At 44.0% G+C, this 72,089-nt stretch overlaps 1 protein-coding gene across 1 annotated transcript; it reads right to left on the bottom strand.

Moving 5' to 3' along the window:
• Window positions 1–18,630: 18,630 nt before the first annotated feature.
• DPT (dermatopontin) lies at window positions 18,631–47,497 on the bottom strand. Its single transcript, XM_021682655.1, has 4 exons — window positions 47,148–47,497; window positions 35,089–35,214; window positions 23,848–23,955; window positions 18,631–19,788 (listed from the first exon to the last, which is right to left on the bottom strand). Exons 1-4 carry the CDS (start codon window positions 47,450–47,452, stop codon window positions 19,722–19,724), a joined length of 606 nt encoding a protein of 201 aa, XP_021538330.1. The 5' UTR covers window positions 47,453–47,497; the 3' UTR covers window positions 18,631–19,721.
• Window positions 47,498–72,089: the final 24,592 nt, after the last annotated feature.

The following is a 72,089-nucleotide window of genomic DNA, read 5'->3' as shown; positions in this document are numbered from 1 at the left end:
ATGATCCGGTATAGTGAACTGCAGATTATGGTTGCCAACATCAGCAGTTGCTAGGATCTGAATGTTGTGTCCCCCTCAAATTCGTTTATTGAAACCTAACTCTCAAGGTAATGGTATTAGGAGGTGGGGCCATTGGGAGGTGGTTAAGATATGAGGGTGGAGTCCTTCTGAATGGGCTTCGTGCCTTTATAAAAGAAGCCCAAAGGAGCTCTCTCTCCTCTTCTGCCATGTGAGGACAGAGAAAAGACACCATCTGTGAAGTCGGAAGTGGGCTCTCACCAAACACAGAATCTGCCAATGCCTTGATTTTGGACTCCTAGCCTCCAGGCGTGTGAGTAAGAACTTTCTGTTGTTTATAAGCTACTCGGTCTGGGCATTCTGTTACAGAAACCCAGACTAAGACAGAATCATGGGGAAACAAGCAGCAATAGCCATCTAGAAGGTGGGTAATCTGCATTGCGGTCATTTGACATCAGCAACAGTGTAATTTCAGCCCTATTTTTTGGGCTGCTGTACAGGTTTTGCATGTTTCCCCCAATTTTCCGTATCTATGGCCATTGGGACTTTCTGCATACCCGGGAGAGATAAGAGACTTTCAGTACGAAAACTGGGGTAATCCTGGGCAAACTGGGATGGCTGGCCATCCTAAGTTTTAAAGAGGTCCCTATACTCCAAGAGTGTCAATGCTCTTATCCAGTAGATAATACATACGGGTTGTGAGGCCCCTCTTCCAAATTTGCCATGACTGTCTCTGCTCACCAAGATCCTGCAATGGCTTTCCCAAGGAATACACTCCTCTCTCCACTCTGTTCTTCCCTCTCAGCACACTTTTGGCTGGCCATTTATTTTTGAGGCAAAAGTAAAGTGTGACAGTGAGTTTCACCAGGGAAATGGAGAATTGAGATGATTATCTGCACAATCCAGACAGAGAGGCTTATCATTGTTGGTAATTTGAAACCTGGGAGATGTGGGCTTGGACCATGGGTAATCTGATCATTGTACATTTGGATATATTCAAAGGAAGGAGCCTGTGCTTCTGAGTGAGAGCTGCCTCTGAAATCTTCCAAGGGAGGCCAACAAAGAACAGGAAGTCTCTGAAACACCAGCTTTCTCTCTCAGAGGTGTCACTGAATGTAAGAAGTTCTGGCTGGATCCCTAGGAATCATCTTTGTTCTTCCCTTCCTTGCATCTTTTAAGGAATTTATTATTTCTCAAGGGCCTGACTACAATAGTGGTCCTCACGACTAATCTCCAGAAATGAACGTCCCCTTACTTCATCACTGATGATTTCCAAATCCTCTCCCTCCACTCTTAGAGTCAGAATGGAGTGTAGTATGTGACCACCTGGTGGGCTATTTGAATTTGAGATGTGGTTGGTTTATGCTACTGTTGTATGCATTCACTGTCTCTTCTAATCTTTTTCCTCCTCTATTTTTTGCTTATTTTTACTTGTGGTGATGACTCACCCTTCACTGCTCTGCCCCCTCCCTTTCTGCAGGTGCACAGTCTAAGCAGGCATTTGGAGCCCTAGAATCTTTCAGTTCAGTTGAGTGAGGAGCTAAATTTTGCCTAATAGGTCCATTTCCCTAGAGCTGCCTATGACTGAGAGGCTTACACTACAGAAACAAACAAACAAACAAAAAGCCTGAATGGGGACTTCTGGGAATTGTAGTAAATCCTATTTCAGGATTTTAAAAATTTAATATCTCCACTGGTCTTGTCTTGGGAGAAGTAGACATTGTCTTAAAGACCTGCTGTCTGAATTTCCCCATTTTTCAATGTTGTTCATTTTTAAGGTGCTCCGTAGCAAAATCAAAAAGTTTCTGCAAAACTCTCAACATTTCTACAAAAACAAAACAAAGCAATCAAACAACAGAAAAGCACATCTATTTCCTGAATAATATTTCAGCCATGCTGAATTGCACCATGACCTATGAGCACATTTCTGGAACACAAAAGTACCTCCAGGGATGAGAAACAGTCTGGGTGAAATGGAAAGAGAAGATTTTGTCTAGCAAGCCTCAGAGGCTGTGACCTCCCTCATCTCCATTATATGTGCTGCTCAGGCTCATGCAGCCTGCACACATATTTCAGGGAGAGGAAGAGCTGCTGTCGGAGGGCCCAGTGGTTTACCTTCAACATTGGAAAATTTTCAGTTTGATGGTGAAAACAGAGGCAGAAATATTCAGAGCTGCCAGCTGGAACTCAAGGCAATGTTTAAAAAAAAATATTGGGCTTGTTAAAACCATATTTTATCCAACTGTCTTTAATGGTGACTGAATCTCTCAAAGAGCCCAACAGCCGTTTTCTTGGTGCTGCCTGGGATCCCAACACCGAGCATTGCAAAATTGCTAGAGGAAGCCAATGAATTTGCTGCCAGGAGTGTTCTTGGTGCCAGACAAGGATCCTTGTTCTTGTCTTTCTCAAAGTTTTTGACTTGGTTTGCAGTGGTTTTCTAACCAAGATCCTACAGTGGACATTCCACATTCCACAATTAACATGTTTAGTGCTTGAGTGTTCTGTTGCTAAAATAGAACAATGGGATTACATTCCAATTCATAGAGAAAACAAAATTACAGAATAGATCTCCAATTTTAGCCATTTCTGCCATAAAAGTTTTGCAAGCCATCAACACTTGAATGAACAAGTAGCTCATGAAAAGAAAAAAGAAAAAAAAATGATTGAATGCATGCCTGTTGGAATCTTAACTCTGCCACTCATGTGGGCAAGTGAATCCACTGCTCAAATGCATTAATTTTATCATCTGTAAAATGGAGATATAAAAAGTTAGCTCATTGAGGAGTTGTATCAAATTAGGGGACTTTTGTAAAGACTTTATCTTTGCAAGTGTGCTTATTTTGTACATGTTACAGACTCAAAAATGTTCATCATTTTTAAAAAGACATGGATACTTGAAAACATGAAATGTGATCTTCTAGTAAGATATTTTTTCCTAGTTTGTGTGATAGAATTACATGCATGAGTATTTCACTGTGGTTCCACTTCAAGGACTCCTTCTCTTGGCCAAGCTTGTCAACCAAAACACTTAGAATTTTCTATTCTGCCTTGCAGTAAACTTCACTGAACACGTTTCCTTATACATTTGCCAACATTTCCACCTTTGTCTAAGAAGATAGGAATCCTTGTGCTGAGATCTAAATTTTGAATTCCATCATTTTGTGTCTCTTCTATTACTTTGTCATTCTTCTCTGGTAGTAAAAACAAGACAACAGGTCCAAAATGGAGTTGTGTATGCTAAGCCCCATATTACCAAGCCAAAACTTAACTTGATTACGATTTCAGTTCTCCCAGAAATGGAATTTTAAACTAGTCACCTGATCAGAATTAGTTAGGTAATATGCCTGATAGATCCCTGCCATCCCCTGAAGGAAAGTAACCTTGTCATAACCAACCCGCTTTTTTTTTTTTTTTGCTAGCATCACTTCCTTGTTGCCGCTCCCTTGTGCCTATAAAAGTCTTTCCTTTGGTACAACTCCTTGGAGCTCCTTTCCATCTGCTAGATCAGATATTGGTCAATTCAAATCAGTTTTTGCTCAAACTCTTAAAAAATTTAATATGTCTCAGTTTCTTTTAACACCAAGCTCAATTTAAGAGTGGCTCAATTAAGGGATGAGCTTTTCCTTAGTTTAATTTCTCCAGGTGCCCACATCTTCACCCAGCTTGTGAACATTTTTTCCACAAAGCCTTGCCTCAGCACCGTCTACCCTTCACCCCTGTTATGTATGAATCCATCCATTAGGTCTCACCTAAGTGGCCTTAAATCTATGTCATGTTGATTTTTTTCAGTAATTATTTCTTTTATAGCCATATCTTCTCCATGACTAGATTATGAAGTCCTTAAGGTTAGGATTACTGTATATATTTTTTTATTTATTGTTAACCCTTGTAGCTCCTGACAGAGTATAGGACCCACACTTGGTGCTCATTGAATACTTACTTTACAAACTCTTTCCTATTTCAAAGCTGAAGGCATTTAGGGAATCCTAAAAGGACTTACTCATGCAATCTCAAAAGGCAGGTATGAATGTGGAATTAATGCTAATAATGAATCAGCGTATGATATTTATAGTATGTTTTACCATAACTAAATTGATCCTCACAACAACTCAATAAGGAAGGGAGGAATTATGATAGCTATCTCTATTTGACAGAGAAGGACTCTGACTCATGAGAATTGAGTTACTTGCTCATAGTTGTGCAGACTGAACATTTTAGCGGCAGAATTAGAACCAGATATCCTGACTCCATGACCCTTGCTCTCCCAAAGGTGTTGCACTGCTGCCTTCCCAATTTGATGAAATATTTCCCTACCAAACTTCCTCTGTAGGAGGTGTCATCCTTTGCCTTTGAAGCAAGAGCTCTCATTGTAAAGAAATTCTTTTCCTGCTTTTCTTATCTGAACTAAATATACATAAGACTTGTGGTCCTGGTTAGGGGCAGATTGTTTGCCTTTCAAGGTAAAATGTTGTCCTTCAGAGAATGTTTGTCCTGGAATTTAGCAGTTACACCTACCGGGTGCCCAGGCTTGGAAGTCAGGGCAAGGTAGAATGCAGCTGTCAGATCCTACAGAGTTGCTGAAGGCAAAGAGGCTAATGCCCCTGGGCTGCACTTAGGAGCTCTCTCTCCTTGTGATACTTCGGAGCTGTTCTCATTAATGTTGGCACTCTGAAAAAGGAAGCCACAGTCCCTGGCTTTTTAGGGATTTACCGTGGGGACAAAGATCTACCATAAAGGAGTTGGATGAAAGCTGAAAATTTCCCTCAAATAGTGGATGTTGTCTTCCAGTCAAGGAAAAAAAAAGTAAAAGTAGAAGTTCCAAAAGGTTCTCTTTTTAGTGATTCAGACTCATTCATAGCTTAAGACATACCTTGAAAAAAAAAATAAGACATACCTTGAGTGTCATAGAAAAGTGGAGGATTCTGTGAACATTTAATAAGTATGTAATGCTCAAATCATAGCAGTAATACATTCAGCAATTTAATATTAAAAATAAACAATAAGGTATTGTGGAAGAGTATAAGGATATGAAGGAAGCCAGAAGGGACTAATATGAATATTTCTGGATGGCCAAAATGAATTTTAATAGACTCTCTAATACACAAAATGCAGTTTAATGAAGGTATAGTGATGTCTATAAACAGGAATCCAGCATATTATATAACACTGGAGGAATGAAGAAATATTAATCTTGGCCAAGACTATGGCTTTGTTTCACTCCTAAGCAGTTTAACCATTGTGTTTAAATCACTTGGTTAAATAAATCAGATATATTGTTTGTTTCTTCATTGCCTTGACTGGTTGCTTGATGGAACAATTCGATTGTAATGGCTGAATTATGGCAGCATTGATGGTATCTATAAATAGTCTAGGGAGAATTGTGTGCTTTTTGGTTGAGAAGATACATTATAGACTTCTTAGTCCAACATATATGACCAAATCTGCCCTAACAGATTTCATCTATAAAATCTCATGCTGGAAGGAATTTGGAAGTACTAATGATACTATTTGGCAACATTTGACATTTGCCTCTTGCACCATACTGGGAAGAGCTTGGACTTTGGGGTCAGAAGATGTGAATTCAAGTTTTAGTCTTGTCTCATAGCTATGTACTTGGGCAAGTCACAATCCCGGGGTGCCCACTTGCTTATTTGCAAGATAGGGGCAATAATACCCATCAAACAGGCTGTAGTCAAGCTATACGGTTATTTGTTATGTTTATGTTGTTGACAGAGAAAGAATCCCCTGAAAATTAAAGCTATCAGGCATTTATTTGGGCAGTTAGAATTGCAATTCAGGAGACATAGAATCAGGTAGAAGCCTGACTAGTGTTCTGGGGAAGACAAAGAGGGGGCAGAGTTATAAGGCAAAAGGTCATGAGTACAGTTCTCACTTAGGTCCTCTATGAAACTGGGTTAACTGGGATTGGTTGGATTAGTATTCCAACGAGGGATTGAAGCTTGTCAAATCACCTTGGCTCCTTTCCAAGTGAAGAATACAAAAGATTCCCATGTCAGGATGAGGAGGGAGGTAAGGCCAGGCTGAGGGCTTGCAGCTGGCAAAAAGTTCATAGTTTTCCTGATGAGGATCTGCATAAATTCCTCCTCTCTTATGGCCTTGCCACCCTATTTTATTTTATTATTTTACTTTATTTTATTTTTTTTGAGAGAGAGAGTGTGTGTGAGCAGGGGGAAGGGGTTGGGGGGAGAGGGGCAGAGAGACAGAGAGAGAATCTTAAGCAGACTCCACACCCAATGTGAGCCCGATGCAGGGCTTGATCCCACGACCCTGAGATTATGACCTGAGCTAAAATCAAGAGTCGGATGCTTAACCCACTGAGCCACCCAGGCACCCACAACCCTATTTTACTTTTTTATTTTATTTTTTTAAAGATTTTATTTACTTATTTGAGAGAGAGAGAGAGAGTGGGGGGAGGGGCCGAGGGTGAAGGAGAAGCAGACTCCCTGCTGAGCAGGGAGCCCGATGCGGGACTCGATCCCAGGATTCTGAGATCATGAGCTGAGCCAAAGGCAGACACTTAATGGACTGACCCACCCAGGTGCTCCATGACTCTATTTTAAAAGAGACTTTGCTAGCTAGGCTTGCTTGCTCCATTTTGAAGTCTCCTTTTACAGTGCTCATGGTAATAATCATGAGCAGAACATGTATGACTGAGACTAAGCCAGTGCTGAGAGATGGAGATGACTTGGCACTGGAACCTCAGTTTTAATGAAGAGACAAACAAACGAAGCAGATGTTGACCCTCCAGTCTTGTAGGAGCCTTCTTTCTATTTGAGCTCTCTACAGCCTTTGCACTTCCTCCATTCAGTCCTCAGCCAGTGCCCCTGCATCAGAGCTGCAGTGCTCAGCTCTTGGATAGAATCTGTGTATTCTAATGTCCATAGATTATCTTGTATTGCTCTTGGGTGTCTCTGTTCTACCCAAATACATTGTGAGCTGCTTGAGTGTCAGAAATCTGCTATTCCATTATTCCCCCACTGCAACCACTGTGGTACTGTCCTCAAAAGAAGTCTTTAATAATTACTTGTTGACCAATTAACTGTTGATGGGGGGTTATTAGGCATTGGCAAACAGTGAGACAGAACATGAGTTCCGTTAGAATGCAATTAGCCGCTGTTATGCTATCTAAAAGTGCAATGCTGTGAATGCTATGTATCATTAGTTATGAAAATGTGTATTAAAAACTTCTTGCTCAATGAAACTCACTGCATTTTATGAAGATTATCTGCATTTTTATTTTCTACTTATGTTTTATGATATAATCAGTTTTTGATTTGCACCAAAGAGTACTTATGAAATATTGTCCTCAGTTGAAAAAGTTTGATGAGAAATATAAGTTCCTTAACATTCTGAGATACATTAAATTTAAAGACTGCTGAAAGGCCTGTTCTTTGTTGAAAAGTTTGCTTTTCTTTGCAACACTTTCTTGCCAACTCAGATACTATTAATTCAATACCCATTATTGAGCACCAGCTATCAGTCAGCAACTGTGCTAGCTACCAGGGATCCAGAAATAAATATAACACAGTTTCTGTTCTCAAGGAATTTACTGTCTGTCAATGGGAACATCATTTAAGTAGTTACCATAAAGTATTGTGGTAGAGGCAGTGATAGTGTTCTGCACACAGTATGGTGGGTTCCCCCATGAAAGCTTCCTAACCCAGCCTGGGAGGGATCAAGGAAAGTATGGAATGGGATAAGGAGAAGCAGAGGACACTCCCATGGAAGGCATTGATGCTTTATGAGGCAGTGGAACTTAAATCCATGCCCTATGGGGAACATCAAGAGTGTAAGATTAGAGGGAAAGATCACTGTCAGCTCATTTTGGTGGCCGTATGTGCATGGGATTTGAAGGACACAAGGAAGAATGGAGAGAAGGAGCCTAGGCAAAAATCTGGTGCAGTAGTTTGGGAAAGAGATGGTGAGTTCTACATGTAGTTATTTTTCATGGAACTGTAGACTCTCAGGTGTTGGAAGGCACTTCTTTCATTCTTTGAATAGTTAATAGGTAATAAATACGTACTGATGCTGATCACTGGGTAAAAGGGACAAAGAGAACATTTAGTCTCTGTCAAAACAGGAAAATGCACAAGTATGACGTGTGCTATGAGGTGGGTATAATTAGGTGTTAGGGCAATACCAGCCAGGGACTTCTAACTAACCTTGGGAATCAGGAAATAGAGTACTGCAAGTCAGCCCAGGAAAGACTGTTCAGGTACAGAGTCACCTGGGAACTGGAAATAATATATGACCAACATGGTCTCTTTAGGCAAATGTGAATAATTCTGCATGGCTGGAGTATAGGCACTTGGGGGGCAGAGTGTGAAGGATACTATGTCATTGAGAGGAAAGTATGTTTTGCTTGGAATGTGTTTAGGAATTATGAAAGGATTTTTTTTTCCAGTTTTTATTTAAATTCCAGTTAGTTAACATACAGTGTAATATTAGTTTCAGGTGTACAATATAGTGAATCAACATTTCCATACAACACTCGGTGCTCATCACAAGTGCAGTCCTTAATCTCCATCACTTATTTAACACATTCCCCCTCTCACCTCCCCTCTGATAACCATCAGTTTGTTCTTTATAGTTAAGAGTCTGTTGGTTTGCCTCTCTCTCTCTCTTTTCCCATTTGCTCATTTGTTTTGTTTCTTAAATTCCACATATAAGTGAAATTATATGGTATATATCTTTTTTTGACTAACTTATTTCACTTAGCATAATACTCACTTAGCATAATACTCTAACTCCATCCATGTCCTTGCAACTTGTAAGATTTCATTCTTTTCTATGGCTGAGTAGTATTCCATTTATATCTGTCATCTATCTCTCTATCATCTATCTATCTATCATCTATCTGTCATCTATCTATCATCATCTATCATCTATCTATCATCTATCATCTATCTTTCTTTCTTTCTTTTCTTTTTTATAATCTATCAGTGGAAGTGTATTCCAGTTCTTCTTTATCCATTCATCAGTCAATGGACACTTGTGCTGTTTTGATATTTTGGGTATTGTAGATAATGCTGCTATATACATCGGAGTGCATGAAACCCTTTGAATTAGTATTTTTTTATTCTTTGGGTAAATACCTAGTAGTGCGATTGTTGGATTTTGGGAGTTCTATTTTTAACTTTTTGAGGAATCTCCATACTGTGTTCTAGAGTGGCTGCCCCAGTTTGCATTCCCACCAACAGTGCAAGAATATTCCCCTTTTTCCACATCCTTGCCAAAACCTGTTGCTTCTTGTGTTATTGATTTTAGCCATTCTGGTAGGTGTGAGGTGATATTTCATTGTAGTTTTAATTTGTATTTCCCTGATGATGAGTGACATTGAGCATCTTTTCATGTCTGTTGGCCATCTGGATGTCTTTTTTGGAAAGATGTATATTCATGTCTTCAGCCAATTTTTTAATTGGATTATTTGTTTTTTGGGTGTTGAGTTGTATAAATTCTTTATATATTTTGGATACTAACCCTTTCTTAGATATGTATTTGCAAATATCGTCTTCATTCTATAGGTTGCCTTTTAGTTTTGTTGATTGTTTCCTTCAATGTGTAGAAGCTTTTTATTTTGATGAAGTCCAATAGTTCATTTTTGCTTTTGTTTCCCTTGCCTCAGAAGACATACCTAAAAAGATATTGCTATGGTCGAAGTCAAAGAAGTTACTGCCAGTGTTCTTTTGTAGGATTTTTATAGTTTCCTGACTACATTTAGATCTTTAATCCATTTTGAATTTATTTTTGTGTATGGTAAAAGAAAGTGATCCAGTTTCCTTCTTTTGTATGTTCCTGCCCAATTTTCCTAACACCATTTGTTGAAGAGACTGTCTTTTTCCCATTGAATATTCTTTCCTGCTTTGTCCAAGACTTAATGACCATATTGTTGTGGGTTACAAAAGGATTTTAAGTAGGGATGCAACATATTGCATTATGTTCAGAAAGATGGATGGAGTTCCTGAAGAAAAGAATATAGCTAAGGATATGGAGAAGCAGGGATAAGGTTCTGAAAAAAGGTGGCAGTTGGAGAATAAATAAAAGAGGTCAAGTTCAAGAATTGCTTAGGAGGTGAAAATTATACTGATGAGTCCAGAGTACTCAGAGCATATGTGAGTGCATGTCCCCACCTGAGAGGGCTGCGGGCAAAAACAAGATTCACATAAAACCAGGAGGTGAGGCATAAGTCTGTGAAAAGAGGGAAGGTGGGTGATTAGGATTAGGATGATTTTGAGCCATGGGATAGAAGGTCTAGGAGCCTAGATGGTAGGAATGTTTGGGGATGTGAGGATGAGAGCAACAGTGAAGGGGTATGATTGAAAGAATATGAATAAAGAGTATGGGAGAGAATAGATGAGTAAAGTGGCTGCCACTTAGAGCATCATCCATGAATAACCAACCAAGTAAGTCATTCATTCACTCGACAAATGTGTATTAATCTCCAACAATATACTAGGTACTCTGCTAGGTGATGGGAATACAATAATGAACCTTTTGTACTGGGAGGGATTGACTGGTCTGGTGGTTTCAGATGAGCTTCATGTCAAGTTGATCTGGTGCCCATGCTGGCTTCCAACAGTGAGATATAGGATGCCATTAGCGTTTATGGCATTGCCTATGAAAGGCAGCATAGCAATGTCTATATTGGACTATTCATGTCTTGGACTCAGCCAAGCCTGAGTCTGCTTTGATGTGTGGGGTGTGTAGCCTTAAGAAAATAATTCAACCTGAGTCTCAGTTTTTTTCACTTGTAAAATTAGGATGATGACAACCATCTCATAAGTCTACTATGAGTATTCAAATGAGGTGCATTTAAGAGCTGAGTAAGGTACCTGGCTCAGAGTATAGATAAAAATAATTGTTTTGTCATCATTATCTGGTGCATATATCTATAGCCACAGGTAAATCAAAGACCTGGCTACCTCAAGAAATGGAGACCTGCTCTGAATTCTCTAGGGCCAGTGTGGGCTGAAGCTGCACATAACCTAAGAAGCAGCTTCCTCGGGCTGCCCGGGTGGCTCAGTCATTAAGTGTCTGCCTTCGGCTCGGGTCATGGTCCCGGGGTCCTGGGATCGAGCCCCGCATTGGGCTCCCTCCTCGCAGGAAGCCTGCTTCTCCCTCTCCCACTCCCCCTGCTTGTGTTCCCTCTCTGGCTGCGTCTCTCTCTGTCAAATAAATAAATAAAATCTTAAAAAAAAAAAAAGAAGCAGCTTCCTTAATGGCCATAGAGATGGGTTTCATGCAGAAGGACCTCAAAATTGCCACTATTCTGGAAATTTGTTTACTTTTCCACTTTCAACAAGTGAGATCTTTATAATGTCTAATAAAACTAGAACACGATATTCTCCTTTCTTAGATTAGGTGTCCATATTTCCTCACTGGGAATTACAGTTAATGAAAAATAATGTAAGTGTCTGTTGAATTGGTTGTAATTACCAAATGCCAGTGATCAGTTTGGTTTATGATTCAGGAAACATGCACACTCTAAAATAACACTGGAAGAAAGCCTCATGGGATGAGGTGGGTTGGAGATTTGAGGTTCACACAACACATTTCTGCTAAGAGACAGGGTATCCTGGGGTTTAATCAACTGAGGAGGATAGTGGTTCTTATTGAGCTTACAGATTCTCCAGGCAGAAAGCTTCCCAGAGCACACACAGCTAAAGAAATAAGACTGTAACTCTGTGTGGAGAGCCAAAACAGTAGTGGAGGCTGGGGGACGAATCAAGGGCATTAATTTGTCAGTTGTCAGAGCAATTATGCTTACTTGGGTTAGATTGATTTTATGGAATTGAGGGTTTGTTATGTAGGAAACATTTTTCAAAGGTAGACAACAAGTGTTATTTTAACTGCAGGAGATGTTAAATCTGTTCCTGATTTTATCATGATGGGTAAGGCCTATGATAATATGAAAAAGTAGAGTAGCAGCATTATGATTTTCAGACCACTTGTCTGCTTTTTGGACCTCCAACAATGTTCCCCATTGCAACTTCTTCCCTCAAGGGCATATGTTAACTATTGGAGTATGTGAATCATTTCTTCATATTTGCAACATTCATCTATGGAGCTATAAAATATCAAGTGTAAACACTTTATCTCTCTTTGCTCTCAGTGGAAACCCTTGACTCCAGGTTGACAGAGAGAGAAAACTGGGCTTTGAAAATAGCCAGACTTGGGTTCAAAATCCACTTCCACCAAATGGGTGAGCTTGGGCAAGTTACCTTCTATTTCAGACACCTTTGAAGCCATCTATAAAATGTCAGGAAACAAGCCTGTCTAGAATAGCTAGCTGCAGTCAGTAAACAGGAAAGCCTATTCAAGCACAGAGTGCAAGGCCCAAATCTTCCTCTCCCTTGCCCGACTAGTGCGTTGCACAGCCACCTGGGAGAAACATCACCAAAAGCCTGGAATTCTAGACCCGGCTCTGCCACTAATGCATGGGGTGTCCTTGAGTAGATCATGTATCTCAGTGGGTCCCAACTCCCTATTGGTAAGATGTAAGAATTGGTTTCACAATCCCCAAGATTCCTCTCAGGACCTGGGTGAACATCCTCACTGCATAGGTTTACTCACTACTGGCTTGAAACTTGGTCTTCTTGTACCTGTCTTACAGTCTTCTGTTTCATCAGCCCATGGTGATCCTCCTATCTCTGCAATAGTCCTAAGATTTCCTGCATCACTCATTGTGCACTTGATTATAAGCAGCTTTATTTTATTTATGAACCTTTCCACATTTTAGTTCTTGTTTCCCTATCTAGAACACAAATCTCCCTGCGTAAGGGAGTGTGCTTTATACCCCTGGCTTCTTTCAGTTTGTGCTAGGAACAACATAGGTGATTAATGACACCTTGTTGAAGCAACAGTCAACATGATGTATACAAAAGCGCAAACATGTGAGGTTTTGAATTTAGAACAGGACTGGTACCATTCTGGGAAGAGCTGAATCTGCTTCCTCTGCACCTATAATCTACTTGTTCACCTCTTTCCTCCTCCTTCTTCTTTCTTCTTCTTTCTTCTTCTTCTCCTTCTTTTTCTTCTTCTTCTTCTTCTTCTTCTTCTTCTTCTTCTTCTTCTTCTTCCTTTTTCTTGTTCTTCTTGTTCTTGTTCTTGTTCTTCTTGTTCTTGTTCTTGTTCTTCTTCTTCTTCTTCTTCTTCTTTCTTCTTCTCCTTCTCCTTCTTCTCCTCTTTTTATCAAGGCTAACCTACACGTGTAGCGAACTAAAAGCCTGCCTTCACTCTGAATTTCTGTGGAGTGAAGTCCTTCTCCAACTGAAGCTGTGCTGTTGCATGCTATGAGAGATTTTTAGTTCCTTCTTCCTGGAAGCCTGTGGGCAGAACCAGTCTGCATGACATTATACAGTCTCTGTAGGGGACAGGCAGATGTGACTCAGAGTGAGTTTGATTTCCAAGAACATCTTTCCTTGGGGTATAGCTAATGAGCTCACCTTTGAGTCTGCCAACAAAAGAGGCCCACAGAGACACCCAGATCAGTGGAAATCCACCAGCCACAGACAAGGAAGATGCAGGACACCAGCATGGGCTATGAATGGCTGCCAGGCTACCATATAAACAGGAAACCACCTAACTCTGAGAAACCAATTTTACTGCTTGGGTCCAGCTAAATAGCAGCTAATTCCACAAGTAAACTCTTAGTGGGACTAACAACAAAAAGCAAGGGTCATATAGTCTACATTCATGAAGTCATAATCTATGTTAGGGTTTGTCTTAGGGCTCTGTTTTTATTTATTCATTAAATATTTGTTGTGCAGGAGGTATATCAAACAAAAATCACTACTCTACCTCCCCTGGACTCATATGGTGTCATTAGACTTAAAAACAGCATCTAAATTCATACAGGGCTGCACTTATTTAACCAACCTGAACCTCTTTTTCCCTCAGTGTTCCAGTTGCCTTAGGGGTGTTAGCAAGGCTCTATGTCACGCTCACCAAATGCCAAGTCAGGTGCTGACTGCTCAGATGTTGATTTCAGTGAAGTTTAGAGGTCATAACAACAACAAAACTGACATTCAGGTCCTTAGGATGGAGACATATACTTTCTGAACATGTAAGTGACAATTGTGACTGATTGGTGTATTTTCCAACTCACCCGTCATTAGTGAGTAGCTCTTTAAAAGGATAAGATTTATGGTCACCTAATGATGCTGGAGAAAGGGAGTGGAAGATGGCATTAACCCTCATCAAAACCATCATCATCATTCCATGCCTTCTAATAGAATTTCATAATTTTCAAAGTGCTTTTACACATAGTTTCAATTATCCATTGCTTAGAGTTTCGATAGAGGTCTTCCCAGTAAAAACTGAAAATCAATCAGAAATCCAGATTAATTTTAAAATATATGTCTTGGAGGTCCACTATGTGTAAAACACCTCACTAGGCTTTAGAAACCTACCAGTGAACAAGAGAGACAGGAGAGAGAAGGAAGATAGTACTGAGGAAGCAAGGAAGGAACCCTGGGCAGGTCTTAGAAGGCACAGGAAGTTTTCTGAGGAAGCTGAGTGTCTGCTTGGCCCTGAAGTATGCCAAGGACTTTGGTGAGTGGAGGACTTTTAAATGATAGTTTCCTATTGGCCATCTGACACACTGAACATCTGTTCCATTGTCTCTGGGGATGAGGAGCAGTATTGGAAAGAGCAGGTACTTCTGCATATTAAATTATAAGCCACCAGGCAGCTGGTTAGATGAAAGGGTTTGGTTTTATAATCTCTTTTCATGAAGTCACCATATGCTCACCTTTTGGCTGGAATGAGGTCCTAGGGCTCAACTGTTTGACAGTTGGTGACTGTTTTTGTTTTTGTTTTTGTTTTTTTAAATTTTATTTATTTATTTGACAAAGAGAGACACACAATGAGAGAGGGAACACAAGCAGGGGGAGTGGGAGAGGGAGAAGCCAGCTTCCCCCAGAGCAGAGAGCCTGATGCGGGGCTCGATCCTAGGACCCTGGGATCATGACCTGAACCGAAGGCAGACGCTTAATGACTGAGCCATCCAGGCGCCCCTGTTTTTGTTCTATAAGATTGAAATAACTTTTCTTTTTTGATTATGAACACAGTCCATGGCAATTGTTTTTTAAAGTTGAGAAAGACAGAAAAGGAAAGAACAAAGAAATAAAGAGTGATGCCACAGTGCAGACTTTTTTTGCATTTTCGAGTATGTCTAATCCGTGTTTTTCAATGATACAGATACACAGTCATTCACACTGATAACTGGCTCCTTGTGGGTGCATCAGGGAGGGAAGAAGGAGGTCACACAACGGTAGATTTCCAGCATTAGCAAGGCACCTCAGGCTCTAATAAATAGGTTTAAATTACATGAGGAGTTTTGGTTGGTTTTTAGTTTTAAGGAGACAATGGACATTCCATTCTGTTCAAAAGTTGTAAATTCCATGAAATCTGAGCTATGTTCGACTATATTATTATTAGTCATTAAAAATGACTTTTGAAGTAGGCTTGTTTCTTATCCTTGCTTTACAAAAAGAAATAAACTGATAAAAAGAAATTCAGCAGTTCAATAAGTAAAGGGTAACACACCCACGAAAGCTTAGGCACAGTTTTGCAAAGGTTTCACTTACCTCACTGACTCTGCATCCCAGAATGGTAACCAGGTTCAGCTATCACTTCTTAACAAAGTGCTTTAATTTAACAGAACTAAACAGAAGTGGTTTAATTGAAATTGATTTGAGGTTTTGTAAGGAGAGTGGATGCTATTGACCATATATGACCTTGGTTGCGTTGGCCCACCTGTTTGGGTGTGGTCTGCTCGAAGCAACATTTTCCCTTGTTAATAGGGGGAGAATGATTGGGAGGGTGAGCAGAGAGCCTAGCTGGCTAGATGGAGACCAGCCAGAGAGAGGAAAACCCCTGCATAACAAGGGTTTGCATGCAAATAAGAAAAAACCATAGAAGAAGGGAATGTCTAGGTTTACCTTTTTGAGTTTGTGCATTCACTAATGCTTTTGTAAGAATACATTCTTCTGAAGGAACTAAAAAAAATGTTGTTTCATGTCTGGGTCAAAACAGTTGATCATAAAAACAGTATGTATGGATGAAGACCCAGCATGAGAAAGGACTTCCCCAGGCCATGGCACAGTGTGTGAAGAAGGAATGGGGGGTGAGGAGGAATCACCTGATGAATTCCCACTCCCTAGATTTGTAGGAAGCCCCAGCTGAAAACTGAGTTCCAGACAGAGACAATATATTGCAATTCATATTCCCAAACAGTAGAATCCATTATGGTGCTCATGTGAGCTACCAGTCCCTCGTTAGGTCATTATGACTGTGTGTTGGGCCTTCTAGACTCAGTTGATGTCAGGGTTTCCTGGGGATTCTTTTCCTAAGCCCATCCCTCTTTTTGTGCCTTCTATCATATTGTTTCCATTGCCTGAAATGCCACAATCCCCTCTCTACCCCAACCCCTGTCCACTCTCTGTTGAAATGCTGCTTATCCTTGATTTCTGAACCTGGATGGTCTGTTTGCTTGTCTGGCTCTCTTAATGTATAATCCCCTGGAATGCAGGAACAGTGCCTGGAACAGTGGTTGGTATATGATAAGCACTTAAAAATTTATTGATTCAGTGGCTAAATAAATGAAGAAATGAATGAGAGCAAAAAGGAAGTTCTACTTCTTTGGTAAACCGTTTCTATTGTTGACCTCTACTAATGTCCACTCACCTGAGGAACATCATTTCTAATACATACTAATATTTCAATTCCTCTTACTATATTTACTGGGTCCTTATGTGCGAGACACTATGAAATATCATGTAATCCTTACAACAAGCTTCAGGTCCAATGATTATCTCTACTGGTAAGAAAATCAACTGGGAAATGTAGGTGACTGGGCCAAGGCCATTAAGCTGGTAAGTGATAGAGCCAGGATTTGTGCCTGGACAGTCTGAACAAAATCCCACATGCTCTTCTACTTACCTCTACCTTCTCTTCGTCTCTCGGGACCAGGACTTGGTTCCCTCAGTAAACTTTCCTACACCTGTGTCTTCATTGTCCATTTTCTCACCTCTCCTTATTAGGACTATAGTCCCTGGGAGGTGGGAATCCTGTCTCTCTTCTTCCCACTTTGTGTGGCCACCACTTGTGAAGTTGTTGGGAGAGGGGCTCCTGTCCATACCAGGAAGATGAGGAAAAGGTGGCCTGGGGATTTGTCTAATCGGACAAGGCCATCCTCTGTCAGAGTCAGAGGTCGGACTTCACTTTTCAACTCTCATCCCAGGCTTCTAATCTGGAAGAAAATGCCTTAGCAAGGGTCCTTCTAAACAATCTGGGTCCAGCGATAGAGTTCACAGAACTGCAAGAAACCACAATGGTTACCTGAATAAATGTCCTCATAGAATGGGGAGGTGGCTTATTCAAGGTTATGGAGCAAGTGAGTAGAAAGATTGGAGCAATGAGAACATAGAGTTAGCCCCAGACTGACACTTAGTTCTTTCTGATTGACATATGATATAAAGTATAAATTACTCAGATTTGAACCAAGGTGATAATGTCTTTACTATCATCGTCCTTGGCCTATATGCAAAGAATAGTTTTTTTCTTAGTAAAAACCTATTTATTCTACTTGGTGCAGGCACTTACCGGATGGCTTTATCGGGTGTTTTTTTTTTTGGCTGTGCTCTCTTGCAGTCCCCTGGACTGCCCCTCCCAGCTGCAGCCCTCCATCTGGCACCCCCCTCCCCTGTAGACCCTCTCACCGGCCCTTTGTTTTCCTCATGGCTGCCTTCCAGCTGTGCTCCACACATCCAGCTAAGGCCATTTCCTGGCTGCCATCCTGCACCAGTGCTGCAACTGCTAAAATATTAATGGCTCCTTTTGTGAAAAATAACACAGTAAAGCTTGCTGTAAATTAAAATTGCCAGGGAGGTGGAAAACGATGAAATGGAGGAAGTAAAGGAAAGCCATATTTTGAAAAATTGCCTTATAGGGCAAAAAGGAGGCAAAGGAGGACATCTTAGCTCTGCCTTCCCCTTCACGGTCCCAGGATATCACCGTGGGAAATGCACCTGCACTGGCGTGGATTCACCATCTTGGCCACCTGGATGGGGTGCATGACAAAGGTGATAACCCCTGTGGTTTTGCCTGGCTACCTGCTCTCCTGGGTCCACTGGAAGAGAGGAGGGGGGAGGGGCAGCACAGATTTGAAAACAAAAGGTAAACTGTGTGGATAAAGGGAACAGGGGCTCCCTGTGTCAAAAATGCACGTGGACACTACATCAAAAACTAACGATGTACTATATGCTGGCTAATTGAACATAATAATAATTAAAAAAATGCACATGGCATGCTGGCAGGAGGAGGGCTGAAGGATGCTGATGGCAAATCAGGTTAGGTTCAACACCAAAAAATGTAGTTCTATCCTTTGTACAGTCCTTAGTGAAAACACTTAGCACTTTCTGTTTTAATCATTAGACCTGCTAACCATACTCTGTCCTCATCATCGCTGTAGTCCTGGTGCCTTGCACGGCACTTGGCACAAATCACAATGCTAAGCTACATTTTCCGAATGGATGGGATGAATAATTGGAAAGGGGAGGGGTAGAGAGCAAAAACTGACCCTTAACATTTGCAGCATAGTGAATGTTAACATTTTTATTCCTTTTATGATGAAGAGAGTACAAAGGGCTGGGGACAGAGACATCACAGGAGGAGGAAAGATAGTGTTACCTCTGCAAAAAACATCCCTAAACTATGCATAGAAGGGAAGTGGAGTCTCAGGGCAGCCTTTCTCAGGTGAGTTTGCCAGTAAGTCCCATGGCTGCAGGCATATGCTAGCCTTCCTGGGCTTCCTGGACACATCTCCAGGTGCCAGTGACTCAAACCGCCCTTTCTATTCCCAAAGCAATCTGGCCACTCTTTCTTTCCCTCTAAGTTCCTAACACAAGTCCCATGCTCTCTGTCTTCCTCCTTGTTCCTGTCTGACTTGAGCCAGATTTGCATAGGTTTCTCTGAGTTCTGCATCATTGTCATTACTGGGTATGCCCACAATCTTCCTTCAACTCAGGAAATTCTTCCAATGCTAAGGCTTTCAGCTCTGCCCAGACCCTTTTATCCCTCCATTTTACCTCCCTGTCCCCTCCCTCCTGGAGCACAGAACTCTGCACTTTGGACTTCCAGACAAGCATGGCTGATGTGGTGGGGGAGAGTGGGCACATGTCCCTTCAAGGCTTGGTGAGGACCCTTGGTTTCATTCAAACACACTGACCTGCAAAGAACCTTCATTGATTGCCACTTTCTTCAATTTCTGCCGTTCACTCCACTATACTGAACCTCTTCACAGATACTGCTCAGCCCCAGCCTTGCCTGTAGCTCACTTGGTAGCAAAAGCTGTGACAGGTGCTCTGGGAACCAGGCTTTTTTTCTGGCTGTGAGCATGCACACTGTCTATGCAGGGTGCAAGAAAGCCATCGTCAGTCATATAAAACGGTTGCTATGGAACATGTTGAAAGTGAGAACACGATTTCATTGTGGATTTTATTATAAGTGTGATACTAGTCAGAAAGGCCCAGAAAGCTGGTGCTGCAGCCACTAACCCGCTCAGGGAGAAGAAAAGAGCAGCAGAAACCACATCAGAGCTCCAGCTGATGTTGACCTCTGTGGACATCCTCAGATCTCCTGGCCCCCTTCCCCTCACCTAGATTTGGTGAGTGGCAGATCTAAACATTTGCAAATTCACAGTCATAGTCAGTCATCCGGCACATTATGAACTTCCACTGGCGATCCCTGTGGGGAGAGAGTCAGAAAGCCAATGCCAGTGAGAAAAATCGCTGCTGAGGGAAAAGCAGTGAACAACCTCTGGAGAACTTAGGAACCCGAGGGGCACCTGATCTCACTTTGTTCTGTAGTAAGTCTCTGGAAAGCCATCAGGTAATCATCTGTGAGGTCAGGAGTTCTAGACCCCTCCTCGATCAGTGCAGGTGGCACCTTGCAGGTGACTGATTAGGTTCCTGGCTATGTGGAGGTCCTATTGGTCACAAGGGGTCAGCTGGCACTACCCTGAGTACCTCAAGGACAAATAGGTTAACAGCATTTATTTGCAAACAAAAGTTACATTAACTCCTTAATGTAATGTAAGTTAATGTAACCTATTTGCAAATAGGTTAACAGCATTAAAAGCATTTATTTGACACTGTCTCCATTCCATTGTAAAGAATCTTCTCTTAAATAGGCCACCCATTTGCTCATTTATTCTTTTACTGAGAACTTACCATGTTCCAGGCTCCATACTATATACGATGTGTAGCCCTCCAGAAAACACTATTATAGGGAAATGAAGTGAAGGGAAACAACTCTGAAAACCCATAAAGTGAAAAGGAAAATGTCTGCCATTCATGTGTAACAGAAATTGAATTGCATGTTTGTTCTAGAGGTCAGGCACGTGTATGAAAGTACATAGATTTGCTCTGTCTTGGAAAATGTGGTGTGGATACATTTCAATGAATGTTCTTTGCTAAGGGCAAGCCATTGTTCTTTGTTCACCCACTGAACAAAAATTTATCGAGTGCCTACTCTGCATGGTGTTCTTCCAGTGTAACATCGTTTAATGGCGATATGTTGATCGTAACCATTGTGCTCTGAGTGAGTTCAGTATATCAAGCATTGCAATGGTGTACAGTGTGCTCATTTAATCTTCACCATGATTCATGATTTAGGTGGAGAAGCAGACTCAGAGAAACATGTGACCTTCTTTAAGATAATGAGGTGACAACTTCAGATTCCAAGTGTGTTGAACTGAAATCTTGCTCTTCGTCTTACACTACAATACCCCCATAACTACATGCCCATAACCCCATCAGAGGACACGGCTGTCACATCCTTTGCAAAGTCCCAACAAAGGGCAAATATAAAGAGTCATTCCATATATGATCACGCAAATCCTTCCAAAGCACAGCTGGGTCAGTTAATCTTTGAATTACCCTTCTCCCTTTCAACCTGCAAGGCTTCTTCCTAGGTTGGTTTATCTTAAACAACAACCAATACTGAGAAGGTCTCCCTCCAGCCTCTGATCTGGAACGTGGGACTGACCCCACTTAGTTCTGGGAGATACCTCTTGCCAGCAGCTAGGGGACATGCTGGTCAACCTAAGTCAGGCTTTGCAGTTCTGAGTCTGCTGCTCCAAGTCATTTGTTTACAATGATTAGGAAGAGGGTCTCCTGGTACAAGTCCTGAGAGTCTTGGTGTCCAACTATGTATTAGTATTTATTCCTGCAGCTGTCAACAGAGGACATGGCTTCTTTTAGATGGAGATTAGCAAATTGGTGGCGTGCATGTTTATCAGATGAATTTCATTACTGTAGGCAAGTCTTACTTATCTGTATACCAACAGACAGATAAGTAGGCTCTTAAGCCAGGCATTCACACTACTCTTTCAAGAGACTGTTAATTGATGCTGAGCAAATTTTAAACTTGGTCCTAAGAGAACCAAGGGACTCAATCAGGCTCAGTCTGATTTCTTTCCAGACCAGTGGCTCTCAAGCAGGGACACTTTTGCTCCCCAGGGGGATTTTAGTTGTCATAACTATGGGGGAGGGGAGGTTACTACTGCCATCTAGTGACTGGGGCCAAGGATACCGCTAAACATCTGGCATGACAGGACAGGCTCCTGCAACGGAGAACTTACCTGTCCCGGATGTCAATAGTGCTCAGGCTGAGCAACTCCGTTCCAGGAGGAACCCACTCTGATTTGCATATGGAAGGAAAGTCCCTGCCCAGTAGGTCCTGCACTGATGCTATTTCTCCGACGCTGTGGCCTTAGCATCTTTCAGCAGAGCTGAAGGAACACATGCTGTGGATCTTTAAGCCACCGATTGTTAGTGACAACAGCAAAATCACACGGGCATGTTCATTTTAAACAAATGCATGACATGATAGCTCAGTTTTTCAAGGTTCTGGGTTAATCTACATAACTGAAAAATTTCAAGCTAATAGGAATTGGATATTTTGATATGTATGCAGTGAAAATATCCAATTATATATATAAGCATATATATATATATATGCAGTAGTAATTTTAGAAGGTATTCTTTCTTTATTATATTCCTTCTTGCCTTCTTAACCAGGCAATGCAGAACTAATTTTCTTATTGACATGGAGACATTGTTAAGAATTCTGAACGCCCTACTGCACTGTTATCCAGTCTGCCCTTGGGGCGACACACTTGCTAATTGTCTCCAGGCTCCCATGGTTTTGAGTTCTTAAGTCTTTCCTTTTCTTAAATATATTTTGTGTGCGTGTTATGTCGTTTAGCTATTCTCACTGGTGAAGAGTTTCATTTTATGTATTATTTTCCCTGTTCATATTTTAGTTTTCTGCTTCTAGAAAATAGTTAACTAAGCTACTTAAAAATGGATCTAGGGCGCCTGGGTGGCTCAGATGGTTGAGCGTCTGCCTTCGGCTCAGGTCATGATCTCAGGGTCCTGGGATTGAGTCCCGCATCGGGCTCCCTGCTCCTTGGGAGCCTGCTTCTCCCTCTGCCTCTCTCTCTCTCTCTCTGTCTGTCATGAATAAATAAATAAAATCTTTAAAAAAATGGATCTAAAATAAAAATGATTAATGTGTGAGAAATGAGGGGCTCTCTTAGGAATAAACATAAAGGTCTTTGTTTGTGGAGCCTGCACCATGTAGTGTGCCTTTTCAGAGCTATTTAATGTTTGTTCTATTGTTTGTTTTTTTTTAAGATTTTATTTATTTATTTGACAGAGAGAGACACAGCCAGAGAGGGAACAAAAGCAGGGGAGTGGGAGAGGGAGAAGCAGGCTTCCCGGGGAGCAGGGAGCCCGATGTGGGGCTCAATCCCAGAACCCTGGGATCATGACTTGAGCTGAAGGCAGACACTTAACGACTGAGCTACCCAGGGCGCCCCTGTTTTTGTTTTTGTAAATTCTGGGTCATGTTAATTTGGTTAGGTGAGATGTCATTTCATTTGAAAACATAAATATCCCTGAAAGATAAGTCACACTCACATTCATCATAGTCCATTATTTAAGGAGTTAATGTAACTTTTGTTTGCAAAACATTTATTGGTGACTTTTCAGGAATTCATGTGCTGTGTAAAGTGATTATCACCTGACTGAAAATACCTGAATTTATCGACACCTCTGTCTATATTAGTTGGGAGAAGAGTTCTCATGTTCTTATTGTTTTGTTTTGAGTGTTTGGGATAGGATTGGGGAGCTTATTAGGAAAGGAGATGGAAGAAGTTTGTTTTGCCTTCAGGTTATGTAAATCCTCCCCTTTCCTTTCTAAGTATGGTGGAGTCCCTTCCCCTTCTCTTCTCTCCCTCCTTGCAACCCAAGATGGGGGTCATCTAGAGACCAGCATCGGCATCCGTGGGGTTCCAATTTGACAGTGGATGGTCCTTCAACCATTTTTGCCCTCTCCTCCTAACATTGGGTCAGAAAAAGTGCTCTTTGAAATCGAGTGAAGGGCAGAGCTTAGAACATCATGGGAGACCAAGATGAGGCTCTTCTGCTCTGAGTGGCCTGGAGCCCATCCTCATCTCCAAGGGTGAGCTATTCCATGAAATGGGTTTATGAGAATAGCTCCATTCCCATGGCCTTCCACCACCCAGGAAACTCTCAGTGAATTCTAGACCAAGTAGAAATAAAGTAGGGACACTACATCAAAAGCTAATGATGGTGATTAACATAACATAATAAAATAAAATTAAAAAAAAAAAAGAAAGAAAGTAGGGAAAATCCCGGATGTAAATTCCTGCTGACATGGTCCTTGCTCAGAGCTGATCCCTGGCTCCTTTAGCTCCTAGCCCCTGGGAAGGCTCACCTTTCCACTGCAGAGAAAGTGGTGGTTGCTCCTCGCATATAGTAGTCGTAATTGTAGGAAATCATGTCCATTTCTTCCCCATAGTGGCCTGGATATTCTGTGGTCAGCCTATGCGGGAAGAATAAAAGTTTAGAGGAAAAAGATAAAACACACTATTATTACAAAGAAGAGATGGCATTTGAACTTCATGGGAAACCCAAGCCAGAGTTAGATGGCCTCCACCAAACCATTTCAGGCTATGAAAAGATGGGTGGTTTCCTCCGGCTTCTCCTTTCTTCTTGTCATTAAACTACACACTGAAAAAGATGTAGATAACTCCCCAGGCCTTGAGGAAATATTAATTAATATCAATATTAGTCCATGCCATTTAAGTCTGCTGGAATCATGTTTCCAAACTATGGATTGTGATTATTAGTGGATCATGAAATCAATTTAATTGGTTATTACCAAATGGGCTTTAAAAAAGAAAGAGTAGAAAATATCAGAGCACACACTAAAGATATGTTCTTGTGTGTGTAAAAACTTTGTTTCAAATATACTGTGTATGTGTATTTATGATGCATATATGGCGTGATAGTTTAATATGTATTTTTTACTGCGAGTCATGATTAAAATGTATGAAAAATATTAAAGTAATACTTAATCCCCACAAAATTCCCCTTTTCCTTGCCCACCATTGTTTTGTGGCACCTGAAATATTTCCTACTACGTAGTATTTGTTGAATAAATAAATGGCCTTGGGAGAGTCACTTAATCTTAGTTTCCTGGTGTATAGAAGAATAAAAGTTACCTTATACATTTGTCACTGGGAGTGACATTTCACATAGGAGAAATATGTGTGATGTGTAAATGGTAGAAGTTGAATCATAGGAACAATTTTGTTTCTTTTTCCCCCTTCTCCTTTTCCTTTTGTCCCCTCTAAGATTAAGTCAATTCCAGGCGTCTCTCTAGGTTTGCTGTGGTCCGCCTGGAATAAATCTAGAATCTCTTGATTCTCATAAGGGGATCTTTGGGACCAAAATAGTCCTTTCAGTGTGACATGGGTCTGTCAAAGTCTTTATCTGTATCTCCAAGGCAGTAATTGAGCATCAGGAATTTCAACTGATTTGGGTTCACCAGGTCATTGTATGTTGTTGTTGTATATATGTTGATGATAGAAAGATGTTCCGCTATGTAGACTTAATATTGCAAGGATTGTCATGAAATCTTAAAAAGACTGATTTATAAACTGGAAGGTCTCCTAGGAGGATCTCAGTGCTTAGATGCAGCAAGATCAATGGTTAGCTCAAGATAACATGGAGTTAGCTAGAGCCCTGAAAGCCCATTCTCTAGGCTTACAATTGTTTCCTCACATTTTATAGCTGTCCTTGTTCTGAGACCTTTCTCAATACATAATTATGCTTCATTAGGATGTCAAGCCCAACCCAGATTGGGTTACATGTGTTTTCACTTAATGTGTTCATGAAGGGAAATAAGGCTCTGCTAATTCAGAAATCTATTTTGTGCTTCTAAAGAGACCTAGAACAAGGACTTCTTCTTTCTAATGAAAGTGTTAAATGACTCATAAGTGGACTTAATAGGGCCTCACTTGGATCCCATTGATTTGTGATCCCTGAGGATTCTAACAAGTGCTAGACTAAAGTTTATCCAAAAAAGAGGCATTGGTAGGAAATGTGAATAATGCAAATTAGGATTAAAAGACATAGGGTAGGAGGTGTTTTCCTTACTTCAGGGAATACAAAATATTTTCCAGAACTTGGAAGCACTCTTGGGATTCAATGTATAAAAGCTAATTGCCAAACATTTTGATATGTTCTAAAGCAGAATCGACATATGGCAATACTGCACTAAACTAAATATAATTGCCAAAATTATTTGGAAATAACCAGTCTATATATTTATTTTTAAAATTTTTGCTGATTTGATGTCAGATTACTTGGTTAGTTAAACAAATATGGAATAAAGTAGAAAAGAGAGGCTTGCATTTAAAAAAAATCATGAAGTTAAGCTTCAAAGGGGAATAATTTATCCAATACTTTAACTGGCATTCTCTATTGCTTCATTTTTGGCAGTGATCAGATACTGGCCCCCCGATTAACTCGACAGTTTGTCTGGAAGCCTCTCTGGGGGGGTACTGCTATCCAGTAGATTTCTAGATTGCCCTAGAGAAGGCGTGGTGCATGCTCATTGGTACATTTCCAACTTGGTCCCAGCCGGGTTTTTGTTTTACTTGATTTTTGGTTGTTGTTGTTTTGTTACAAAACTGTGAGATAAGTTTAGCCTATCTTACAGAACCTTGGATTAAGAGGACCAGGGAAGGAATTTGGACATTGATGGAAATTATGCCTGCTTTATGAAACTAAAAACTCAGAAGAAAAATGGTCCAAATGATTAGTAGAAAGTGAACCTTGCAAAGACCATACATAGAGGGGACTGCTGTTTCAATATGATCTAAGATTCTGAGTTTTAGAACCAGATAGATGTGTCTCCATTCAGTTCTTGAAGACATCATGCACACACAAAATGTCTCAATAAATGAAAGCCCCAGTAATAGCACCTCCGAGAAAAAGCAGAATTTAAACTGTCAGCTAGACACTGAGACTGGGCATAGGGACTTGTCAAGAAATTAAAGGAGGCTATAAGGAAGTAGAAAATCAGGGTTTCATAAGCGGTGGCATTGGGCTTCCTGAGGGCGGGTGGGGAAGAGTTCTGTGTGGTTCTAGCTTCCTTGTGAATTACTAGGTCACGACAGGCAGCTTTTTGGCAAAGCATACTTCGTACTAAGCATTGTCATACATTCTTAGACCAATTACAGCAATCGAACAAGCCTTCAGCTTGGTAAGATGAAGGGAAGGGCCAGTCAGTAAGACGCCTTTATTCAAAGCACTGAAATGGGTATATAACTGAAGCTCTTCTTTTTTTTTTTTATTTATTCATTTGAGACACAGAGATACAGAGAGAGAGAGAGAGGGAGAGAGCATGAGCAGGGAGAGAGGCAGAGGGAGAGGGAGAAGCAGGCTCCCTGCTCAGCAGGAAGCCCGATGCGGGGCTCGATCCCAGGACGCCGGGATCATGACCTGAGCCGAAGGCAGACGCTTAACCATCTGAGCCACCCAGGCGCCCCTGAAGCTCTTCTTTTGGGATCCTTACATACCCTTTTCCAAAGAACTCGTGTGTGTGTGTGTATGTGTATGTGTGTGTGTGTGTGTGTGGTGTGTGTGTGTGTTCCTCCTATCACTCCTGGATGAGTGACTATTGGGGTACACTTTCTCACTCCATAATATTTTCTCTGCCAACTGCAGGCAAGACGAGACAGGACAGAGAACTTGAAAAGAGCTTGAGAAAAGCCTAGCAGGAACTTGATAATGTAGAACCACTTGTACAACTTCTTAGATGGGGTTGAATGAGATGGAAGAAAATTAAATAAATCTTAGGAGCTGAAGACAACCCAATCAAACTGAAGCGATTTTTAAGATTGATAGAAGATATTCTCATCTGAGATTCTTTTTTTTCTTTTTTAAAGATTTTATTTATTTGACAGAGAGAGACACAGCGAGAGAGGGAACACAAGCAGGAGGGAGTAGGAGAGGGAGAAGCAGGCTCCCCGACGAGCAGGGAGACCGATGCGGGGCTTGATCCCAGGACTCTGGGATCACGACCTGAGCCGAAGGCAGACACTTAACCGACTGAGCCACCCAGGCGCCCCGCTCATCTGAGATTCTTAAAGCACTGAAATTATCAACAGATCCGACTAGAATCAAAACATGGCAGCTGAGCGGTCTGTTATCAGAATCGGAGCTGCCTGCTGCTGAGAGATGTCCTAGCTCCTATGCTGTGAAAATTGGACAGAGCCAGCCCGGATATATGTTCTCACACCCATTTTAAAGAGGGGAGTAGAGATACAATTTAGTTGGATCAAGAGTCCAGTTTTACTTGTTGTCAGAGGTTTGAGTGAGGACCAGTCTTAAAAGTTGAAAGAAGGGGTTTTAAATTTATTCCTCAGAAGAGAGCGACTCAGTGTAAAATGGCATCAAAATCCACCTCTATTAGTGATTAAGGAGTAGTTAAACCTAGAGTCAAACTTCACAGCAGCAGGATCTGTTTGCCACATGCCTGATCTGCTGGCAGTGAGGACAACTGGATTACAGTCAGCCAGGATCACATCCTCCACCTTATCCTGCTTCGTGGGGCACCAGAGAAGCACACCCCACAGCCTCCCTACTGTAGGAACTGGAAGAACACTCATCATTTACACGTTAACAAACCAGAATGGGGGTGCCTGAGGAAGCTTCAGCTTTTCTCTAAACAAGTATAAACTGAGAATGTTTTCTGACCCATTCTTTGGTGAGCAACCCACGTTCAAATAACATTTTTGAGAAGCTTCTTCTGGTCAACCCAACCTCTAATTCTGTTTTGCCCCTATTTTCTCCACTTCCCAATCAGCACCTTATTTTAAATATCCTATTCTAATGTCCTGTTACTTATCAGCACCACGTATGTAGCATTTGATTAAAAAAAACAACAACAGGATTCCTCCCCCCGCCCCCAAACAAAACAACAACAAAAACCCCCAGGATCCCATAAAAGCATCTTGTTTCATGATGATGACCAATCTGGTGAGCTCCTTAAGGGGTCAGTGGTATCTGGCAGCATATAAACCTTAACAATCTAGTTCACAGTGGCATGGACGAGAAATTCAGCCTTTGTAGAATTGATGTGTTGAGGTTGCCTCACATTCTACTACCAGCTACAAGGAGTATGTCCCTCTTGGACAGGCAAATCAGTGAGAAGTTTTTAAATAAACAGAATTTGTTCATGATCAATCCTCTTGCATACTGCTTTTCCAGGGAAGCTAGCAGGAATGAGCATATTTCAGGTTAGACTATTTTGCTAATGGCCTGGCATCCCCAATAGGAGGTGCATCAGAACCTGTTTGAATTATTTTTGCAAAGGTGAGAAAAATAAGACCTAAATGCAGTTATGCACGAAGGAAAGCACCTGCAAAGGAGCAGCCACCTGGCTTCCCCTGCCAGAGAGCTGGGGAACTGACCCATGGGGCTGAATGACCAGGTCTCTGTAGCCACCAAAGTGCCCTCCTCTGCACTAGGGAGAGACCCTAGACCCTGGGGGGATGAGACAGAACCTTGCATGTTCATGTCTGTCTTCTTGCAGCATTTTGGAGATTTATATTTCAAATGGTTCAAATATGTATCACCACAGAGGGAAACACAGTTCCAGAGGTATCTCTGACTTAAATTAGGAGGAAAACCTCTAAATATTTTCTAAATTGCTCTCTTGGAACCAAGTTTCTAGCTCACCGTCCACGCTCAGGGCTGCTCAGCAAGCACATTTCTTTCCATCCCTACTGGCTTTCATCAGCCACATTACATCATGGTCACCTTGGTCCTAAACACTGACATCTCCAACATCTCTGCTCCAGCTGAAATAACGCCTTTCTTCTTTGTTTTCTCCCAGATGCTTACTGTGTTGCTACCTGATACTTCACTCGTGTGGGTCTTACTTTCTCCTCTGGATTGGGAGAGCTCAATTCTGTGCAGAAGGCATGCGGTTGGGAGGCAGACAGACCTGTTTGAACAGAGTTTGGAACTTTGAATGGGTCACAACTTCTGCACCTCACTTCCCTCATTTGTGTGAAAGTGTCATATTTTCTGTGTGTGAGAAGTGAATGAACTAACACATGAGCACATGCTAGATGCTCAATAAATAAAAGTATCATCATCATCATTACAGGGAATGAATGGAATCAAAGTCTATAAATTGTACTTATTTTATATCCATTCACATTGGCTGGCTGATTAAATAAATTAATGAATGGAGGAATGAATGATTGTCTCTAGATTCCAGTAAAGGCAAGTAGCTAAAACGGAGTGTGGGTGTCTTTATCTCTATAATAACAGCTTCCAGCTTGCTCAGAGGAACCATCATAGAAGCTGCCCTTCTTACCAGCCTCTGGGCACAGTGCTGAGTGACACCTGACCAGGGGCGGGAGGCAACAGAGACGGCCGTAGGGGTGCCTATGACGTCATTCTTGTCCCTGCCATGATATCATGGGGGACTGGTCGTGCAAACACCACCCATCTTGTATTAAATTCTGAGCCATGAGGTGAGGAGTTAAAGATTAGCTTTGATCGAGGTTTTGGGGTGGAGAGAGGAGAAGAATGTTCTAGTTAGCTGATTTTGTTGTTGTTAACTAGAGCTACCTAGGAATTAAGAAAAATACTCTCTGGTGTAGGACTTGAGCTTCAGGGAGTGAGGGGAGATACGCAGTGGAGGAAGTGACATGCAAGAGTCATCGGATCTCAAGGTTGGGAGAAAACTGAAATGTCATCTATGTTGATTCTGAGGAGTAACATTTTTTTTTTCATCAAAACATAATATGTAGTGAATCTAATGAAAGGCCACAGGTCTGGAGGAGAACCATGGAAAAGGAAATCGATGCTCAATTCAAAACCGTCGGTTCCCAGGACCCAGAGCCTGCGCCTGGCCAGCCCTGCACGCTCGTGGGGGACAGTCTAGTGTGGGGCAGGCAGCAGCTCAGCTGCTTGGGAACTGGGGAATTATTACAAACAGGCTCTGAAGGGTTGTGGCTTCTTCAGTGACATGTATTTGCGGTTTGCAGACGACTGGTCTAAGAATGTGAATTCTCGGGGCGCCTGGGTGGCTCAGTCGTTAAGCGTCTGCCTTCAGCTCAGGTCATGATCCCAGGGTCCTGGGATCGAGCCCCGCATCAGGCTCACTGCTCTGCGGGAAGCCTGCTTCTCCCTCTCCCACTCCCCCTGCTTGTGTTCCCTCTCTCGCTGTGTCTCTCTCTGTCAAATAAATAAATAAAATCTTAAAAAAAAAAAAGAATGTGAATTCTCATATATAAATAAATATGTGTAAAATTTACATATGCATCCAACCCAGTGGGGACTGTTTAGTGACAGCATATCTGAGTCTATCAGAAATTCACTCTCTGGCCAGAGTTCAGCGAGGCTGTAATATCCAACGAGAAACTTCTCAGTCCGAAATGAGAGCCGCACCTTGGTCCCCACCAAACAAATAAATCTCGTGCTCATTTGGGAGTTGGTTGGATAATTTGTATTGTTTTCCTGCAAGAGCGGTGCCATTTCTGAATCCTTAAATGTTTGCAAACACAAAGATGATTGATGCTCATTTAGTTAGTTCAAAACACGGTCAGGCTCAGTGCTACAGAATGGCTTTCGAAGTGGGAGAGAAAAATGTCCCCACCCACATGCGTCCAGTTCCCTGGGAGGTAGTTCAAGCCAGTTTAAGTGACGTGAGGGAAGGCTTCAAATAGGAATGTTATCAGCAGTTTTCACAGTGGGAAGGTGTGGGAAAACACTTCTCCCTCTGACGGGCTGTTAGAAGGATCAAACAAAATAATGCTTGTGAAAGAATCCTTTTCAACTCTAAAACATCATCATATCAATGTCAGGTTTCACCACTGTTACTGTTTCTACGGGCCTGCAACATTCATTCAAAAAATTTATTAAGGGTCTCTTTTGTGCCAGGCAGTACGCTGAGATGCTGAAGAAATAAGACTTAATTTTTGCCCTAGAGGCTTCACGTAGTTTAGAAAGACATAATATAACGTCATGACTCAGGCAATTTAAAGATGCCACTAAAACGTCTAGACACCACAGTGGGATAGTGAGTCATGCACTGCATACCATGGTGCATACTGCAATCTCATTCGGCTGCTTCTCCAAGTTTCCCTTTGAAAAAATACCATTTCCTTAGATAACCACAGTGGCTCTCAGCTCTAACACCGTGCAGTCAGAAATAGATGCAGCTAAGCAAAGCCTTCCTCAGAGGGGACTTGCTTCCAAGTTGACTTGTTGTGTCTTTCTGAGTAATTCTCTCCTCTTTTCCCCCATGGGTTCTGCTGACCATTAATGACATGTCTCGGTGGTGGAGTGGGGGGGAGGGCGAGGGAGGCCATTGCAGACCAAGGCTCTGGGTAAGTTTTGCCACTGGGCTCTGAATGTCTCGGGTAACTGAGGAAAAGTTGCTCATCTTTAACCTCAGGACTTGGTTCCTACGTATATATTTCCATGTTCATTAAATTCTTAACATCTTAGCAATTGGTGGGCTGCATCTAAGAGAGCTTGAAAAGTCCAAGTTCTAAAGTACGTGAGCAGAAGGACATCCAGTGCTTGTGGGGAGCAGGAGGAGCCTGGAACCAGCCCCCACCCCCCCAAATGACCAATGGCCATCTGGAGCATCATTAGAAAATCAGTGGAATTTTGAGACATAAAGATCTGGATGTCTTTTGGGTCTCAGCATTCAAAGAAACAGGGTAAACTTCAAGCAACAATGCTCAGGATAGTGATGCAGATCACAGACTCCACAGAGTCTGGGGACTCTGGGAAGATGAGCTATTTCCCCTTCATCCCACCCTTACCTCCATTCACCCCCACCTCTGCTGTTAGGCAATTTCTCCAAAACGAGTGAGACTCCGTTTCTTGCCTGCCTTGTCACCAAAAGCCTTGGGCCCTAAGTCCACTCCCTGTTGTTACTCTGTTTGGCCAGAAGCCAGGTGACCAGCCAGTGACTGTGTGACCAGTAGAGAGGCAGACTCTCCCACCTGTCTTGGCAGAGAAGCTGGTCCTCACAGTGATGGAATGGGCTCCCTCCTCTTCTGCCTGGGGGGCAATGAGTCAGTGGCTCCCTAGTAGACTGTCCAAGTGGACCATCTCTTGTTTCTCTGCACAGCCCGCTCCAGCCACTGGTTCTGCTTCCTGCAGGGCGATCCCACCCCTGACTGTGATGACCTTGGGTAGAGTCAGCCTTTGGAAGGCCTGTCTTTTAGGGAGGAGGCTGCGTCTACCCTGGAGCTGGGAGGGCTGCAGGGGACAGGTCAGCTCTGTGTGATCATAGCCAGTAGCAGTACGGGGCATATAATGTCTCATTTTATCCTTGCAGAATTAGGAAGTAGGCCAAAGTTATTCATTCATTCAACACATGTTATTGAGTGCCTAATAAGTGCTTGGCACTAGTTAAGGGCTTGGAATATATCAATACAGAGATCTTTGCTTGTATAGAGTTTACATTCTAGGGCAAGGATGGGAGAGTGGGATTTAAAAACAGAGTTAAAAAACAACAACAACAAACTTTTAGAGTAAGTAAGTAAATTATATTTTCTGGGCCTCTTCACCTTATTCCGCATGCCCTTCAGAATCATTTATTCCAATATTTACTCAATAATTATCAAGCAGACACTACGTTCCAAGCATTACACTGGGCACTGGGGATGCAAAGATCAATGAGTTCCCTGTATGCTCCAGAGGCTCCCAGTCTAGACCCAGTGTAGTACACTAAGAGCTGTAACAGACATCCATGAGGGGCAGAAACTAGGACCCCCAGACACCTGGTCCTCCCACTGCCCTTAGGCTGTGCATCCTCCCCACAGGGCCCTGAGGTTTTCCTTTGGAGCCTAAGGGGAAATCTTGCTAATGTGGTAATGGATTAACGGACTATTAGTTTGTTGCCTACTCTTTCTGATAATTTATTTACATTTTAACTGGCTTTTAATGCCTCTCAACAAGGGAGGCAGATTTCACCGTTGGGGAGGCTTTCGGTTAGCAGACTGGGGACAGGAAAATTGGGGAAAGCCCTGCTTCTCAGGTCACAGCGGCAAGGCAGGCTCCTACCTTCTCTCCCCACTCAGTGGGTCCCAGTCGTCTTTAGGACCTTCACCCTGTCTTGGAAATCAGTTCTGGGCATCTGGATTGCCTTTTGCAAAAGCACCTTTGGCGTCAAGGAATTTTTAGGGCTTAAAACAACCTCAAAGATCTTTTGGTGGCCTTCAGGGAGTTTGAGGGCTCCTGGAAATTCTGTGTAAACTTTTGTCTAAATATGCTGAAGTGTATTTTCTTTTTCCTGAAGACAAGATTTATAGCTTTCATCAGATTCTCAAAAATCTCAGAGACCCAGCAAAGTTGGCCATCATTTTAAGTGATGGACTTGAGGCCCAAAGAAAAGGAAAGTGGCATTCCAGAGACAGCACTGTTAAGAGGGGGAGGAGGGGGAAAAGGGGAGGGAGGGGAAGGTGGGGAGGGGAGAGACAGGAACTCAAGTTTCTTGTCCCATCAGTGCTTCCTCCACACGACCCCAGCATGTGCAGGCTTTAGGTCTTTGCTTCAGGATCTGTCACAGTTCTGTCCAAACACCCTAGCCATGCCTGCTCACCTGCCGTGGTGGGGTAAGAACTGCTTTATGGGGGCAGCTTTGGAGAGCTGGAACAAGCCCCTGCTCCATCCTACAGCTACTGGCTTTGAGCTCTGGGTTTACAATTTATCTTTACTTTAAACAGAAAACTCTTAGCTTTTGGAGTTGCCTGTGCCGAGACCCATGGTGCCCTGCTTGGGCATCTGTGGAGTAATACTGTCTGGTGGCAGAAGAAGGCATAACCCACAAGGCTGTCCTTTCTAGCACCACACTGCAGAGAGATAAATCCCTTGAGTGAGCCACACTTCAAACACTTCAAAAAAGTTGACACTTTGGATCCCTTTGTCCAAGGCAGAAATGCTGGGCTTGTTTTTAGACTGAAGAACTTGGGACAAGTTGTGTTGTCAACACCCATTGGAAATTATCTGGGTAAATAAATATATACACATTCTCCTAGTCAATTTGAAAGCTAGGTCAGGGGATATTTGGCATCAGCCCAGGGAGCAGGAAAGAGCAAAATTATACAAACTGGAATTACAAATTGATCTAGAAAACACTAGCCTCTTTCTTTGGTCTATAATTATAGACTATGTTTGCTACTCTGACCGGTGACAAGGAACAAATAGGTTCCCAAACAGGTCCAGCAGCCTTGGATGTGATGAGAAGTTATTGTGATAGAGGGAAAGAGTCCTGCAACAAGAGTCAGTAGATCTCAGCTCTAGGGGTGACACTCCCACGAAATAGCTGCATAACTTTGGACAAGGGACTTCCTTGTTCTATAGTTCTGTTTGTTTCTTCCTGCCAAAAGAGGGGTGTAGATGCATTGGCTTGATGAGCTGTGAGGTCCCTCCCAGCGAGAATGTTATTCTAGCCTTTTCATGAATTTTGTACATTCGTTTCCTTCTACATGCTGCCTGCTGCATTCCAAACTTGTTCATGACAGCCCAGGCTCATCTGAAGTCAGAAACGGGGACCAGAGCGCCCCCCCCCCAAGCTCCCCTCCAGCCCCAAGAGTCTTGAGGTGTTGTGTTTGGCTGCCAGGCTCACCAGCAGGAATACGGACATCTCTTGCTGTACCGACAGCAGTAAAACTGCCATTCCCGATCCAGCACGGACTCAAAGTAGCGGCTCTGGAACCCTGCCACCAGCCCGTTGTTGGAGCACGTCTGGTACCTGAAGAGAAGAGAACAAGTGAACTAACGGCAAGAACACCCAAGACCCCAGCTCCCACAGCTCCTGAGCCAGGCCGTGCTTTGACTGACCTAGGTTCCTGACAATTTATGCCTCTTGTTTTAGAGAAGGAGGGGAGGGGCAGAAGGAGAGGGCGAATCTTAAGCAGGTTCCGTGCCCAGCATGTAGCCCCATGCGGGGCTTGAACCCAGGACCCTGAGATCATGACCTGAGCCGAAATCAAGAGTTGGACGCTTAACTGACTGGGCTACGCAGGTGCCCTAGTTGCTTCCATTTTACTGCAAATAATAAAGACTTTGCTATATTTGTGGAAATAACATATGCTCACCATTAAAATTCAAATGATTCAGAATATTTCAGCTGAAGGAAATTGGGGAGCGCAGCTCCTGGTAGACGTGTATGAATTTATAGTTAGAAGCAAGCATAAATGGATGGATATAGAGGCATCTAGACTTTTACAAATGCAAGATTGTATTATTTATGCTACTTAAAAGAGAATACACTTTATTTTACTTAAATTTAAAATAAAAAGAAGACAAAGAGAAACACAATGATTTGATGCACTTCAAACAACATTTCTTTTGCTCAAGAGCAGAGCCCTGGGAGTTTGCACGGGGCACTCATTCACTCAAGCCCCACGTACCTGCAAAGCCCAGGTGGGCACGGCACTTGGTCCAGGGCACCCGGTGGGAAGCTGGGACCACATCCCCAGGTTCTCACCACTTACCCAGGAATCTTCTTACTGCCCACTCGACTGTAAGCTCTACATGGTCAGGGCAGGTTTTGCTTGGATTTATCCTCAGTGCCCACAGTGGGTCCTGGCATATGGAAGCACTCCTTACAGGGTGGTGACAGGAAAACTGACCTCAAATTCCCTGTAGGGGTCTTTTTCCTGTCTTATATGCTCTGTTCTAATTCTTCAAAGAAGGTGACCCCTCCTCTCTGGTCCACAGACCCTCCCTGCGGCCATGGGCATTGTCACTCTTTCTTTCTAGCTGGGCTGCTGATTCCTCTGGGGGTCAGCCCCTTTTATCTTCACAGCACCTTCCTAACTAAGCATTGGCTTTAGACAGTGTGATCATTTCTTCCTTTGTCCCACCTCCAGTACTACTTTCTCCCATCCCTGCCCCAAATCCCACCAGTGCCCAAAGTTTGCCACTTTCTGCTGGATGATGACGATGCTGTTGTCCACCCGGCCTTATGCGGGGTGGGGGTCTCTCACAAGTCCTTCCAAAACCAGTCCTTAGCTCCATCAGGTTCTCTGCATGTCCCTCCCCCCACCCCCCAGCCATTGATCATGCTCCCTCTCATGAGTGAGCAGAACAGGCGGCTGCCTATGTGTCATGGCTTGAAAACTTCTGGAACACAATCCCGTTTTCCAAGTACAGATAAGTTCCCCGGAAATATAACAGATAAAGTAAGAATAATTGCTCTGTGCTGATAGGTGACAGGGACCTTGCTGACACACAAACTATAGAACCATCGGTGGTTTCTTTGTAATTGCCAGAAATGATCTTGTGGATCTGATGAAACTAGATATTAAATATATTCGATGGCTCTGATTGGGAGGCATCTGTCCTCTTCATTCATTTATTATTCATTTATTTATTCATGCATACCTACACTCAAATATGCATGTGTTTATTTGTTCATCCACTCAACAAGCTTGTACCCAGCAATTCTTCTGTATCAATCACCACGCTTCCATGCTGAGGGCAGTGAGGGATGGGCTTAGTATTTGGCCAGTCGCACGTATTAGCCGTATTAGCCCGAGGTGCCTGTCCCTGGGACTTGTAAGAGGTTCTGACGGACCTTAGAGAGCTCAGCTACGGCAGATCAGGAATGCAGATTAAAATGTGCCTTGAGACCCATGCCCTTGACGTCCTAGCCTTCTTTGCTCTACCACTGCTCACAGCTCACCAGGAGTGGTGCCACTTTGGAAAACACCTGGCACATTTGGGAATGTGATTGGAATGGAGTGTTCGGGTCCGGGACAGTGGATAGTCCAAGATAGTCTATTATATCCTAATTCTAGCAGTGTGAGTGAGAGCTGTTCAAGAGAAAGCACTAAAAGTTGTAAACGAAGCTTATGTGATCTTCCTTCTTACCATCATGACAGTTCTGGCTTCCTCTGAAACAGTCCTTTCAAAACCGAGCCAGGTTGCAGTTTCCCTGTGGTTCTTGTTCCAATTGTTTGGGTTTGTCCTGTGCACTCGGATCACCACAGGGGACAGTGTTCCCAGGGTGGTAAGTTCCCTTAAGTAAAAATACATGTAACAAGATAAGCTGGCCTGTTTCATGGGGTACCAGTTCTGAAGGAAATCCAAGTTCTGTGAATTCCCTGCTGACTGTCACCCAGGCAGCCTGCCCCACGATCCTGTGTGGGGAGTGTGTGTGTCACTCCCTCACACACCACCTCAGATAATGCTGCCCTGCGAAGATTAGAAAACCAAGCAGAACTCTCTTCCAGCTTCTGTCCCATGGCCATCCCATTTTGGTAGAGTACTGGAGTTTGGTAGTGCATGTGGCCAGCACAATGAAATCCAGACTTGGATTTTTGTTGGGGTACATTTTCACACTCATGTGGGGATCAGTAGAGCAGAATGGCTAAGAGCATGGACTGTGCTGCTGGACTGGCTGTGTCACCTTGGGCAGGCTTCATACTCTCTATTGGCCTCAGTTTTCTCATTTGTAAAATGGGCATAATAATAGCACATACTTATTTAAGTTATTGTGAAGACCAAATAAGAAAATGCATATATATTCTGGTGCTTAATAAATTCTTTATTATTGTCATCATACTTTCATTTTGCCTACTCGACAATTGTGAGTGTACTTGGCCAAAGCTGCCTTGGCTCCCCAGTCTCCAGTCAGAGCAAAGCTGGTGGACTCCAGTGTATTCCTTGAGCTGTTGTTTCCCTAAAACCAAGCACAGAGGTTGGCTGTCTTAGTTGCTGACACACACCCACTTCATAGCATAGATACTTGAGTGGATGGTAAAGTCCTTAAGGGAAAAGATCACTCAATTTTCAGTTTGAATTCCCCATGGGGCCTGACAAGGCGGGTCTAGCAGATGTTTAACAGAAGAACGAATGAACGGATGACTGGTCAGGTGTCCTCCAACACCAGAGGCAGAGTTGACATTGAAGAGCCCATCACTCAGATCCAGAAAGGGCCCTGACATTCCCCCCCAGAAGTTTCCAGGATCTGGAGTGAGTGATGGTCTCCCCACATCCACTTTTTCCCTCAGGAACCAAGCCTGCTCAGGCTGAGGGCGTGAAATGAGCAGAGCTTTGGGCCTTCCTCCCCTCCATTCTTGTCCCTTTCAATCAACTTTTTGTAAAAGCACCTTATTTGGCGAGACTCACTTAGACATTTGGCCACATCTGCAGGATCACAAACATGGGAACAGGCAGGAGAGAAGAGGGGTGAGGGCAGCTGTGAACACGAGGGGCATGGGGGAGCAAGAGAGGGCTGGCATCACTGACGGGATTCAAACTCAATTTTTAAAAAGTGGCCAGTGATGAAAAGACACACCGAAGGCTCTGCTCCACTTCTCAGCACCGGCTTGATGCTCCTGAATGGGCCCGCAGAAGAGTATGGACCCAAGACTACAGGCTTCTGGGTGGATTGTGATGGGACCCCAGCGGAGCCGTGGGCACGGACTCCCTGAGAATATCCCTTCGGAATCTGAGTCCTTGGATGCCCTGCTTCAGAAGCTGTCTACTCCCCATTTCAGAAGGCAGACTTTCTTTCTCACCATCCCTTTGAAGGCTGAAGGCTCAATTTTGTTTCACAAACTGGATCATTGTTGGCCCTGCCCCACCTGACAGAAGAAACTTTCTAGAAGGCAAATCACAAGGCAGTTAGTTATCCCTTCCCTGACAATATTCAGGGACCTTCTCTGGGAGGGTGGCCTTTTGAAAGTGGCTTATCTCAGGACCGTGCCCCGGAAAGCAAAGACAGAAAACCTTCTCCTGTGTCTGCAGCAGTAAAACAAAGAAGCGACAGGGTGCAGACGAAGAGCTGTTGTTGAGGAAGCAGCAGACCCAAGTTCTGTCCCCGCCCTGTCATTACCGCACTGTGTGGAGCCTTATTTAAGTCACTCTTGGCCAAGATGGAAACAGGAAGAGCAGGATCCAAATGCATTTTTCCGAGGCCAAAACTCTGTACGTGAGCTATCAGGGGCACAAAGAATTGGTCGAAGACAGTCTTCTGCTTCTGGTCCATTCTCTGGCCAGGCTTTCTCTCTGTCTCCTGTAGTCTTCACTGGGTCCAGGGCTCTTGGTCAGGCCAAGTGATGGGGGTGGGGACTGGAAGGTGTGCATATGTCTGGTCTTGTTGGTGAACTCTTCTATGGAGTTTTAGTCCCTCCTTCCAGTCTTTGCTGGTTTTGGTCCAAACTTATAAAAAGTTCAAACTTATGGCGATGGGTCTGGTGTAGAACAGGGTAAAGCAGGGCCATCTTGGTCAAGCTTTCATAGTCACATCAAATGGGTGGGCTGGTTGTTCTGGTCTCTTTCCTCCCAGTTCCACAGGCATGCAAGGTGCTCCAGGCCTGTTAGCCAGTCTCCAACCACACAGCAGAGATGGAATAAGAGCTCTCTGCACTGGGGAGACCATGTGACACAGCCTCCATGACTCCCCCCAATTTTTCCCCCAGTCCAGCTTGATGAGGGCTTAAGTTCCACCAAGAGAGATTCATTATTTTAGAATAAAGCTTTGAGTCCTGTTAATTCTCTTCTCCCCAGATTAATCCTTTGAGTTGCTCTAAGGCATTTATAACATAGAGCACAGGGTTTTAGAATGTTCATTAACTCTTCCAACAAACCCTCATCAGAACCTTCTCTCTGCCTGGTACGATACTTGGTCTGGAATTCTTTCCAGAGGGCTATACGAGTTAGCACGGGCTATGGCAATACAGGGATTGGAGAGAAGAAGTAGACTGGCACTCCAGCCAGAGAAGAGGAGCAAGAGACATTGGGACAGGGAAGTGGCAAGAGGCAGAGACAAACCCAGTTTGGGGGCAAGGTGCAATAGTGCAGAATTTCTGGAGGTAAGCGCTGCACTGCTGAGCGCTGGGCTTCCTGCCACTCAGGTGGGGACGTGAACAATCGTCTGAATAGCGCTGCGCTGAACGCAGTCTCTTCTCTGCCTGCCCGCATCTGAGGAAGAGTCTTCCTGCCTTCTCTGCGTCTGGTTTCAAGTCTGCCTGCCTGTCTACCAGGTTTCCAGATGGTGACGCACAAATGTGCTGCCGAATACCTTCTTTGGATTAAAAAAAAAAAAAAAACTAACATAGCAGGACAGAGAGAGAAAAACAAATTCTCCCCAAAATACCAACTCCTGCCCCATTTTGGAAAAATACAAGCAGTAGAGACTATCCCAAAGGTGTCTGAGAAGATCCGGATTATCTTATGTGACGTATTAATGTCTTGAGATCAGTTATGGCCTGAGAGCAAATGCAGGTCATGCGGGGATCTCAGCCTCAGCCACAGGAACCCATGAACATCAATTATCACAATATTTGTTAACCCAGAGATCTAATGCCGCCTCAATGTCTATCTGAAAATGTGACCGATATTCAAGACACTCATAATGTATGCTTAGATATTTATAGATCATAACTGAATTATATGTTCCCCAAACAAAGTGGTACACATCAGGGGCCTTTGTAATGTAGCAATTTATATTTGAGCTCCAGCTTTAAAATGGACTGTGTGATATGTATCTCTTTGAGTTTCAGTTTCTACAGGGTAGTCATAAGAGTGAAAATAAGTAACCTTTGTCAGGGACCTACTGCATGCCAGGTGTTGTGCTCAGCACTCTAACCTGGGCTCATTATTTCAGTCATCAAAACAATCTCATGAAATGGGCTCGCATAACCAGTTCTCACCACCACCAGCATGTGACACATAAGGAAACTTGGGTTTAGAGACGTTATGTGATTCTCTCAAGGACGCACAGTCAGTAATGCCTATATATTATCTCATTTACCCCTCACTACACTTCTGTCTTTGTAGAGGTAGAAACTGGGGCTTGGAAGGTTGACATAACTTCCATCAGAAGGAGTGGGGTGGCATTTTGAGAACTGTCCTGTTTGACTGCAAAAGTTATCTTTCCATTACTTCAAGATAACTTGAAGAAACACACACACACGGTGCACACACACACGCACAGAGGAAGATATCCTAACTCGGGGAAATCTCTTATTTATTGGGAAGATTATGTCTGGCCGTTACCCCCACAGAAGCAAATCCCCTACCAGGATTAGTGAAACTTTGCCAGTCTTATCAGCACAGCCAAGAGCCATTTTTGCAAAACTCAAGTTCCCCCAGACACCTGATTCCTAGTACTTAGAAGAAGAGTGACCTCGATGGGGAGTGGGCAAGAATCGTGGAGCTGCCATAACCCTTCTCCCACACTCGCCTTCTTGCCCTCAGAAGTCACTCTTACGTGGATGTGATATCTTCTTTAGCCCAGCTTTATCCAAGAACAGAAACGACACCAGCATTTCACATCGGCCAGCACTGGGGCATCAGAATGTCTGGCTTGGGCCCTGTCCTCTACTGCACACCAGCTCCCAGGGGGCAAGTCTTCCAGTGCTCTGAGCCACAGTCCCTCATCTGTAAAACAGAGAAATAGTAGTGCCTGCCTCCTGGTAGCACCATGAAGATCAAATAAGATTAGACTACGAGTAACTCAAGGGCGTAGACTGTATATCATTCATCTTCATGATCCTGGAGTCTGGCAAAATTTGTGATAATAAGCATTTGGTAGTGAATAAATGAGCAAAGGAACGTATAAATGGGGAATGCTTATAAACTACCAAGCACCGCAGAAATTAGGCCTAGGGTAATAGCACCTACACGGAATGCACCTATTTCATGGGTTTTTCAATTGCAGTCTCTCTTGGCCTTCATTCCTCATCTACGATGCAAGGACATTGTTGTGGATTTTTTTCCAGGCCCCTCCTGGCGCTAAGCTTCTTTGATTCTGTTGCTGTTTGCCTTTTAAACTACCAGTATGTACTCTACTAGCCGGCATCCTTACTTTTAAAAATCTTTTTAGTTTGAAGTGATTTTAGATTTACAGAAGAGTTGTTCCCCTGAGCTTATCTTTCAGAACTCTGGTTCCTTGATCAACCCTAAGGAATTATCACTGGTACAACCCTTAACTCCAGACTTTGTTTGGATTTCATGTTTTCTCACTAATGACCTTTTTTTGTTCCAAGATCCAAACCAGAATACCATGTGGCATTTGGCCCAAGTGGCTTTTGAGATAAAGAGCTCACTATTGCATTTTTGAAATTATTGGGACAGTAAGATTTGGGGGATAGTAGGATGGAAATCTAATTAAGAATTCATCCTGGGCGCCTGGGTGGCTCAGTTGGTTGAGCGACTGCCTTCGGCTCAGGTCATGATCCTGGAGTCCTGGGATCGAGTCCCGCATCGGGCTCCCTGCTCGGCAGGGAGTCTGCCTCTCTCTCTGACCCTCCCCCCTCTCGTGCTCTCTCTCTATCTCATTCTCTCTCTCAAATAAATAAATAAAATCTTAAAAAAAAAAGAATTCATCCTGAGGTAAGTGTGTCCAACATCCTCTGTGCATGTTTTAAAGAACTTCAGGAAGTCTCAGAAGACCATCCTGCAGGGCAGCAAATGCAGCTAGCCAAAATGAGAGGTGAACAATAAAGCTGGGCCCTATATTATAGGTAATGGGATCCTGAAAACCAAAAATATGAACAAAATGGTTTCCCCTGCTGGAAAATCTGCAGGCTTCTTTGTTGAGTGTGTGTGTGGGGGGGGGTGGAACACTGACTGGGATTTGAATTACCCAAAGCACTCACTAGTCTGATTTAGTCTTGCATACATATTTAGTGGTCCTACTATGCACCGACATTATTCTAGGCCCTGGAGAATATCCTATGCACCGTCAAATAAGACAAAGTCTCTACATTTGTTAAGCCTGTTTTGAAGGAGACAAACACTGTACAAATACAAATCAGCTAATGACAGGTGCACCACAGCAAACATAAAGCAGGTTGGGGGATAGAGGGTGGGAAACTTGGGTTCAGACAAGGTGGTCTGAAAAAGACTCTCAGAGGAGGGGGGGGCGCTGTGTGTCCTGAGTGCTTAGAACCATGAATCGGGGGCATTGCTCTGTATGACACAGAGTCCTGCTCTCCAGTAGAGTCAGATTATGGCAAACTGAGTTTCTGCCCTCTATTCTCAGCTTCAGATTGACCTTAATGCTAACACAGGTCTTGGGACAGTTTTCCTTTCTCCTCTTCTCCGTCACATGACTGGCCTTTGGTGAATTCATAAATTTAAATTGTCAGCTGTGAGAGAAGCTGCCATTTAAAAACACCTTCCTGAGATCCTTTGAAGCCCAGGGCCCTCCCCGGGGGTTGGGGGGGCGGGGGAAGCAGGTGCCAACAAACAGAATGCTGTTCTTTTGAATTCAGGCTCCATGTAAATCTGGCTTGCCCCAAAACCAGCCTCATCAAATTCCAGATTCATTAAACCTTTATTGACCGCCTGTGATGTGCCAGGCATTTCTTTACATTGAGATTTAGAGTCCCGCCTCTATACATTTCTCCTGCACGCACACAGTGACACCCTCTATTGTGAGGCGGGTGCCGCACCCTCCTTTTTTTCGGGAATGAGGAATCAAATGCTCGGGGCCACAGGGCTAAGAGATGATAGAAACAGGAGCTGTGAATCGAGATTTCCTGGTTCTAAGACCAGAGCTCCGTCTACCACATGACAGCTCAGCCTCACTAGCAAATTCCAGCTTCCATTTTGCTCCACACAGGACCCACATGTCCTCTAGCCTGTGCCACGTCGAGTTAGAGATTCCCTGAGAACAACCGAGGCATGCCCTGAAATGGCAAAGTGCCACTCTTGGGACTCAGGGAAAGCCTCCTGGTGGCCATTAATAGGGGAGCCGGCTTGCACACTCCAGAATATGGCCCCTGAAGAGGTGGCTTTCTACAGATAGCGAACAGCAGTGTTATGAGCCACCCAGCCCATGCTTGGAACACCTTTTATTTTATTGATTTATTTTTAAAGATTTTATTTCTTTATTTGAGAGAGAGTGAGCAGGAGGGAGAGGGAGAGAATCTGAAGCAGACTCCATGCTGAGCGCAGAGCCCGATGCGGGGCTCGATTGCAGCACCCCGAGATCATGGCCTGAGCTGAAGCCAAGAGTCCGACACTTAACAGACTGAGCCACCCAGGCACCCCATGGAGCACCTTTTAAATCTGTGCTTCAGTTAGCCTGTGTCTTTAGTAGGTCCTATATATCGTTGTCAAATCTGTGTTTTAGACTCCTCCTCCCTCTTAAAATAAACCTGCAAGCTGATTCACTTATACAAGGCAGCCAAATTCACAAAACCGTCCACAGCTCTTCCCCCAGAGCAGATTACAAGCTTGCAGCCCATGGGAAGTGTAACTGCCCCTCACTCAGCCTATGAGCAAATTCTTTCCTTCCAGATTTTTCACTGGGACTGAAGTCTAAACTCAAAGCAATAATCATCTAAAAAAGTGCTTCTGGGGTAATTGGTATCAGACCTGGGGCAGTTGAGTTTTACCATAAAGGAACTGTTTTTCATGTTTGTGCATTTTTCACTCTGTGATTAGCAGAGTAGGAGGCAACAGGGGGTGGAAAGGGAGAAGGAAAATCGTTTGAGTCAGCACAGCCCAAAATGTGGAGGAAGAGGGTGGAAGAGTGATCTTACCCGTCAGCCTCTTATTGGACTCCCATTGGCCAAAAAAAAACCCATCTCATGTCCACTCCCTTCCTCTTTTGCTTTGCTTCAAACAGTCTGGGAGTTAATGACAAACCAGATGCAAGTTGGCAAGTTTAAAACTAAACATCATTTGCCTTCTCTCCCTAGCAGGGATAAACACAAGGATCAACAGAATGCAAGAAAAATCCAAACGCATTTTCAAGGCCAAACAGAGCATGCGGTATTGGAGTTGTGGATTCTTCTGAGATCACGTAGTGTGACCACTCATTTTCCAGATGAGGTAGGAGCCTAGAGAGTTGAACCCCTGGTGCAAGGTCACGTGGCCTTTAGAAGCTGGGTCCGAATCCAGGCCTTCTGACTCCAAGCCCAGGGCTCTTCCTTTGGGGTTAAGAAATCATCTCTGAGCGCTGTTTTACTATATGGCTCTAAAAAGGGGCATTAGAAAGGGGCCCCGCCCATATAACGGCCCCCTAGATGGGTGGACTAAGGTGGTGCTGTGCTCCATGCCAGGCAATGGGCCTGGCTAAGGGGATCTTTGAGGTAAGGCTGGACTCTGAGTTGGTCACCTTTCAGAAGGAGTTTTGAATAATTAAATCTGCTCACCAGAGGCAGTGGGGTAGACAAGGGAGGCCCAGTAAAGGGCCCCACCTGCAGCTGCTTATTTGACCCACTCCCCATTCCTTCCACAAGCTGAGCCCCTCCTCAGCCACAGTAACCAAGCTGGTCCCCAAACCTCCCGGGCTCGGCTTCCACTATGACCTTGCAGATCCCATCCTCCCAGGATGAACCACTTCCCTGAGTCCAGTCCCGGCCCCTGGCTGGGCCGATGGCCCACATCAGGCGGGGGCAGCAGGCTCTCGAGAAGCTCATCACTGTGGCCAAGGACATACACTTTGGAGTTAAGACTCACTAGATCCAAATCCTGCCTTTACCACTTTTGGGCTGAGGAAACATTTGGGTCTCTAGACCACAATTTGTCTACCTATAAAATGACTTACAGATTTGTTTTGGGCATTAATGAGATAATCCATATAAAGCATCAGCATGGTGCTATCTCAGGGTAAACACTCAATAAATGGCAGTTGTTTTGACTACTCAGAAGTCCCCTCTCTTGCCCGGCTCCTGCACACACGCGTCAGTGTCTTTCCCTCCCGGGGTCTCATCATGGTTCAGTCTGCTGATTGTGCGGTCCCCCAGAGTTTGACCACCCCAACCCACTCTCCACCATGCGCTGCTGGAACCCTCACAGAGTCCTGCTCTCCAGAAAACCCAGCGGCAGCGGGGCTTCTTCCTCACTGGACTTGCCTCCCCCAGAGCCCATGTCCCCCATCCCACCCCCCAGGGGTCCTGCCTTCCCATCCAGTCTGCATGAATAGCCAGCCTCACAGGCAGTAGTATGGGATGGGCTCCTGACCGAGGTCTGGGGCTGGGACTGCCACACCCCACAGCCAAGCACCAGCTTGGACCATTTCCATGCCATTGACTGTGGCAGAGCCCAGTCAGGCCAGAACAGCACTTCTCCCTAAAAGTCTTCAGTAAACTATTTTCTGGCAGTGAAACCCACTTTAAATTCAGACAGAGAGAAGGACCTCGGTTCCTATAACCAAGAGAGCACCTTTTAGCAGGGCAGTAGAGAGGTATTTCATTTCCCTTCTCCTTGCCTAAATTTCTTTGTCCCCTCTCCCCCATTCACTTGTTTTAAATCTGCATTTCTCAAACTGTCCACGGTGAGGGTCCAGTCATTTATTGTCCCCAAACTCTTGTGGACCAATACCTTTGCAAAATAGTAAAAATAAATTACTACAAAACGAAAATGCCATTTGGACATCACAACACTGTAAAGTGTCTTAAAAACCCTCAATTCCTGTACTGATCTTTTTGCAGGCTAGTAAACATTTCGCAAACCCACGGTAGTTCCTGGACGAAATTGAGAGGAGGGCTGCCTCTGGAAGGAACGGAACCACAGAGGAGCCCCTCTGCCATGGGCACTCCCCATCCTGGGTTTCTGTCCTGTCATGTAGGCTGCTGGGCAGCCAGCCCTGCCCCAGCCGCCCCGAGAATGAGTTCCTGGCCCCATCTCTGGAGGCTGGGGTCAAGCGGCCCCCAGGGGACAAATGTGCTGTCATGGCTGTGCCCCCCGTCCAAGAGCGCAGGCTGCCCTTACCACTCCATTCCAGCTCTGTTGATTTCCTCCCACCAGCACTCCGTGGGCTCCCCGAGGTTCTGTGGCGTGGGCATGCAAGCGTAATTCCACTGTCTGTCCGAGCCTTCATTCTTGTTGAAGATGCTTCTCACGGCCACCACCACCTGCCCATGGGGACACTGGTAGCTGAAGCCCTGCCGGTTCAGATTCACCCACCCGTCATCACTGTAGTCGTGGTACTGCTGGTAAGGATACCCGTAGTCTCCGTACTGGCCCCAGGCCACGGTGACCAGCGGCAGAAGCACCCAGAGCAGAGCGCGGTCCATGCTGCTGGGCCTCTGGCAAACACTGTCACCCTAGGGCTGCTGGGCTGACCGTTTTGTACAGCTGCCGCTGACATGTGGCTTCCAGATGTGGGTGAGCAAGCTCCAACTGCAGTGTGTCATCGTTCAAGCAGAACTTTTCGGCGTGGAGATCCTGGCCACAAGTCCATCCAGCTCGTTTTAAGGTGGAATTCTAGGAAAATGTGAGGAACATACAAATGAAAGAAATTCCCTGGAGAAAGAATAATTCCGCGCATAGATTATAAAAGCAAACGGCTTCACAGCCCTTAGAAGCCTTCACCGGAGAGGGCCGCGTGTCTGCCCCTCGTCTCTCAGGGCCTTCCCTCCCTCTGCTCCCCTCCACCAGCAAGCCCCTGCATTTTTTTGTCCAAACTAGCCTTCCAGGACCCCACAGATACCCAGAGTGATTCCAAAACACCGAAATAATAGGATGAAGGGATAGAGTCCTTAAGATTTCTGCAGGGCTCGATGCCTGGTTTAAGTTCTCAGCCCACTGTCTTTTGACTGTGAGTGTATATACGGTGTGCCGGTTTGCAAGGCTGTTCTGTGAATTATTAAGTCACACGTGGCAGTGCTGTGGGCCCATGGGAAGGGAAGTTAGGCACCATCCCTGCACTTGAGCATCCTCCTAAGCTGCGGAAATTGGACCCAGCTACTCTACAAGCTGTGCTCTCCTCTTAAGTGTGTAATGAGTTTAATCTGAATAATCTGAATTCATCCTTCAGTGGTGTTTTCCTCCATGTGAGGGGTTTTCTTTTTATTGAAATATACTGTACAGATAATAAAAGTCATCTTTTAAAATATTTAGCATACAGTCATTTAACCAGTACCGTAGCTGAGACACAGAACAGGTCCATCAACCCCCCGAAATCCCATTTATATTCCTTGGTAGTCGAATCTTCCCCAGCACACTGTTCCTGGTAAACCCTGATCTACTCTCTGTCACTATAGCTTTCTATTTCCAGAATGTCAAGTAAATGCAACCGTATGTAAGTAGTCTTTTGTGTCCGACTCCTTTCCCTTTCAAGATTAGTCCCCGCTGAGTGGTGTTCTATGATATGGTGGTGCTATAAGTTGTTTATAAATTTACCAGTTGAAAGACAATCGTTTTTTTTTTTTATTCTTATGTTGATCCCCATACATTATATCATTAGTTTTTGATGTATTGTTTCATGATTCATTGTTTGTGCATAACACCCAGTGCTCCATACAGAATGTGGCCTCCTCAATACCCATCACCAGGCTAACCCATCCTCCCACCCCCCTCCCCTCTAGAACCCTCAGTTTGTTTTTCAGAGTCCATCGTCTCTCATGGTTCGTCTACCCCTCTGATTTCCCCCGCTTCATTCTTCCCCTCTTCCCCTCCTGCTACATTCTTCTTCTTCTTTTTTTTTTTCTTAACATATATTGCATTATTTGTTTCAGAGGTACAGATCTGAGATTCAACAGTCTTGCACAATTCACAGCGCTTACCAGAGCACATACCCTCCCCAGTGTCTATCACCCAGGCACCCCATCCCTCCCACCCCCACCACTCCAGCAACCCTCAGTTTGTTTCCTAAGATTAAGAATTCTTCATATCAGTGAGATCATATGATACTTGTCTTTCTCTGATTGACTTATTTTGCTTAGCATAATACCCTCTAGTTCCATCCGTGTCGTTGCAAATGGCAAGATTTCGGTTTTTTGATGGCTGTATAATATTCCATTGTATATATATACCACATCTTCTTTATCCATTCATCTGTCGATGGACATCTTGGCTCTTTCCACAGTTTGGCTATTGTGGACATTGCTGCTATAAACATCGGGGTGCACGTACCCTTTTGGATCCCTACTTTTGTATCTTTGGGGTAAATACCCAGTAGTGCAATTGCTGGATCATACGGTAGCTCTATTTTCAACTTTTTGAGGAACCTCCATACTGTTTTCCAGAGTGGCTGCACCAGCTTGCATTCCCACCAACAGTGTAGGAGGGTTCCCCTTTCTCTGCATCCCCGCCAACATCTGTCATTTCCTGACTTGTTAATTTTAGCCATTCTGACTGGTGTGAGGTGGTATCTCACGGAGGTTTTAATTTGGATTTCCCTGATGCCGAGCGATATTGAGCACTTTTTCCTGTGTCTGTTGGCCATTTGGATGTCTTCTTTGGAAAAATGTCTGTTCGTGTCTTCTGCCCATTTCTTGATTGGATTCTTTGTTCTTTGGGTGTTGAGTTTGATGAGTTCTTTATAGATTTTGGACACTAGCCCTTTATTTGATATGTCATTTGCAAATATCTTCTCCCATTCTGTCGGTTGGAAAGACAATCGTTTTTGTTGTTGTTGTTGTTGTTTTGTCAGGTTTTGGTAATTGTGGAAAAAAAGCTGCTATAAACATCCATGTGCAGGTTTTTTCTGTGGGAACAGATTTTTATTTCATTTGGGCAAATACCTAGGAGTGGGATTGCTGGACCACAAGGTAAGCGTCTGTTTAAATTTATAAGAAACTACCTGATTTCTAAAATGGCTGAGCCATTGTGCATCCCTACCAGAAAATTACCATTTCTTTCTTTCTTTTACCATTTTAATAGGGTAATAGGTTTCTAGTGGTATTTCAGTGAGCTTTTGATTTGCATTTCTCTAGTGACTAATGATTTTGAACATTTTTTTCATGTGTTTATCAGCCACCATATGTCTTCTCTGGTGATTTAGCTGTTTAGATCTTTTGAGCCCTTTGGGTGTCTCCTAAGTGCATAGTATTTCTCATTTTTCATCAGGGTTGTCCTTTAAAAAATTTCTTTATATTGTGGTTGTAGACCAATTATCTCTTAGGCCCCTGTGAAGCTCGTTAAAATGCAGATTCCTGGGCTCCACTCCAGAACCTATTAAACCATAACCTCACAGGGGGTGCCCAAGTACCTACAGTTAAAAAAATTTTTTTCCAGGTGATTCTTATTCAAACCAAGTTTAAGAACCACTTTTCTAAAGGAATGTGGAGCTAGGGAAAAAGAAATCACACTATAAATCCCACGCCTTGTCCAACCTATAGCACATTTACCAGATGGCATTCAAGCTAGATTAATCAAGATCACCTTGAAGGAGAAAGAACGTCCCACATGGGAAGAAAGCAGACGTGTGTGTGTGTGTATGTGCATGTGTGCGTGCGCGTGTGTGTTTTGGGCATGCAGTTTGCTCTGAGATTATGGTTACTAAAGGGAGGGGAAGAGGCTCTGGGCTGAACAGGTAAACGGGCCTCCGTTTTCTTTTTAGCATCATCTTCTCCTACCACTTCATCCCTAAGTAACTCCCCACAGCTGACAACTGGTGTCCTCCAAGCTTAGGGTGACCACATTGATTTTTAATATGCTAGAGCACTCATTCTCAGCCCTGTCAAAAATTACCAGGCAAGAATAACCTGGGGAGCTTTTGAAAAACACCAAGGTCTGAGCCTCCTCCCCAAAACTCCAGACCAGAAGCTTTTGATCAGGGCCCAGACAACAGTAAAACTTTAAACTTTAAAACCTTTCTGTATGATTCTTACATACAGCCAACATTGAGAACCACTACTATAGAGGATTGATTGATTGATAGATTGACTGGTTGATTGATTGGTTGTCCTCCATCCCTTTTCCCTAGAGGTTTTAAGTTCTAGCATCCTGATACTCAGGAGTTTTATCCTGCATTCTGGGTATGACATATGAGTAATCTTAAACCTTAAGGAACTCCCAGAGACAATGTAAGTCATTGAAGCACTTATCTTTTTTGTACATTCATTTCCTAACCATTTCCAGGCCCTGCCTGTTCCCTGTTCTGGGCAGACCTCTCCTGTCTTACAGCTAAGAGATACCATGGCTGGACTCCCTGCAATGTGCAGAAGTAAACATCTTGATAGTTTAGGCCAGTCTGGGTGTAGATTCCTGTTACTTAGAGCTGAAAGCATCCCAACTGATGCAATGGCTCAGGGGATTCCAGAAACTGCTGAGGGCTTTGAGCGAGTTGCTAGAGGCCTCACAGAGAATGGTTTTCCTGAGTGGACGTTAGGAACCTGTTTAACACATGTGCACTTTACCATGCATTTTCAACTAGGGAATCCTATTACCTTTCTCACAACCTTATAACATATATTAGTGAGGCCTTATTGGGGTTCACTTTTCACAGATGAGGAAACTGGCTAGGGAACATTTTGGCTCAGATTGCTAGAGCTGGGAGGTTATGACCTTCAGGTCTTTTGACTCCATTCTGTGATTCCTTTCCTTATTTCATCAAAACTGCAGTCACTAACTATAAATCAGCACTTAGAACGAATTTGCACATAAAATATTTATGGGGTTATTTATATGAACACACACACACAACTAATTTGCACTATGGATTTCTGCTGTTATTGACATGTGCTCAGTAATCTGAGGACTTTCAAGAACTAAGTATGAGATCAGCAGTTTTCAAAGTGTGGTTCTAGAATGTGTGGCATCAGCGGCACCTGGGAACTTGTTAGAAATGTAAATTCTCTGGCCCCACTGCAGACCTAATGAATCAGACACTCTGGGGTGGGAACCAGCAATCTGTGTTTCAACCAGCTCTCCGGGTAATCTGATGCACACTGAAGTGAGAACCATCACGCGGAAGATATCTCAGAAAAATCTACCCAAATTCCAGGAGTCACTTGGTAAGGAGTAATTGCATGATACTGAAGCCTATTTGAGTCCAAATCATTTATTTTATCCCAGAGCCCACACAGTAATCACTGGACTATATCATTTCCTAGTAATAATGAACCTGAGATGTTTTGGAGCGACTCAGCCATTGAGCTTTCCAAAGCCTGGATGATTCTTCTTTTTCCTTTTCCTCTCTTACTCTTCCTCCTTCTCCCTCTAACAGCTTTGTTGAGATACAATTCACATACCAAACAACTCATCAGTTAAGGCATATACAATGGCTTCTAGTGTATTCACATTGTACCACCATCACCACAGTCAATTTTAGAATATTTTTGTCACCCAACAAGAAATACTGTACCCATTAGCAATGACTCCGCATTTCTTCCCTCCCATTAGCCCTGGGGAACAACTAATCTACGTCCTGTCTCTATGGATTTGTCTAATCTGGACACTTGATGTAAATAGAATCATGTGGTCTTTTGTGACTGGTCTGACACTTAGTGTAACTGTTTTCAAGGTTCATCCATGTTGTAATGTGTCAGGACTTCATTTCTTTTTGTTGCCAAACAATGTTCCATTGTATGGATATACCACATGCTATTTAACCATTCATAAGTTGATGGACATTTGGGTTGTTTCCACCTTTTGGCTATTATGAACAACGTTGTTATGAACATTCATGTACAAGTTTTTGAGTGACCATAGGTTTTCATTTCTCTTGGATATATACCCAGGAGTGGAATTGCTGGGGTATATGATAACTCCATGTTTAACTTTTTGAGGTTCTGCTTTCCAAAACAGCAGAACCATTTAATGTCCCCACCAGCAGTGTGTGAGTGTTCCAATTTCTCTACATCTTCACCAATGCTTTGATTAGGCCTGGCTTCTTCAGAAAGCTGCAGAAAGCCACAGACACTCTGGTGACACTTTTAGGGGTCTGGATCCACTCCAATCTGGTAACTTCCTCAAAGATTTAATTCCTTCTTGAGAAATACTGAATATACTGTTTTGGCCTGATCTCAGCGGGGAGCCCCCAGAATGATCCTAGAATCAATTTACCCCTCTGAGTGAGTTATTTTTACACTTTCTGGATTGCACGTTGGCAAGAAAAACAGTGTATACTTATGGTGTCACTCTCGAGCAGACCGAATCCACTGCAGTATTCTGGGTATGACCTGTTGGCTCCATGGACAAGCTATGGGAAAGGCAGAAGACATGGCTCACTGCAGTGCTTGGATGAAGGTAGTAGCCCCAGATGAGTGAGCAGATGCTTAGCCTGAGATATTGGCTGGAAATTATGGGAAGATTCCATTTTTACACACTTCCTTTTTTCCCTTTTAACTACTGTCTATAATCAGGATTTAGCTGCAGGTCTATGTACAGGGTCTTTGCACACATACTGTGAGGAACCCCATGCCACGTGTCTGCTGAACCATCCATGTTCTCTCCCCAAAAAGAACATTTCTCAGCTTCAGAGTTTAGCTGAGGGAGGTCTTAAATAGCCTCTGCATACCCAGGCTGTCCTCTTGTCCCTCAAGCTCGCCACTGTTTGCTTGACCCATTGTGGGGCATCCACCATTATGCCATTTGAGGTGAGCCCTGAGAGCTACCAGTGAGGTTAAAAATGCTTGTATTGGAGGCAGCAGGAGAAAGAGTGAGAACCAAAGTTAAGGAGAGTGAAGAGAGAAGATCGGGAAGGGTAGAACACAGTGCACCTACTGTGTGCTAGTTACTCTGCTATGACTTCTCATGCGATTGCCCAGTTAGTCTTCCCACAGTTCTAGGATAGCCGTTTTATGGTTGAAGAAAATGAGGTTGAGAGGATTGGTAACTCACCCCAATTCTTATAGTTGGCACAAGACACAAAGGGGGCTCGACTTTGTCAGTCTGTTTCTTTTAGTGAGGCGATTTTATGATCCCAAGTACCGAGCAGTCATGACTGGACCTCAGAGCAGTGGCAGATGATACTGAAACGAGCAGAGGTGCCTGGCCTCCAAATATCTGCATCCAAATCCTGGTTCTACAAGTAAGCTAAATGACATTAAACCAGTTTCCTACTTGGGCACTACTGATGCTCTGGGCCAGATAATTTTTTGTTGTCCTGAACGCCGTAGGATGTTGAGCAGCATCTCTGGTCTCTATGCACATGCCAGCAGTATCTCCCTTCCCCACAATGTACGTGACAACCAAGAATGCCTGCAGACATCGCCAAACATTTCCCGGGGGACAGAATCATCTCTGGTTGAGAACCACTGAGCTAGACAAAACCTGTCTGATCATCTGTCAGATGGGGATGATAATCACAGTACCTGCTCCTCTCCCCACCATGAGATTGCTGTGAGAATCATACCGAATAACGGTCTTGCAAAGTCCTAGTAATTTGTAAAGCTTGACACAAATGTAGGTTGTCATTATCACCTTGGAGAAACACTAGACACTGGAGCAGAGGGGCTCATCATGTAAATCGGTGTAATGAGCAGCCAGCACTACAGGCCGCGGAGTAGTCCCGAGCACCCGAGTGCCAGGCGGAATTCGTTTGGGAATGGTGAAGCTAGGAATGCACTGCTTTACCACTCAGGGGCTCCACTACACCACGCGGATGAGTGTGGACGGCAGAGCTCACCGAGAGAGTGAGTTTGCAGATGTCAGGAGGACAGGGCTGGGCACTAGAGGAAGGGAGTGAGGGAGGAGAATTCGGGAGGTCTGGGAGTGACAGGCAGGAGGAGGAGCCTTCATGGTGGAGAAGGAGATCTTAAGTGATGTCATTCCAAGCCAAAGTTCCTAGTTTCAAATCGGCTTTATGAATGCTCAGACCTGGTATATAAACCATGCCATCTAGCAGGTGGGAGGCCCCCAGTACATATTTGTTCTCTTCTACTTGCAGGGCTCCAACAAGAATCAGTTCATCTTTGCATTGATGGAGGTGGTGAAGTTGGCTTCATTAGTTCTCTTGCCAATTTTGAAATGGAGGCTTTGAGAGGTAGAGTCATGTCCAAAGTTACAGACGTATGGGTGAAAGTGTGTGGATATAAACCCGTGTCTCCCGGTTTCACATAGAGGATCCTGATGCACCCTACATCACTTTGACCATCCCAGCAAGCCCTACCAGGTTTCTCAGGGCTCTGGAGGCCGGGACAGAGACCTGTGAACCTGACTTGCATGGAAGCAAGATGACCCATCCTAGAGTGCTTTGGAAGATCCACTTATGCACATTTACCAAGCCCTTTCCTCTGACCTTCTGAAGGCTATGGGCCTGGGTTTGAGCAGCAGAAGTAGCCTCCCTGAACAGCCCTTCTCCCCCAGATTTCCACTGTCTCTGCCAGGTCCTTCCCCCAGCACTGCTCCTATCTGTTGCTTCCTCTGATCATGCCTGGTTACCCTTCAACTAAGCTCCATTCTCTTGCCCCCATTGCTGCAACTACACATTTGTACTTCCATTTGGTATTGATCAGTCCCTTCACCTCTAGCTTTGGGTGCTGGACATGGTCACCGAGGAAGCCCACTGCCTTTCCCAGGCCTAAGAACACACACCCACTGCAAACCAGCATTTCTGAGTGAGGTCCACAGACTGCAGCATCCCAGTCAGGGAGGGATGTGCTGAAGCAGAATCTCTGGAGATGGGGCCCTGGAATCTGTGTTTGCAACGAGCTCTCCCCTGTGAACTTTTTTTTTTTTTTTTTTTTAAAGATTTTATTTATTTATTTGAGAGAGAGAGAATGAGAGAGAGAGCACATGAGAGGGGGGAGGGTCAGAGGGAGAAGCAGACTCCCTGCCGAGCAGGGAGCCCGATGTGGGACTCGATCCAGGGACTCCAGGATCATGACCTGAGCCGAAGGCAGTCGCTTAACCAACTGAGCCACCCAGGCGCCCTCCCCTGTGAACTTTATGCATTCCAAAGTCTGGAACCATAGGCTAAGGTGCATTTTCATTCCCTGATAATTTTTCTGATTTTGTATTCTTCCCAAATATGAGGCAGAACCGGGCAAGTCTCCTCTGCCAAGTACCCAGCTAGCGGTCCAGGTCCAGGTGTGTCCCCGGCTCTGGGGTGCATGGGCAGTGTGGAGGGCTCTGCACTGTAATCCCACTTTTGTGAAGCCCAGACTGCCTCCTGCTCACATGCCACCATGCAGACCATGACACGACAGAACTGAGAACTGCAGCTCCGCCCTCCTCCCATCCCCCGGCAACAGTCCGCAGCTGAGTTAATGACGTTTGTTCTCCATCCCAGCTTTTTAAATGCTGCAGTATTAATTCAATTAATTCAAAATAATTCAACTCTCTTCAACTGTGGGCTTGCTTCACCTAAACAGAAGCACTAATAGAGTTGCAGCATTTCTGCTGTTGCCAAAGCCCTGCAGTGTGTGTGTGTGTGTGTGTGCGTGTGTGATTGTGTGTGTGTGCACATACATGCACTCACACATTACTCTTCATCCATCATGAATATTAAATAAGGAAATACATGGAAAGTGCTTGAACATAGTCAAGTACTCAAAAAAGAAACATTTATCATTTTGCAAGATGTTTTACTTTCTGAATCTCTTCTCTTATCTGCACTGTGCTGGGGAAGATTTATGGGCCGCATGGTTGTGCCTCTTGCGCTCTGGTTCCTGGTGGGGTTTGTTCAATGGGAGGCACCCGCAGAATGCTAAAGGATAAGAGAAGAGGCTCAAATTATTAACTCCCCTGGCTCCCTGCCTGCCAAGCCCTGGTTGGCAGTGGCTGGGTTTCTCTCCATGAAGCCTTGGCTTCTGCTGGCTGGTCCCCCTTCCAAGGAGAGGTTCCAGCAACATCACACCCCTCACCCCATCGCCCCATCACCACTTCAGGCCTGGAGTGGTATTCAGCAGTTTCTAGCCATAGCTGGCCCCAGGATGTTCCACCTTAACCCAGCTCTCACCTTTGCACACAGTTCTTTCATGAATTCTCTCCAGTCACCCCTCTTGAATGTGTGCACCTGCTTCCTGCCAGGACCTGACTGATCTAAGGGATACCTGGCTGGATTCAATACAAGGAAGATCCTGAAACAATGGGACTGTCCCCAGCACTGGGCATCTGTCTCCAGCTACTGTGGTGATAGCTACTCCCAGGGAGAAGAACATTCTCACCAGCTGGGTGAGGTCAGTCTGACTTCCGCCCATGGTTCTTCCACCTCAGCTCTTACATCACTCGGTCCAAAAGCCCACCTTTGCAACCTGTTCCCTTCAGGAAGTCAAAGATAAATCTTGTCCTGACAACACATTGTCCCTCCCTTTGGTTCGTCCTTATGTATATGAGTCAGGCTTCTCCCCTAGGCAGTCTGTCCCTGAACAAAGGAAAATGACATCTGGCTGAGCTGCAGACTCACAGGGGCCTGTCTGACTGTGCAAAATGTTTACCCTCACTATACTGGATGTCATCTTCATACTCTTTCAGGAACGCCTTGCCGCGGCTTTAGAGGGGAACTTGCCTGAGGACACCCAGGTCAAGTCCGTTTGAACACAGAGCTTGTGCTCTCAAAATGACAGTTCTCTCAGGATTGTATCAGAATCACAGAGAGAGAGTTCGCAAGAAGTACAGATTCTTGGCCCCTCTCACGGACCCCTGCAGGCTGGGAGTCCGCAGTGAGCTTGCTGGCTCCCTCTGCCCAGGATGCTCCTCCCTCCTGCCTGCTTCTGCAGAGCTTCTCCTGTGAGACCCAAGCTTAAGTCTACTTCCTGGGAAGACTTCACCTTCACAACTTCATATTTATTCATGTAATTATTGGGTAACATCTGACCTCTCCCATTGGACCATATATGCTCCAGTAGGGTGAGTTCTGTGCCTGGGTTTACTCACGGTTGTTTCTGCAGGGCATAGTACTGTACCAGGTACTATGCTGACATTTAACAAATATTTATCAGCTGTCTGTTGAGTGAAATCAGGAGATTGGATCAAATGCTTCCTGAAGTCCCTTTCAGCTTTTGACCCTATAAATACCTTTAAGAACAAGGGGTGAATTCTTTTTGTCTGATGCCTCCCAAGACATCAAATTCAGATCAAGGCATAGCTCAGAAACTCTGGTTTTTCTGACTTATTGTTGTCTGAGGATATCCAGGCAGCTGCTATCTGGTGAGCTGGATGACTAGCCAGCTAAAAGCAGGGATACACCTATGTGTGCTGAGCCCAGTACAGAGACTGGTGCATCCATGGTGGGTGCTGAATCAACGTTTTCTTGCAAGGATGAGGTGAAATAGGCCAATGTCAATGAAGTAAGGTGCTCTCCACTCCTCTCTTCTCAAGTCATACTTATCCCTCAGAAATGCTTCCGGGAGTAAAGGAAGCAAAACTGGAAATCACGTGGCCATCTGGCTAGTGACATTACAGAGAAAATGACCAACAATACAAAGCACACTCTGTTGCAAATTCCAAAAGGAGATGGACTTAGGACAAAATATAATTCATGGCATGAAGAGACAACAAAATTTCACATTTTGTAAAATGAAGTAACCAGTGGCATCAACTGAAAAAAAAAAAACCTCCACCTGTACACAAATGCAAAGTGCTTTGGGTCTTTTTGTCTGTTTGTATATAATAATACTGGGAGTAATGTCATATCAAACCTATTCTTTCTATCATCTATCTTTCACTCAATTATCTATCTATCTATCATCTATCTATCATCATCTATCTCTGTGTGTGTGTATGTGTGTACAGATGTGTCTGTAACCCACTTAGATGACTTCTACATCAAGGTATCCATTTTTTGTGACTGTGTGGCTAGATCACACAGCTCATTTCAGTTGGGAATGCCAAAGAATATGTGCTTTAATTCAAAATTCTTAGTAGCTATCAAGTGGTTTATTCTGATAAGCTCAGTAAACAAAATTATCCATATATTCTGAGGTATTTTGATTTTAAACATTTGGCTCCATACTTTCTAGAGCACCAAATTGACCTTGTTCTCTCTTAGGCAGGGGCATATTTACTATGTTTATTTCACTAAAACCAACAGCAGTGATGGTTTCCTAAAGCCTGGTGAAGTGGGTTAAATAGTGTCCCCACAAATTTCTGTCTACCCTAAACCTCAAAATTTAACCTTATTTGGAATAAAGGTCTTTGCAGATGTAATTAGTTAAGAATCTCAAGGTGACATCATCTTGGATTTAGGGTGGGCCCATGGGCCAATGACTGGTGTCCCTATAAAGAAAGGACACACAGACACAGAGAAGAGGGTGATGTGGAGACAGGGACAGAGACTATAGTGATGCATCACAAGCCAAGGAATGCCAAGGATTGCCAGGAGCCAGCAGAAGCTATACAGAAGCAAGGAAGGATTCTTGCCTGGAGCTTCCAAGGGATCATGGCTCTGATAACACCTTGATTTCAGATTTCCAGTCTCTAGAATGGCGAGATAATAAATTTCATGGTTTTAAGCTACGAGGTTTGTGGTTATTTATTGTGGCAGTCCTAGGGAAAAAAAATTTCTCTAGGTTCTAGGAGTTTTGCCACTAGAGTGTTGTCCTCCTTGCACTCCTGAATGAGACGGGATCCCCACCAATCTTCTCAGTTTCCCGCAAGCACCTCCTTCTTCCTCTCCCTCTGACAGCACCCCACCCACTGCGAGTGGCCCTTCCACATTGTCACTTGGATGGAACATCACAGTGTTGGTTTCCTGAGGGACTGAGCTGGGGGACTGCGTGGGGTAATGAGCCCTGGAGGCGAGGGGCACCTCCATCAAAGGGGAGCGAGTGGATGCAGGGAAGGGGTCCTCCCTTCCATTGACTGCTCTAAGGTACACTTTCTCCTTGCAAACATTCTGGAGAAGTCCAGACTCCCAGGGAACATGCCTGCCCATGCTTCACCTCATCTCATCTCAGCCACTCAGGTTTGCATCCCCTGCATAAAGCCTGGACGTTTTAGTGCTTGCCTCAGGCTCTGGTTTAGCCAAACCACCTCAGGTTTAGCCAATCCTGGGAAAACATGGTGGCATAACCTGAGCAAATTAATGAATGTCTCTGTGCTTCGGTTTCCTCCTCTGTAAAATGGGAAAATTAATAGTTCTTGCTTCATACAATTAGTGTGAGAATCATATAGGTCGGTGGATATAAAGCACTGGAAATGTGTCGGGTGCGTAATAAGAGATGAGTAATGATAACTGTTACAGGCTATCAGGAGATTTGGGTTTTGATACCAAGCTAATAAGAATTCCCCATTAAACTTTAATCCTTTAGGAACAATCTGATAATTATATAAATATCTTACTTCGAAGATGTCAGCAAAAAAAGAAAAAGAAAGGAAGACAAAAGATAGAAAGCTAGCGTGTGGGGGAAGGACTGTTAGTGGCAAAGGACCTGAGAGAGTAAATACTGTTTTTGCTGGGTCTCAGTTCATAAACCTTTTTTTTTTTAATCCTGGTTATCATAACTGAGAAAAAAAAATTTCCCGTTGCTTTTTACAAAAGCAAAGGGTACTTGGCTTAACTCCGTGAGCAAGTCTATCAGCAGCAACCACTATATGGATGGAACGGAAGCTGCCATCCATATGGTTCCGTGCTGGATGCAAGGCTAAGCTCTTTATGTTCATCATCACATTTAATCCTCACAACAACCCTCTGGGTTGGGATTGTACACATTGTAGAGGTGAGAAAACTGACTCACAGAAAGAAGCTAAGAAATCGCCCAAGGTCACACAGCCTAGCACATGGGATTTGAACTCCAGAATTCTGACTTCAAAGTTCACAGTCTAGACACCAAAACCAGATGCTGATGACAAGGATGGGAAAGTGCCCAAGGAGTGGAGTCTGAAATGTTAATTTCCCCATAGAAGTAATTTCCCCGTAGAAGTAATCTCTTTTCTCCAACCACATGGACACCCTGCAAATAAGATCGCATAGTTCTGGAAGCAGGTCCTTGAACAATAGATCATCCCCAGCACCGATCCTGTGGGGAGCCAGAGCCTCTTTCAATGCCACTGCCTCAGCGACAATGTCCTACGGCCTGTGGAGGTCCCTCCTTGGCTCTGTCTTGGTTTGCCTTCAGGGCACAGGAATCCCCTCTCCTGGCCTGGGGATGATGACAGCCTGTGTGTGGTGTCTGGGGAAGGGCAGTAATTTTCCTGAGCAACAAGAACTGACATTTTCCCATGGCTAATCAGAAAGGAACTAAGCACTGTAATGTTAGTAAATCCCTCAGAGCTCCTGGGATAAAAGACATTATACAAGCATTCATTATTATTGCAGTTGGAAGGAAGAAGAGCTAATACAGTATGTATTTTCAAGGGCTGAACGAAGGCTTTCAGTCAGGGATCACGGGCACCGCCCCTGCTGTTCTCCTTCCATGGCAGACGTCAGCACAGGCTCAGCTGCAAGTCAGCTCACCAGCCAGCAGGCAGACTGATGGACAGTGCCAAGGATGAGAACATTCCCCTAGGATGTGTGTCTTTAACATGTACTCACATTCCTTAAAAGTGGGATATAACATGAGAAAGTAGCTTGTGTGTTAAGAGGAAAGGTTTCATGTCTCTAACATTCTACCTTTCTGTCTCAATGTCCTATGGAGGGGCGCCTGGGTGGTTCAGTCGGTTGAGCAACTGACTCTTGGTTTTGGCTCAGGTCACGATCTCAGGGTTGTGGGATGGATGCCCGTGTTGGGCTCTGTGCTCAGCATGGAGTCTGCATAAGACTTTCTCTCCCTCCCCCTCTGCCTTTTCCCCCGCTTGCTTGTGTGTGCTTTCTCTCTCAAACAAACAAAAACAAATAATAGAATGTACTATGGAATAGACAATGACCTCAAATGACTGGAAGACTTCAGTGTCGCTGATTTCTAGAGTGATTTTGTTGGATTGCTTATGAATAATCCATTCATGAGCTGAGTTGGGGTTGTATGAATGCTATACCTGGGTCTGGAAAACGTATTCACTCTGACAATACATAGTCTTCCCATCCAGGAATGTAATACACTCATGCATTTACTAAAGCGAAAGCATTTATTAAAGCTTGTTGGGGACCTAGTATAAGTCATCAAACCTCCCTGAGCCTGTTTCCTCACATGTTAAACAAGAGGATTGCATTGGATGAGAGGCCCTTTCCAATCTGGAAATATATTTACAATATAATCTTGAAAAAATTAATATTTTATTTAGTGTTGACAAAACTTCTGTCTCTAAAACTTTGAAGTCACCATTAAATTACGGGTTATGGAAAATAATCAGTGATTGAGAAGCTAGGAGATGTCATCTGATGGTCTGCCCCCTGCTTCTTCCCCAGAGCTGTATGATTCAGCCACACAAATGACTACCAGTTATCTAAAAACACCATGATCATTCTTATGTCCTGGCCTTTGCACAGTCCTTCAGTAGCACAGGAAGGACACTCTCCATCTCCCCTTCCCCATTCACCTGGCCCATCCCAATTCACCCTATGGACTTTAGCTCCGGTGGCGCCTTTCTGGAGAAGCCTTCCTTGACCCTCCTGTCCAGACAGTGCCCCACCTGTGCATTCCTGTTTCAAGTGCCTTTATTATGCCACGTCCTGAACTTTAGTGTACTTGCTTGTTTTTTTATTTATTTATTTTTAAAGATTTTGTTTATTTATTTGATAGAGAGACAGCGAGAGAGGGAATATACAAGCAGGGGGAGTGGGAGAGGGAGAAGCAGGCCTCCCACTGAGCAGGGAGCCCGAAGCGGGGCTCCATCCCAGGACCCTGGGATCATGACCTAAGCCGAAGGCAGACACTTAACGACTGAGCCACCCAGAGCCCCGCTTGTTTGGTTTTTTTTTTTAGACACTTCTAGATTGTAAGGTAGAAATTTTATGTTATTCACCCTTACATCCCATTTCTTACAGAGTATCTGGCCCAGTAATAGGTGCTAAATAAATATGTATTGTTGCTATTATAGTTAAACTCCGAGCAGTTTTCAACCACTAATAGCTGTGTAAGAGTTTAGTCCCTCTGAGTGAGATTTTCGCATTTGTGGTTGTCAGTTGGTTCCTCTGAGGGCCACGGTCTTTAGAGAGCCACTCCCTAAGTCATCAGCATGGCATAGCTATCCAACAGGCATTTGGACATTTACCCTACGACCAGCTGAGAAACATGCTATTTTCATTTTTCTGGGATGGAGAAAGCAGCACATTTTGCAGAATCTCCCCCATGGCTATGGACTCATGGGGACTTCCTTGCCTCCTTTGTAGAGATGGCCTGTGAAAGGGGCCTCAGGTGGGGCCTGCTCCAACACTTCAGCAAATAACTGTAAAAGGTAAGTTCAATACAAAGCTCCCTAAACCCCACAAGAAATAGAACACCCTAAATCCAAACTATGAGGAAAGAGATCCATCTGCAAATTCTGACTTTGCATCCTTTAAAAGAATAGTCCGAGAGGCTAGGATAAAAATCTGAACACAAAGCATCTTACGTGTTGCTAATCTCTGTAGCCAACGATGACTCCATCCCTACTGACTCTATATAATGCCTCTCTGATTTTAAACAAGGTTCTTCACTGAGTATAAGTTCTTTCATGTATAACATAGAGAATGTAGTACTTATTTTGGGAGATTACGGTGAGAATTAATCTACTCCCATTTCTTTCCCATTGTCAGTTGATAATCCAACCTATAATATTCCAACTAACAGTAGGAAGGCAACTTGATGGAAGGGATCTAGGATTTTTTAAATTTGCCTTTTGGTCCTGGGTTGGAGAAAGGAAGGAGGCAAAGTTATAGTCATGGTTAAAAGCCTGGAGGTCTTTGATCAGGTTTGTGGATACTTGTGTTCCTCTAATGGATTAGGGAGGTCGGAAAGAAATCACTGGGACTTCAGGTCAAGGCCCTACTCTTTGACATTCTTTGAGTCTCAAGGAAGTAATTTCAACTCTCTGAGTCTCTCCAATTGTAAAAATTGGGATAATAATATTCAGTTCTCAAGATTATTATGAGGATGAGATGATAATCGTGTCTATGAGGAGCTCAGGCAAGCCTGGCCCAGAGGGACTGCTCCAGGCTCAAGAGGCATTCCTATACTATTTTCCAGGCTGCCACAGTCCTGCTCTCTGAGACTGCATTTCTGCTGTCTGTCCTATAAACATGGAAGGATAGCCTGGAATGCTTTCCATCTCTTGCGGGTTGGAAAGCCTACTGAACTAAGCAGGTGTGGTGGAGTGGTGAGGACAGGGGTTCTGGAGTCAGCAAGAAGTGCCTTCGGTAGTTGGAGTTATTTGAACCGTAAGCCTACATTTTCCCAGTTGTAAGTGTCTACTTCATAGGATGTTGTGAGTGCGAAATGAGAAAATGCACAATGCTTGGTAGTAAGCACTCCATAAATGAGGCCTATTAACTATTTTAGGCAATAAGAGCTCAACTCAAATGCATCCTCTTCTCTGAAGATTCTCCTGATCACACAAGTAAGATGCAATTGCTCTCTGAGTTGCCATAACACATTGCCTGTGTGTCTTTCCAGCATGAAATTGTCATGCTGCCATGTGCTAAGATTAACAGCTTACACGAGACTTCCGTACAATATCGTGTGCTCCTCAAAGACAAAGACTGCTTGCTTCAGCCGTGAGTTCCTCACAACCAGTGGAGGTACATAGTAAAGGCTCAGAAGCCATTGTTGAACAGAACTGCAATGATGAATCAAAACAGAACTCCTGCTGCCGGACACGGTAACGAGGAACAGAGGAGCCATGTCCCCAAACAACAGCTGAAACAGCAAGAAGCACGTCATACTTAACCGTTGCCTGACGTGGGTCGTCAGGAAATCGGTTGCAAGTGAGGAGTGATTGAAGCCTGCAAGTAGAAGTTCTATTTTACACGAACATCAAGACAAATTCTTATGTGTTGGAATGAAAGGACTTCATCAACTCCTAGAGTTAATGATAGTAAACAGATTGTTCAGAACACACTGAGGTGGATGATTGGGGTCGTTTTTCCCAGGTTTGCCAGAGAAGGGAGTCAAGGTCACTCAAAGCCTGGCAGTTTAACTCTTCAAATCCAGCTTTGCTGCCTCCCAACTGGCTCGGGTCAAAGCAGTTTACACTTCGTGCATGCAGAGGAAGTATTACTTGGTGGATCACTCCCAACTAGTATTTGCAGACTCTACAGTTTGTAGTACCTGTGCAGACAGGCAGGGGTCCCAGGGCCAGACTCGGAGGGCGGTGGAGACAAGCGGAGGGGAGCAGAGAGTGCAAATTCACCCCTGTAGGTTTCCATTCACACCACTTCCTCCTTATCTGTGAAATTTTATCTTCTCAGTTATTATCCAACAGACTGTTTTGCAAAGGCCTCACGCCTGAAAGACCTGTTGGATAACTGTGGTATGAGGTTTCAGGTGTCAGGGCAGATGTGGGAGTACTTTTCCATGAAACTAAAGCAGACAGCATCTCCCCAGTCAAAGGAGCTTCATCAGAGGAGAACAAACACTTGCCAAGGCACCAAACACGTGAGCAACTTGCAGTTCTGGAGAAAGGGAAGGGGGGAGTGTGTGTTCAAGGACCTGTGCAGCCCCTGTCCTAAATCAGAACCAAACGGGGTGATGGTAAGCCCTAGCAATGCAGTGTTTCACTGATCCGGTCCCAGCTCCCCATCAATGTTAATGGGCCATTTACAAGTTATGGTGGAAATGATATTTTTAAAAACTAAATTTAGTATCTATTGTTTGCCTGAAAGGCCCAGGGATGTTGGTGCTGGTGGGGATGGTTTTAATTCTTATGTTCCTGGCAGTCCATGCCTGAGATCTGCCTTACACTCATGGAGAATGTTAGGCAAGTTGTTTAACCATTCAGATTTGGGAGGGGGTGGGCAGTTGCCCAACTGGTAAAATGAGGGTTGATGTAGCTTACCTCCAAGACACTGATTCTTAGCATTTGGAGGATCATAGACAAGTCTGAGAATCTGGTGAAAACACTGAACTTTCTTTCCAGAAGAGAACATGCACATTATACTTTTAACATACATTTCTGGGGGATTTGTGGATACTTTGAATCCATCCACAGACCATGGATTCCTGCTTTAAAGGATTCTCTCCTAATATTGTTTTTCCTCTTCTAATGTTTTATGACCATGAATTCATTCCAAGAGGGAGTAAACCACATGGGTATTAATTCTGCCCTTAAGACACTAATTTCAAATTCAATATTCCAGAGGGTATCAGGTTAAAAATTTGAAAATCTGGTATTTCCTGATTTTTAACCCATAGAATATTACAAAATTTTAATCAAACAGGTTCAGATTAGAAGTCTTAGTTTTCTTCCTGTATATTTGTAAATTAAATTAAGTTTCCCTAATAAATCTTTCTACTTGCATTATGATTTGAAAGATTTCCCCAGGAAAAAAAATATTTTGACCCCAGACTATGAATGTAAACAAATAAAATAATCACATGTTGATGAAAACTAATATTCTCCTGTGAAACCCCTTTGGCCTGATTAGGTTGAAGGAACCACTCCATGTGACCATTGTTTTAAAATGTCAGGAAGGTATGTACTATGGTGAGCGCTGTGAATTGTGTAAGACGGATGAATCACAGACCTGTACCCCTGAAACAAATAATACATTATATGTTAATAAAAAAAAAAGAATGTTGCTACTAGAATAGGTATATCAGGGTCTAAAATTAATTTATCACAGTTGACTTTTGTGATGTTTCAATAAAAAATTTTTTGTAAAAAAAAGAGCTTTATAAACAGCCTAAAGCATTGTATGTGTGGGCGGGTGGATGGACAGACAGAGACTGTATATCAGTATATTATATAAAGTGTTATATACGTGTATATTAAAAAAAAGTCAGGAAAACAGACTTAAGGATTGATCACTTAACGAAGCATGGTGTTGACACAATCACAAATTCCCTTGTAAAAACCAGCTTAGTGGACTGGAGCATTTTAAGAATCGATCCAACAGGTCAAACAGGAGACAAGTCAGGTGGGAGGTGAGAGATGACAAGCCCTGGAGATTTCAACAGAGGGGAAAATGTCAAGAAAATGTCACAGTCATAACATGGCTAAAGTCTCTATTTGGAGAAAAAAGCATTAGGTATCTTAGCACCTTTCAAGTCACATCATTTTTTCCTACTTAAAAATTTGTTCAGACTGTCTTATTCATTTACTTATTTCCAAAGCCCAAGTCAGCATCTGGCCCATTTTCTTCCTGCAAATTCTTTTCTTCCTCCTTCTCCCATCTTCTGGCAAAAATGTCAGAGTAGGAGGCAAAAATATCTTATGTACCTCGTCTTCTGCTTTAGTGTCTGAAATCCTATTAGATTCAGTTCCTTAGGCCAAGGTGCTAAGCACCCAGCCTGTTCTTTATACTGTAAGTATTTCTAGAATGATTAAGGCTTCAATTGGATTATAATCATTACTATAATGTGAAATATTGTCTCTCAGTTTAATTTTTCAGAACTCCCTGAGGCTGGAACATTGAGGAAACCAAAGATAGGATGAGCAAGGATAGGAATCTACTGATTTACGTGAGGGAGGGAGGGAGACCTCAAGAAACAAGTGAGGACCTTCATGCCCAGATGGGATGTGGTGGGCAGAGAGGGCTCCTGGAGCAAGGAGGATGCTGGGAGAGCCAGGGCACATGGAACGGGGCAATCAGCCTTCTTTTTAGCATCACCCCACATGCTTCTGACTGGTTAACAAGAAATTGTACATACCATTCTCGTCTGAATGTGGCAGTTACTTTATTTTGAAAACTTTGCACATGGTAGGCAGTAAAAATATTTGTGGAATGAATGAAATTATCACCAACACCCCTGAGCCATATGATAACTGAGTTAAAAATCCTTCTTGTTAAAATGCAGTTCTAAAGCTGAGGCCCCCTTAGAACCAACTGACTTTTATCGGTTACCAGTATGGCCATCTGTCAGAAATAAATGCCTTTAAGGTTATTTTCCATAATTCTGCATCTCGTGGTTCTTTCTAGTCATGGAATCTCTGAATTTCATTCTGACAGGCACATATGTGCACACACATACTTTTTTTTTTTTTTTTTGCTTTTCATTATGACCACATTGATAATAAAACTATTCACTGACCGAACCCCACGTGCACATTCACACTATTCCCATTTTACAGATGCGGCAGCTGAAGTTCAGAGGGCTGAAGGTGGTTCCATCAGTAGGCAGGGCAGCAGGTTTCCATCGCATGCTGGGTGCTCAGTCAGGCCCCCGGCGCCCTGTGCCATGCCGCTCGAGCTCGGCAGGGAGAGGGCACTCAGTCAAGGTTGCTGACAGGTGAGAAACAGGTCACCATATTAGTTGTAAATTACAGTAGAGCCGAAAGCTCCTGAGGAATAATAAATGTGGAGGCTCTGGTGTCATGTCAGCTCCATTTAGTCTGGAATCAGGAGACTCTCACTCTTCCAAAGCTGAGCCAGGAGAGCCTGCTGCTCATCAGGCAAGACACACACGGAGGTCATCTGCCAGGGGTAGGGACTGCTGTCTTGCTTTGCTCAAAACTGTGGGTGACATAGGGAACACCTGAGGCTTGCAAGAGGCCTTGAGAAGTGTGTGATTTCCCTTTTACCCCTTCCCAGGCCCTGTAGGCCTCTCTAGATCCCATCAGCAGGTTGCGCTCTGTGAGCAGAGCAGGGCTGCCTGTGCCGTAGGGGAGGTAACCTGGCCTCCGGCAGCTCCTGTACTCACGGCCTCATTCTTCTAAGTCAGCCTCGTGGAAACTGCCCGCACCAGCCAGTGAACCAGAACCACACCCCCGGCCTTCCCGCAGAGCACTCAAGGCCAGGGTTGGGTCTGGCTTGTGCCGGTAACACCAAACCGGCCCCGGGCTGCCCTCAGGTCACACCTCACCCCCCAGCAAAGCAATTTGGCTCTCTTGAGTCCCAGCCATTCCAGAACTGGAAGGTCAAAAGTGGGAGCCAGTACCTGCTCTGGGATTGGCGCTTTAAACGTACATTCTCATTTCATCTCTGTCACGCACCCTAGAGAGAGTCAGTCTGAGACTGACACCTGATCTGTCGGGATGTGAAGACCACGCTAGCTTCCCGCCGCTCCCTGATGCTCTCTCTGCAGGACGCTAGCATGAAGGTAGCGGTGCGCACTCCCCCAGCTGAGGGCTGGGTCCTTGGACGGTTCACCCCACGGAGCTGGCGCAGGTCCTCCGCTCCTTCCTCACTGGCCCGCGTCCCAGGGCAACTCAATGACATTTGCTGCGCTAGGAACACCTGGTTCTGCAGCAGCCTTCACCCGAGGCAAACTTCAGCTGTAACCATGTCCCAGGCACTCTTCTCTGAAATCCCCACACTCTGCCCGCAAATCTTTCAAATGCCAGTGCTATTCCCCTACCCCAGAGCCACTGACCAGAATGCCTACGCATGAGGTAGTGCAAAGAACCTGGACTTGGGGAACAAGACCGGCAGGTCCCAAATCCTGTCACTTAATTGCTGTGTGACCTAGGCAAGTCGCTTAACCTCTGAACCTCAGTGTGCTAATATTTACCTCCCAGAGTCAAGGTGAAAAGCAGCGATAGGGTTCATAACAACATTGGCCTGACAGGGAGGGGAATAGTGGATTCTTGATAACTCGTAGCTATTTTAATCATTTCCACCACTTCGTTGGTGTGTGGCTCAGGGGGCGTCTGTGCCTGTGCCCGCCTCAGTTTCCTCCTCCGTGGAATGGAAATAATCTGAGTCCCCTGCCTGTCTCATCCATTCTTACAAAAGCTTAATAAGATATTGTACCTGATTACTGTAAAAGACTGCGTCCCCTCAGTGGCTAAGGGAGGAACATTCCAGACACCCAGATACACATCCATGGCCATTACAGAATATGTAATTTCTTTTTCTCCAGAGCTAATTGTTCTAGATAAGCATCAATTTAGCCATTTTCTCATCTTCCTGTTTAACACCACACACTGAGGACTTCGGGAAGCCGAACCGCCGGTAACACACCACCGAGCTAAAAGAACCCTTTGCTCATGCTGGAGGATGCTGCAGTGCTGACCCCAGCATCATTAACTATGATCATCATTGTCTCCCCAGGCTGTGGGTGAAATGAAGCTGGGATAAGCTAGAATAAGACAGAGCGGGGACAGGGCCACCAGGGACAAGATGAACGGTGACTTTTCAAGGTCAAGACAAAGAACATTGAGAAATGCGGTGAATATGCACTAGACCGTAAGCTCCATGAAGCCGGGGACTGTGTTTGATTTTGCTCCCCGACCTACTGCTGTGTGAGGGGAAGCTGTGAGGCATCGCCCAGGCTCTGCCACAGGGTGGCCACAGTTTCCCCCAGCTGCCGAGAGTGCGGGCTGCTGCTGGTCCACAGCTCAGTGCCTCCTCAGGAACTGCCCTCAGAGGAAGAAAGTTCCTTGCCCAGAGTTTTGTTCCCACCACAGTTGCAGCCCAATGACTGGTCAATACCATAGTATAAAGGGTGGGCCTGTTGCCTTAAATTAGGACAACTCTGAAGGGCCATCCTCTGTTCCAGAGCACTCTGTGGGGCCAAGTGGGGCCTTGGTTGACACTACATCAACCTTCAACTTCTCTCTTTGCCCAAGTCTGCTTTCCTTACTTATAGATGCTGAACCTGAAAGCACTTCTCAGTAAACCTGCCCACAAGTCTATATTTCAGTCTCTTTCCTGGGGAGCTCAAGCTAAGATACTCATTGTAGGATTCACATAATATTTGTGGAAGGCCGAATGAGCACTGGGAGGAGGTAAAGCTGCCTATGGAGTCAATTCCATTTAATCTAAACATCCCTCAAGGGAGGAGCAGGAATGGTGACCATGGCCCCTTTCCATAGTTCCATAGGTGAATATTTCATAAGATAGAGGATGGCCACCAATTAATGATGCTGCCATAACGTGTTATTTCTTTGAAAGACAGGTTTTTGAATGATTACTGCAGGGCAGGGTAAACAAAAATGTCCAAAGTGACCACAATCCCATAACCATCAGTTAACAAACTTTAAAAATCCTTTAAAATTAGAGATGCTTTGCCACATGTGAAATCCAATAGGCCTAAGAATTTTCAAATGGGCATTAAGTTTTCATTCATTTTCATCTGGACAAATTAAGCAAAAGGAGAGAGGGCAGTCTGTGCATGACTTGGTGTCTATCAGGCCAGGTTCAAATTACACTAGCGTAAGAGGATCAGGAATATGTGAATTAAATTACCCTTTGGATGCTGTGGATGTAATCATTAGGACCATCACCTGGCAAATGGAGAATGCCTGCTTCACAGCCCAAATACCACTGAGCTCATACTCTTGTTGTTGTTTTTTTTTTTTTAAGATTTTATTTATTTATTTGAGAGAGAGAGAATGAGAGAGAGCGAGTACATGAGAGGGGGGAGGGTCAGAGGGAGAAGCAGACTCCCTGCCGAGCAGGGAGCCTGATGCGGGACTCGATCCTGGGACTCCGGGATCATGACCTGAGCCGAAGGCAGTCGCTTAACCAACTGAGCCACCCAGGCGCCCACTCTTGTTGTTTTTCAAGATTCTGTTTAATGACAGTAGTTGGCTCTTTGGTTGAGATTCTCCCTACCCTATTTATTGTTTTCTTTTCAGAGGCAATCATTTGTACATCAGACAAGGTGTCATTTTTGACACTGGATCATTTCTGATCGGGACACAGAATGATATATACAGAAGATGGAGAAGAAGATAAATCCCCTTTACCACCACCCTCACCCCCAATGTAATGGTCCTGTGGACTCCAAACCACGCCTCTTCTTTGTTATTCTCACTCTGGGCTAAGTGGGCAGCAGGCCTGTCTGGAAATGGCCAGTTTGTAGTTTTTAAAGATTTCAGGACATTTATCCCAAGGGAATCTGCTAACAAAACTTGTAATAACTACCACTGGTTAAGTGCCATTCAAGATCTCTTTGTTCTAGCCACTTTGCATTCATTATTCTTGAGTCTGCATGAGAGTCAAACATGTAGCTAAGTATTATTTATTCATGTTTTCCAAATGACAAAACAACTTCAGGAAAGCAAATAGATTACCCGAGGTTGTGCAATAATTAAGATAGCAGGCCTGGGATTCAAACCCAGGAATAGACTAACAGGCACCAT

This window comes from Neomonachus schauinslandi, chromosome 6, assembly GCF_002201575.2.
Source record: "Neomonachus schauinslandi chromosome 6, ASM220157v2, whole genome shotgun sequence".
Lineage (NCBI taxonomy): Eukaryota > Metazoa > Chordata > Mammalia > Carnivora > Phocidae > Neomonachus > Neomonachus schauinslandi.
This window is presented reverse-complemented; position numbering and strand designations above follow the sequence as displayed.

What these genes read in the sequence shown, in the direction of transcription:
- DPT (XM_021682655.1), bottom strand. Translation starts at nt 47,452, where the DNA reads ATGGACCGCGCTCTGCTCTGGGTGCTTCTGCCGCTGGTCACCGTGGCC. An exon ending in AACAGAGCTGGAATGGAGTG is followed by an intron (nt 35,215 to 47,147) that starts GTAAGGGCAGCC and finishes TCTTCTCTTCAG; the next exon opens with GTACCAGACGTGCTCCAACA. An exon ending in ACTTTCTCTGCAGTGGAAAG is followed by an intron (nt 19,789 to 23,847) that starts GTGAGCCTTCCC and finishes CTCTCCCCACAG; the next exon opens with GGATCGCCAGTGGAAGTTCA.